Here is a 72,089-nt window from a genome sequence, read left to right as displayed (position 1 = left end):
TTCACGGAGCGGAATTTTTCTCGTCGCTAGATTTGCGGTCTGGCTACTGGCAGGTCCCAATGGCAGAAGCCGATCGCCAAAAAACGGCATTTATTACACCAGACGAACTATATGAATTTAACGTCATGCCCTTTGGGCTTTGTAACGCGCCTGCCACGTTTGAACGTCTTATGGATAATACGCTACGTGGCCTCAAATGGAATATGTGCCTCTGTTACCTCGACGATGTCGTGGTTTTTTCCCATGACTTTCCTACGCACCTCCTTCGCCTCAGGCACGTTTTGAGTTGTCTGACCAACGCTGGTCTGCAGCTTAACCTGAAAAAATGCCACTTCGCTGCACGCGAGCTCGTCATCCTAGGCCACAACGTGTCCAAGCACGGCGTATTACCAGACCCAGCAAAACTTCGAGCAGTCGCAGAATTTCCCAAGCCGACGACCATGAAAGAACTTCGCAGTTTTGTAGGCCTATGCTCCTATTTCCGGCGCTTTGTTCGCAATTTTGCATCTATCATGTCACCGTTAACCCAGCTTCTTCGCGGTGACGTGAACCTCACCTCCTGGTCCCCTGCATGTGACGTTGCCTTCACTACTCTGCGCCATCTGCTCACTTCCCCACCTATTCTTCGCCACTTCGACCCGACGGCTCCTACCGAAGTGCACACCGACGCCAGCGGCGTCGGGCTAGGCGCGGTCCTCACTCAACAAAAGCCCGGCTATTCAGAATACGTTGTAGCCCACGCTAGCCGCACTCTGACGAAAGCCGAAACTAATTACAGCGTGACAGAAAAAGAGTGTTTGGCTCTGGTGTGGGCGCTTGGAAAGTTTTGGCCGTACTTATACGGCCGCCCGTTCGATCTAGTAACTGATCACCACGCGCTTTGCTGGCTCTCCACGTTGAAAGACCCTTCTGGCCGCCTTGCGCGATGGGCACTCCGCATCCAGGAGTACAACATTCGCGTCGTATACCGCTGCGGACGCAAACACTCTGACGCTGATGCTCTGTCCCACTCACCTTTACCACCAGATCAGACATGCGGAAACACTTGCCTCCAGACCTTGTCATCACTAAATCTCGACTCGATTGCCACCGAACAACGTCGTGACCCGTGGATCGCCTCTCTTATCGAATATTTATCTGGCACGCCCAACCTTCCAGTATCTCGATCCCTCCGACGTCAAGCTTTCCATTTCGCCATCCGCGATCAACTTCTTCATCGACGCAACTACGCTTCCGATGGCTGCCGGTGGTTGCTGGTCATTCCACGCACTTTACGATCGCAAGTATGTGCCTCCCTTCACGACGATCCGCAATGTGGCCACGCCAGAGTGTTCAAAACATATGAACGCCTTTGCCATCGCTACTACTGGCGCGGCATGTACAATTTTGTACGTAAATTCGTGCAGTGCTGTCCTGACTGCCAGCGACGTAAATCAACACTGCCACGTGCGACTGGCGCATTGCAGCCACTTCCATGCCCTGCCAAGCCATTTGATCGCGTCGGCGTTGACCTCTACGGTCCCCTTCCATTGACACCAGATGGTAATCGGTGGATTATAGTGGCGGTTGACCACCTGACACACTACGCCGAAACAGCCGCTTTGCCGAGCGCTACAGCTCAGGATGTCGCCTCTTTCATTTTGCAACGCTTTATTCTTCGACATGGCGCACCTCGAGAGCTCCTTAGTGACAGAAGCCGCGCTTTCCTTTCCGAGGTCGTCGAAACTCTGCTTTTGGAATGCCACGTCATTCTGCGGAAAACAACAGCATACCACCCGCAGACTAACGGACTAACGGAACGGTTCAACCACACGCTAGGTGATATGCTCTCAATGTACGTGGCATCTGATCATAGCAACTGGGACCGTGTGCTCCCATACGTCACGTTCGCGTATAACACCGCAATACAAACCACCACGGGATTCTCCCCTTTCTTTCTTCTTTACGGACGCGAGCCTTCCCATACAATTGATACCCTACTTCCTTACCGTCCTGATGCTTCCGAGTGTCCACCTATCTCCGATGCTGCTAGACAAGCCGAAGAGTGCCGCCAGCTCGCCCGTGCGTTCACCTCGGAAGAGCAACAACGCCAGAAAGAAACCCGTAGCACCTCTCTTCCGGATCCCAGCTATGTCCCAGGGTCTCTTGTGTGGCTTGCCATCCCATACCAAACACCGGGACTCTCCTCGAAACTTGTCCCCCGGTACGAGGGGCCTTACACCGTTTTGGAGAAAACATCTCCGGTTTATTTTCTAATTGAACCAGTTTCCCGATCGGACGACATGCGCCGGCGTGCACGTGACATCGTCCATGTTACCCGACTGAAACCGTACCATGAGCCTTTGCCTGAAACTTCTTAAGTCGCCAGGATGGCTCCTTTTTCAGCGGGGGCGATTGTGAAGAAGAAGATGTGCCTGCAGCGAGCAGCATCGCCAACGCCCGGCTCTCTCAGCTCGTGCTTCGGTTCGTTGCTGTGCCGATCGCTGGACGGTTGTTCACGCTGTCTCGTCGCTGTCTTTAAAGGCTAGTAAACCTCCTCACACTACTATTACTACCTACATACCGTATTTCAAGGACTCAACAAAAGGTGACTACTACTACTACTACTACTACTACTACTACTACTACTACTACTACTACTACTACATTGGGGACGCATGGCGCATGGCTTAAGGAACTTTGCCCTCAAAAAGAAGAGTGTGACGATGAAATAAACGCTTATTTTCAGGACACAGTCCTAAGCTCATCAGCTTGAGGTCATCCTAAGTTGGAGGGTCTTTAATCGCAAGAAAACTCTGGCCGCAATTACCTCCCGGGCCGCAGAGATGACTCCTCATTGTTCATCCAAGCCTCGTACGGTGCTTTTAGCCTCCCACGTCTTGGCCAGGAGGTAGATACGTGCGGTTGTTGCAGACTTGTTATTGTAACCTTCGTGGCGCTATGTGCACTTGAGTATTAGGTGTGCCATTGTGTCTGGCATGTCACATATCGGACATTTGTATGCGTGAAGTATGGTAAGGATCGTAATGAATGCAAAGCATCTGGAGCACTTTGGCGCCTATCTAGACATCTATTTAGCCACTTACGTTTGGGTGCTCTCTTGGCCACCCCTTTAACATGGCGTGACCGGAAGTTAGTATGGGAGGCTAAGATGGTTTGAAGAAGATTATGTGATGGTCAAGACATGATTCGCAATCGCGTCGCGTATGTGCCACAGGTGATAACCACTTGTTATCTTCCCAGAAACGACGAGAACACACATAGGTAATTTTAGTGCATGATCGTTAGGAAAAGGCTGGCACCGGCTGCGTTCACTCGACGAATTCAAAAATACATATCACGGTCCCAGCAGGAATCAAACCTCAGCATTTTGCGTGGCTATACTGTACAGCAGATCTACGGTAGATCTCAGAACTACTTTTCAAATAGGCCCCAATGTTTGTGAAACGTCGCTCGTGGTTGCATAGCTAGCAGTCAAATTTTATAAACATTATATATGTACTCCTATAATTCCCATGACACAGCCACCAGGTCGGGTTAACGTCAATTGTATTTAGCAGTCATCCGCTGAAGTTGATTTATGTAGCAGTGTCCAGGGCTACCAAGCAAACGGGATGCCAAAATCTCGTTAACCTCTCTGCCTTCCTCTTCACACACGCTCTCTCCTCGCGAGCACCAGCACTTTATATCAGCTTATCGCTTCTGGTGTAGCTAATATATTTAGTGATGTTTTTGTTGGCGTCGTTGCGCAAGTGAAAACAACTGCTTATATAAGCATCTATAACAGTTGAACATATATGTCTGTACATGCAACATATCTGCATATATTTAGCGTTGTTTCATAACATGTCAATCAACAAAAAATTACAACATGGTCACGTTCCCAGCACATGTTTTGCGTGACGTCGACTTCCATGTTACGTGGGATCTGCCAATCTTTTTTTATATAGGGGAATGCCATGCGCATACGTGTTAGTTTGCTGTTTTCGGAATGCTAGAGCTTCTTCCCCAGTTTTGGGGTGAGGTGGTGATTACATCGTGCGAGTTAGGGGTCTGGCGTAATATGCTATCCACTAGTGCTGGAGCCCTGGCAAGCCATGGCTCGAGGGATGTGGTGTGGGAGGCCCGACTGACGTGACTTAAAGCCCCTCCATGCGTTTTCCGCCGGCTACGTAAGCCGGCTAGGTTAAGTAGTGCGAATTCGTTCTTCCCTCTTCTTTTACCGCGGTCCTCTGACCATAGGAAGTGGAGGTGCCGCTAAGATGTTTGTGCTGCTTTTCAGGTTTATGACCCACCTTACTGCTACCCTGAACAGGAATAGGGAGGAGGAAGGAAAGCTCACGGCGCTTGACGCCCCCAACCCGCCTCGTTCATGCGGTCCCACTGCTCCGCAATCGACCCCGTCGGGCAGCCTCGTGCGCCGCAGCAATAGAGTGTACCAGAAGAGGGTGCATCCCTCCTGAGCTTTGAATGAAACTAGAGACAACACTTGTGGGGAAAAAAAGAAAATTGTTCACTTTTTCACGTTTCACAAACAAGACAGAAGAAAAAAAAGCGGAAGGAAGTGGTTCAATAACTTCCTTTTGGCAGCTTCGGAACCGGAAATAGGTGGCGGTGGTGAAAGAGTGGTCAGCGCTACCTCAAAAAGCGGCATATAGACACGATGGAGGGGCTTTAGACGTGATCACATACCGTGGTGTTAGCCGCTTTGTTTCTACTTTACTAAATGCAAATCAGCTTTTGCTCGAGGCTGTGTCCCTCCCTCGGCGACCATCCGCTAACCCACTGCGCGTGGGCCTGCTCCTCATCTCCTCCTCACGTGAAGGTGGGAGGTGCTATAGGGTGGAGGAGGTGGCAGAGCGCTGCCTCAACTTTGTTTCTCCGCTCCCATTTGTTTCTCCACCACAACTGTGCGCTAATATATAATGCTGCGTGTGTTTGCCTCGCTGCACTCTCCTAGCAGGGCTGCTTGTTGACTTTGCGGCGCACACACGGTAACACACAAATAGGAGGGGGGTAACATAAGCGGTACACAACATATACACTATTCCCCACAAAAATACATACACCGAAACATGCAAATGAAGACAACATATGTAAAGAAAAGTGAACACCAGCGCTGCTTCGCAACCCCACATGATTCTCTTTAGTGAGAATTTGTGTAATTTTTCCTCCTATCGCTTCGCAAACTGGCTTTGTTTTGGTTACGAAAAAGGTTTATTTGTTCACGCTAGGCAACTGTGGGGATTAGACAACAAAATTTGGTGCTATTTTTTGCGCGTGTACAGGCAGGTGTTTCGGTTATGTATCACAGTTCTGCCAAAGAAATCTGTCGCCAAATGTATAACAAAATACAAAACTACATTGAAGCGTAGATTGCTCTGATGGGAAAGCCTTAATCGAGGACTCCTACTGGCCTTAGCAGACCATTTAAGCTGGCTTATCGTGCCTGCTTGGAGCTAGAAAGTAGCACCACCCACAACTAAAACACTGTGTAATTTCTTAGTACGTAAGGTGAGAAAGAGGATTTGAGCAGCCTCAGCTCAAAAGATCGAGTGTAAGACTTCCTCCACAGCAGAGACAGTAACCTTGATGACACATCGTCCAGATTATAGTATCCGCGAGAGTCTTTCCTGGAATAGTGACGGAGTTGTGCTTTTGAAGGGTAAACACAGCTGCCGCTTTGTGTCGCAACGTGCACTCAATCGGTGCCATGTCTTGACAGGCTCTCGAATGTAGTTTGAGTGCCTGTTTCGTGATTAACTTTTTTACCTAGTATTGACAGGCAATAGCTCCGAAGTGCGCGACAAATTCTACGGTTGTGGGATTTACAACGCAACAGGAGTACTGGTATAATTAGTTTAAAAATCTTGCCACCATCCCCCGAGCAACTTTTTCCCCTATAATATGGCGTTCCCATCATGTTTATTCGTTTTGTCACAAAGCTTTTAGACACAGATAACCTTGATACTTTGTTGGTACATATGGTGATAAGAAGCTGCCTCACGGAGGATCATAGACTTTGAATTGCTGGGAATTTTTTTGTATTTAGTGATTGCAATGTTCTATAAAACACTTCTGCTCTTGAAGACGTAATTTTCGCAAAGGGATGACCACAGTATATTCTATGCACATTTTCTGCTTTTAACACCGTATGCCTGCCCACACCAAATTACTTATTGCATTGCGACGTTTCATTTTCTGCGTGTAGTTCCTAGAACAGAACATTGCCATGACGCATGGAGGGCCTACTGCCGCAAGCCTTCACATACACTGTCGTGCATGAAAACTCGAGCACCTACTACGTGCGACTGTCGATGCAGTGAGTAATATTCATTCTTATGCTCACTGAATTCACGCTCTCGGAAAGATTATTTCTATATTACTTTTTGCTGAATAAAATTGCCATGAGACTGCTTTTTTTCAAACAATTCAGCTGTAAACTGCTCGGATAAATTAATGATCACAATACTGCTTAGTAAGCATCATGATTCTTTGATTTTAATGTTGTAATGATCATCCGCACCCCCTAAAACAAGAGAAGGTTCGCAAGAGAACAGTAGAAGGAAAAACAGTGAGGCCAACAAGTTCAGTAAAGTAGGTTTGCTACCCTACTGGTGGAAACGGGAAGGAGGAGCTTAAAAGAGGGAGAGTAAAGAGTGAAAAGAGGAAGGAATATGGGAAGGCTCCGGAAAGTTAAACTTACTCTAGACTGCATGGGTTGGTGTCCGAAAAATTTAAAGCAGGCACGTTGTATAGTATGTGTGACGAAACAGTTGTTGATTTTCCAACATTTTTAGTGCATCGTGTCTTTGCAAACAGTAGCAGCTCTTTGACAAAAGTAAACCTGCGTTTTGAGAATAAAGTTTGAATAAATACTAAGTGTTTACGCGAAAAATCGTAGTAACATTTTTGTTCACCTAGATTAGCTTATTAGGTTACAGTTTTTATCCACCTATTTAACACCAATAAATTATTTCTCGGTATTTAAAGTCGAGGTGAGCATGTTAGAATGAACGCATTTATACACAAAAGTTTGCAATACGTATAGATTCTATGGTTTCTCTGATTCTCCGTGATTTATAACTCAACAAAAGTGGCAAGCGTTTTGAAGGCGCCTAGTTAACAATATCGTTAAGGGTTTTCGTTCTGCGGACGATGATTAGATATTTTCTAGTGGTGATAACTGTGAAACAACAACAACCACAGTGAGTGAAAAATATTGAAACAGAGCGAGGCTGAAATTTACATGAATCCCAGTATAGTGGAATAAAATGTCTTCACATTTGGTCGATGTTTTAGAGCCACGTACGTTGACAGTAATCAGCTAGGTTATGCTAAAAAGCGGGACTCAGCCTATATTTTGGTCAGGTGTATGTAATCGACTTAACTTGTCACAAGCGCTTAGTGATATTTATGGACATTAGCCTCGAAAAAACATCTACCACAGTCCGTCTACATAGGTTAATCTTGATCAAACGATGTAATAGCTTCCAAATATCAATAGTCATTGTTGAAGCTGTCCGACACTAATGTATGATAAACAACAAATTCTATCTTTCAAGGCATGCTTCACTGTCAAAATAAGCGATTACTATGACGATAGAAAGAACCAGGTTTCTTTTTCTGATAAAAAAATAGGCTTAACTAACTTTTTTTTCCGTAAGAGCGCGTCATGCAGTTGACAATACACTTGAAGACCGTACAGTTAAACGATAATTTTGGTGTGACCACCGCGGTGATGTAGTAATTCTGGTCTCGCACCGGATGTCTGGCATGAAAGTTTCTCAATCACATCCTTGCTGCGAAGGACGTATTTATATGGAAGCGAAATGCTTCACCCCCATGACCTTAGATTTACGTGCAAGTCAAATAAATGCAGCGGGTGATAATTTTCGACGACCTCCAGTTAGGCGTGTCTCATACACATGTGAAGGCTTTGGGACATGAAGCTATATCAATTATTAATAACACTTCTTGTTTATGTCAACGACGATAAAAATTTATGCGTGGTTTTTTTGTGTATTACTTATTTTTCGATACAAATGGAACCTAATCACTTGGCGAAAATAGTTTTACATTTTTGATTTCCCTATATTTTGTCGAGCGATTAGAGAACCGATCCCAACCCCAACTCAAATTTTTCGCTTCTTGATGAGCAAATGTTTGGACTTAAATCTTTATTTTAGGTTTGGGAAGTTTGCCGTATGTCATTCGTTAAATACATGTGCAAAATGTTTGAAATTTACCTCATACAAGTCAGCAGGAAATTGCAGAAATTTTATATGATATTATAATTTTCCAGCCCCTTCTAGGCTTCAATGAAGCAGAAGTGCTGCATTAAGTAATATTGTACGCTCTGCACCTTACAATTGAGGTACGTTTCCTTAGTACTTATACTACTACTGCTGTTGGTGAAGGTGAATGAAAGTAAAAATATTACGTAGCTCATTTGACTAAGAAAACCAATATATATTATAAAAATGAAACTATAGAACTAATCAAATGCTTCCACGACTATTACCCGTTCCTAATGTTTATATTGGCACAACTATTTAATTTGAAAAGATGGTACATCTGACTCACACATGATATCGCCTCACGCATGTTATCTGCCTTAATTTAGCGCCGTAGGCTAAGACATTGTTTTGTCTTTATCCAAGAGCGTCTACTCATAATCTCCGCATCATGCAGTTGTATTTATTATTCATCATATGTTTTTCAAGGTCATTTTAAGGTCAAGCCTGGAAATTTAGAAGTTTCGTCATCATTTGGTCAAATCAATTTTGAGAGCCATGCGTACATTACTTTGCTGCGCTGATATTCGGGTGTCCCTTTGACGTGGACAAAAAGTGCCATTTTGTTTCCTTCGTCATGGCTAAATATGAGAACTAATAACACAGCCTGTTGTGAATTTTTCAATTTAACCTAAGAAAACCAGCAACTCAGAAGGACTTTCAGCTTTAGTAACACTCGATTCAGGTAGCAAAAAATGACGGACCAGTAATATATCTAACCTAAAGCTGGCAGCCTCCGCCTCCGCCACGATTTGCTGAACAAGGAACATAACTTCGGCTCCTAAATGAAAGTCACCTAGTATTTTCCGTATAACCTTAACTCCTTCTTACATTTGATAGCAGTTACAGGCTAACAGCTAACAGGGATAACAGAAATTAGAAGGTGCCTCATTTTGATTTAAGGTATCTGTATATTACTTTATTTATTTTTCTGGTAATAGACACCAGCGTATATATTGGTACTGCTGGTAAAGACTTCACAATACGTAGTATTTTTGTCACCTGGAATATTGCTGTAGGCAGATGATCGTCAACATTCGATGACGGCTATGAATAAATATTTTACGCTTCTAAACTTTCTTAAGGCATGAAGTTTAAAGCAATATTAGTAGAATTTTCTGCAGCCATAACTTGTTGAAAACCTAATTTGGATATTGTGCAAATCAGGATTAACGGACCAACAGCCAACCGAAGTGAAGGCGACGTTATTTGAATAGGTATGTTTTATAAACGCGAAAAAAAGGGGACAAAGGGACAGCTTACCACCGGCAGCAACCAATCGTGCAAGCATTCGAGCCATGGCAGTGGTCTTTTTCTCATCTAAGTATATCGAGTATATCTGTGCCCACAAGCCTCAGATTGATCTTCGGCACCTGAAGTATCCATTACGTCGAGTGTAGAACACACGGTTTCATAGAATATGAGACCGGTTATTCCAAAATTTTGAGTTTTGTCCTTGGCGGAACGCTATCGTTTCGTTCACATTAACTTCATTACATTTATGTCCAAGTTACTAGTAATATATTCATAATAATATCATTGGCTTGATCGTCTCTTGGTCTATAATAATGGTTTTGTTCAAGAAAGAGAAACTGGCCCATAAACATTGCCTTTTCTCCCTTCATAGGAAAGGTATCATTCTAGAATACTGCTATGCCATGGGGTATTGTTCGAGGGATTATGGGTTAGTACCTAGACCGTACAAACGATCACGTGCCGCACGATGCGAGCAGGCAAACAAAACATCCTCTACACTCATAATAGTGACTACGAGTTGCGTTGATTAGCGCTGCCATCTTTAAATGTACAGATATACTTAATAAAGCGCCCGGCAGGATCGCAGCTGGGGTCACCTAATAGGTAAAGCATCCGATCGGCTATTATAAGGCTCTTCTAAGACGTCTGAAACATGCGCCAATATCTCAGCCCCGGCAATTATACGGTCATTATATCTGGAACTGTCTTTCTCTGGAGGCGTGTGACTTGCTTACACCCAGCAGAATCTATTGATAGCGTTGGTATGGACTACAGATGAACTTCCGGCTGTGAATCAAGGCGTTTGGACGAATTAAGAGCGTAGCTTTGGCATGTAACAACTGCTGACTTGTACTGGCAGAAAATACTCCATGCAGTATAGATACTAGTCCATGCGTTATGATCCAAGAGGGCACTTGAAGAGTGAGCATAGTCCCCATGGCCTTCACTGGCTCGTAAACATGCAACGCAATTTCAGTTGATGGGGGTTGTATTCACATTTAACCACTAGCATCACAATTATACTTCAAGAAGAGGCACTGCGGACCCCAAAACTAAGTGATAGTGCATGCACATAGAAAACAATTATTCAGTTACTCATTGTAGTCATCTTAGTGATAACCTTCTGAACTTTACGGCCAAATAGACGCAACATTCATGCACTTCAAATACTTGTATGGTTTCTATATTCCTACGAACAACTCAATCGCTTATGAAACCAGAGAATCACCTCAAAACTATGCATGTTTCAGCCACTTTGCTCAATACATATTCAAGCCAAGGTGCAAGTGCACTTAACTAATACTGAAACTTCTTTAAGTTGCCCCGCCGAAGCAATCTAGCGGCTAAGGTACTCGGCTGCTGACCCGAAGGTCGCGGGATCAAATACCGGCTATGGCGGCTGCATTTTCGATGGAGGCCGAAATGTTGTAGGCCCATGTGCTCAGTTTTGGCTGCACGTTAAAGAACCCCAGTTGGTCGAAATTTGCGGAGCCCTCCACTACAGCATCTTTCATGATCATGTGGTTGCTTTGGGAGATTAAGCCCCACATATCAATCTATCAAATCTACGTAAGCAGAAATTTTGGCGAGATGCACGCACCCAATTAAGCAATTCAACATTCGGCAGCTGTTACAATTTTGTAGCGCTAGAAGAGAAAGCGGAACTGTGGATCGGTAACGAATAAAGTTCGCACTTCTAATATTGTTTGGGCAACAGCTGTGAGAAAATGTGACATCATGCCACCTCTCCGTCTGTGCGACACACCTGCGATCCATGCGTGAAAATGCTGTTCAGCCCAGTGACACATCGAGAGAGGATCAATGAACTAATTCACAAGCAATTCAAGGCCCAGGGTGGTCCCGATAGTCGTTGTGTCTCGGATTTAAAATGCCACCTTGTCGTCGCCGCTTCTGGTTTGCTTTTTTTATAAGTCCACTATTGCGAGGGTGCATCTGTACTTTGCGTCCGTATAAGTTGTCACTCAGCCCAAAAAAGTATACTGAGTAACCTTCCCCATTTAGAAGGCTAGTAAATCTTGTCCATGATTTTCACGGTTGGTGCCTTGTCAGCCTGCAAGATAAATAATAGAGGGGCTGAGTTTTAACGTGGTCAGAAAAAGATGCCAAGTGGTACTGGGGCACCTGTGAACCTCTGAACGAAATATTATTGCGTAGCTTACCAAAGAGAGTTTGAAATTTATTTAGAACACCGCAAATCTTGTACCGTGCGAAAAAGACAGGATTGAAAGAGAAGACAGGGCGATTCGTTTAGTCCTCTCGTGTCTTTCTTCGTCTGTGCGTTTTTTGAATGTCAAAATATTCACGACGTATCAGCACCAGCAAGCCCATTCCTACACCCTGTCAAGCTATTCACGAAGTCAGCTGCAGAACGCATGCTTTGTTCTCTATGAAAGATACAAAATCTTGAAATAAACTGTTCCAAACAAGCAACAAAATATGGTCATTGGGTGATTCAAACAACACCTTGAGCTCATTTGTTACCGTCGCTTGTCGCGTTATGGTCTCGTTAACTGCCCACAGCATTTCGATGTTGATCACGCCCGCTTTCATTGAAAATAAAATAAACAAAATAATCAAGTACACCTAGCACGCTATTTATGGACGTAGTGACTGCTACCATTCCATCTTATCCCCCTTTTATAACTTTGAGTTAACTCGTTAGAACGAAGTCAGAGAAAGAGTGCCGAGACTGAGCGACTTATCCTAGAAAATGCGCATGTACCTAATAGATTCTAAAAAAAAAGCTTTTGTTTGCAATCGCCCACTCTCACTGGTGAAGAGATAGAAGGCACGAAACACTTGCAGCTTGATGATGAGAACCTTTTTTGTGCCCATAGACCCTCGTTCCAGGTCCTTGGGAATCTCTTCGTTTCAGTACCATCACCGCTTCATGTCCTTCGTCAGCCGATATCACGATCGTAACGGTTGATCGATCATCGCAATACAAACTTCGCATGTGCTCGCCTCCTGCAGCTCCAAATTCTATACCACAAAAAAAAAAACAGCACAATTTCTTTCTCATATCTAGCGTTCTCTTGCGGTGAGAGCCACAACTTCAAACAAGTCTAAATAAATCTTTAAGTCTTACAAGCAAATTTTGCATGCAATACTTTAGAATCATGTTCACCACAATTTTACAGCAAGGTAATTTACGGTACGACAACTACTCATACAAATAGGAGGCCTCACATCAAACGAACGAAAAACAGTTTCCAACAATAAGGCGGCTAATTTCAGGTACTTTCTCATTCTCACATGTTAAGCACCAATTGTGGTGGTGTTAACGTCACGAAACATTAAACTGACGCTACAAAATTGTATTGCCTGTGACGCTGTGGGCCTCATCAGTGCATTATCTAACCGTGTTGCAAACACGGCGGCTCTTCATGAGGTAAATCTGTAGCACCAAATGATGGCACCACGTTAGCGAAAGACGCTTAGATATTGTGGCAACATTTTATGTGGCATTTAAGTGGCAAATGCGTGGTGTTATGCTTTGCCTGCAGCCCAACCGCTGTGCTCTAGTGACAAAGGTACTCGGCTGCTGACCCACAGGTCGCGGGATCGAATCCCGGCTGCGGCAGCTGCATTTTTGATGGAGGAGAAAATGCTGTAGGCCCATGTGCTCAGATTTGGGTGCACGCTAAGGAACCTCAGGTGGTCGAAATTTCCGGAGCCCTCCACTACAAAGTCTCTCATATTCATATGGTGGTTTTAGGGTGTTAAACCCCACATATCAATCAATCAACAGGGATGAATAGTTTTGGTTAACGGCAACTTGACCGTGCGCACATCTGAGTATCACATTTATTTACATTCTTCAGCGTAAACTTTTATTTATTGCATCTGTAGAGCATAGTGAAGTGCTTCTTCGACACGACAGCATTTTCATGGTATTCATGTCAAGAAATGCCAGACATATTGGTCAAGCTTTTTTACCCTTCCATAATAATATTGTATGCGGAGTATCTTATGGTCGTGCTCAATATGGTGTGCGGCGTGACCACTCTTATTGCACATGTGCACCGCATCCCCCTCTTTTCTGCTACAACCCTCTCTCTCCTCTAGACATCTAGACATCCCTCCACGCAGTGTTTAAACCCCGCTGTGCATGCGCGCCGCCTCCTATTCAATGATCCTCTCTCTCTCTCCTCGCCACGCCAACACAGGCCGCCTCCGCTAGCGAGGGTTTAGAAAAAGTGGTGAACGATTTTCAATACTTGGTACCCCAGTACTCGACTGGAAGAACTAAGGATGTATAAAAAATTGTTTGAGTGGAAATTCTTGCCCACAAGTGAAGCCGTGCCAAACGTAAGACCGCGGCCACAGCAGCCATCTCACTAAGGGCATGAGGAGTTGTGTGTTTAGAAAAAATGTTTAACGATTTTGAGTAGTTGGTACTCATTCACGTTCGGCGATTAAAAAGAACGTTTTTCTCGCACTCCCAAGGAGTTCAACGTGGCAACCTTGAAGGGTCAGATAGTGCATCCTTGTGTTACTAGTTTTCTTTAGTAAGCCTCAGATTCGAGGCCGATTTCATTGAAGGTTGAATGAGTGATACTAGTCTCTGCAAATTATTTTTTCGCAAACAACTATCTTGTAAATTATATTTACCGTAGCATTTAAACCAAAAACTCGAAGCCACTTGATCACTAAGTGGGTACAACCAAAAATATCATATTTATGCGATCTTTGGAGGGCAAAAGCTCATTTAACTGCTGCTGGCAAAGCATTGCGGGAGCTTCCACTCCAGAAATTTTTTTAAAACCTCCTTCAAAAAAAAAAAGTGACTGCTTGCGCAAGACTCTAGACCCTAACTTTGGTACAATTGTTCAGTATTACAGGGACGATAGTAAACTGTATCCAGCACCACATAAGAACCTCACAGCAAGAGTCAGTGGCATTACGCAGAATTCAAACAAACACATACACGAACCTACATAGGCTACATGTAGTCTACCCCACAGCATACATGGATATATGTCTGTAATTTGGCGCCACACCAAGTCTGTTTCACATCACGTGGGAGTGTACACATCACAATGAAGAACACCACAACATGAACAACACAAAGGAACAATGGGAGGCACTGCTGTCCAGCAAGGCCATTGCTGATCAGCGCTGGCTGGTCCAACGGGTAGCGATTATGGCTAGGGCCAGCGTAGCCCTGGAATAGGGGCCCGACCGTCTGTAATGCTCCGGGTTATGCTCAAATAAAGTTCTCTCTCTTTCTCTCTCTGCTTGCGCAGCACAACCATTTACCGCCACCCTGCTTTATGTGCACTGGAATTCATCCTACAGGGTAGTGTCATTGGGAGGTTTTTTCTGTGGTTTGTTCAACAATGAAAATTTGCCGCGTGTGCGTTAACTAAAAGTAAATTGTGGGTGGCTATGTTCTGTCGCAGTCTTCTATCTTCTCTGTAACCAATCGAAGTCCTGCGTTACTCATGGCTCATCAGTAGAAATTGTCCTGTTCCAGTAAGGAAAACTTGTCCATTAATGCGCGTTTCCCGCTTCTCCAGGTTTCTCTCCAGCGCTACGCCGCCATGAGCACCAGTGTGAATGCCGCCGCCACAGTAAACGTTAGTGCTCGCTGCTGCAAGTTTCAAGTTTAAAGCTTTAAGTTTATTTCAGGTATTAGTAGCAAAAAGGGAACATTGTAGAAATCGTTCACTTCAGTGGGAGAGGGTGTAAATTTTTTCTCTACCCCAACCTAAAGAGGAGATCACAAGAACTCCCAAATGTAGGTGGCTAGATAGACAGATACGTAGATTGATACTCGCAAAATTCCTGGAGTCCGCTATGAAATGCCTCTTACTTGAAAAACATGACCGTTGTGCCAAAGAAAACATTTATTGTTTTCTTTGTTTCAATAAGCATGCCGACCGTTTTTCAGATAATATCACAAGAAACTTTGGTGTATAAGCTCACTGCTACGTTTGCTTGATGCAATCACTGTCAACACAATCGAAATGACGAAGGATAACGCATCGCTCTACAAGAAGCCGCGACATTTTCAATGAATAAAAGGCCTCTCTCGTATGAACTTGAAGCCACTTCCTAAAATGTCAATTTTACGTACTATTTCATCGATACGTGTGGAAAATGAATCACTTCAACGAGTATTCCACATATCCAGATTATACTAGGTAAGCACGCTTTCGAAATCTTTATTTTATTCTATTATTGTAGTGGGTTTATATTGTCACATGCTACGAAAGGTCTTTCACGTGGAAGAACTGAGCCGGTGGGGAGACACACAGAAAACTGGCAATATGGCTGACTCAATAATGACAACTAGGCTGAACGCACACTGCCTCGCAACATCTTCTTCCATTCTAGATGGCAGCCACCGCTCGCGCTCACCGTTCCTAGTGTGCAAGTGAAAACAATTCGAATAACAAGTGCGATTTACATAACAAATGATGAACACACTGAATTTTGGTAATTACCAGCCTGGTTTTTAATTCTTTATTAACATGGAGATTTTGGCAAATGACTCCTTGAAATTACCAGTCAATCTTATAAAGGCGCGCTGCACAAAATGCACAAAAACTCACGGAAGACGAGGTGCCGCTTTCATAGCTGCTGAAATGGTGTTCATTGCTCTATCTACCTAGAAATACCTAGAAATAGGAGATTCATGGATAAAACTGCTCTGGCGCTGGTACAACAGCGTATATATTACTTTGTTACATCGCACTTTTAGCTAATAGCCTTATATTTCAGTTAATTTGATGAGTGGGGCCAAAGGGTAAACTTTTTTTGAAATTTGGCATCATTCTGCAGAGGCATCATGCGACAAAAAGGCATTGCGAAAAAAACGCAACCAAATGCGACAAAAATGCATGACGTTGCCTTATACAATGTCTTACTAAGTGAACGAATTACTTATACTTATTATATATTTGTTATAATTTTGTGCGGTGAACCAGGCCAGTCTGCTGTGAGCACACACATTTTGTGCCCTCTTTACATGTGCATACTCATATCAGAGATATCGTATATACCTTTCCTTGCTTAATCTCTTTGACGTTTGCACTATATATACTGCAGTGGTGTTATTATTAAACGTTGTTTCGCCACCAGCTAGCATGGCGTTTATGCTACTGCAAGTTGCAGTGAGTTACAACTATGGCGACAAGAGTCGTGGACCATGTGGTGGAAGTAGGTCCACTCAGTGGTTAAACCAGTCGACTGCCAGAAAACACAGAGGAGAACCATGGCCAGCCTTCAGCTAACACTGTTCTAAGAATACAGAGATGAGTGCGAACTATATCTCTCACGGGTAAAAACATTGACAGTCATGCAAGCCACGTCTAGTCGTGACGATAGCGAGGAAGACAGCGTGGCACATGTTGGGACTGAAATCTCCCCCTCCTCCTCCTCCTCCGAAAACAGAGTAGAACCGACGATACGGTGAACGCTTTCTTGGAAACATGTTGAACGAGACATGAAAATGGACACAGAGTCTCTTGTATGCGTCATATCACGCTAAATCTACGTATACCATTATGCAATGCGGCCACACTCCAAAGCTTCTGGAATGAACTTTGGACTGTCTGTGCCGTACGAAATGTGTGCCTCATGTGCACGCCAACGGTGATTCACTGTGCACAATGTTGCCTGTGTGGGCGTGGCCTGACAACAGTGTTCGGAAAGAGGGGCGCGTAAATTGAACAGCTGACAGCACCGGATTTGCCTGCCGCTCGGAGTTAAAGCGCTTGCAGTGAAACATCCTGAAGGCTTAATACGAACACTTGCACAGATATTGAGCTCACCAAAGGTCCTTCTGTGAGCCTGTAGCTGAAGTCAACGTCAACGTCGAAATTCTGTAAGGCTATATTCATTTCTTACGTGGTCTGTGATGAGTTCTCAAGCGAAATTGGGGAGGGGGGGGCTGGTGTGTTTTCAGCACATTGATCGTAAATGGCACGTACAATCAACTTCCGCTGGACGTCGCACCGCACAAAGTTGTGCGTCATTACAATCATCGAGGTCTCTATTGTTATAACACGCTGCCGGTTGGGATTGCTTCAGTGCAGGCTATAATTGAAAGGAAGGTAGAAGCGATAATTAGCGAATTACTCGGCGTGCAAGTGTACCTTGACAAATCGTTGCTGGCTGAGTGTAGATGTCAGACTGAAAGGCGGCTCGAGGAAGTAACAGAACAATTTTTGAGAACATGCGTCGAAACCTCGGTCCGAGATAAGAAAGTTCAGACAACTTCGGTCCCGTAGCTTGCGTATCGCATAGATTGGAAAGATTTCATACCATTGAGAGAAACGTAGATGCTATCATGCAAGCACCACAGACCGAGATGTGAAAGATGCGTTAATTATCGGGCACGCTCGCGTATTAACTTGCTGAATACGTGCTCACTGTTATCTTTACTGTACCAGCTAGTGTAAAAGCGGGCATTCTAGTAGTTGCTGTCACGTACCCCACCAGGATGCATTCTGAAAAAAAGCCCCCCCCCCCACTCCCCGAAGAGAACTGTGAGGAAATTCGAACGAGTTTCTTGCGCCGATAAAGAGTATTGTTGCCTTCAGGCATTCGCCCTCATCGAATTCTGCCATCACCTTGAAAGACGCCCAGCCAGCGAACGGTAAGAGTGAGGAGTGAGCGGACTGGAGAGTAAGGCACCAGCGTTCTCGACTCGGCGTTGGCGTTTCACAGTGGCGTTTCGTGCACACATTTTCGAATGTTTTTGAGAGGCGTCTAGCCAGCGAACGAACGGGAGTGAGGCGCGAGCGGACGGGGGAGTGGTGCGCAGGGAGGAGAGAGGGAGAATGGCGAGAGAAGGAGTGGCGAACTACTGCACCTGTTATTTTACCTGATGGCATAAAGTCAGCATCTCATCATCCCAAACGCTACATAAACGCTTCCAGCCCAAACGCTACAAACGCATTTCAAACGCACTGCATTAGGGCGGTGGCAGGTCACGTTCTAGTCTCTAAAGTGGGGGCTCTGGTTGCTTGGGGCGAAGTTAAGCGCTTGCGCCCACAGCTGTTGCTCACAGCTGCTGACGCAGAAGCGTAACATGGTGGGGGCTCCAGTTGCTGGGGGGGGGGACGTGCCCGCAGTTGTTGCTATGGGAGAAGGCGGTGGACGGATCCCTACGGACGCCTGACATAGCTCAACTAAGAGATGCGTTCGCATTTAAACGCCAAAAAGAGTCTGAAGAATGCGATATCATTGATGCATTTTGACCCGTAAAGGAGCTGAAGCTACAATGCGATGTGTCTCTGCATGGCGTTGCTAAATTTGACTAGAAAATACTATAGGACAGTCAGATTCCACTAGAGAACGCTAAAAAAAAGTGGAACAGAGCTACTGGCTGCTTGAGCGAGAGGTGTTATTACTTTTTTTAGGCGTGTATCGTTTTTGAGATTATCTTTCAAGTTTGCAGTTTAGCTAGGTCACCAACCATACACCAGTGCTCTGACTGTTCAGGCCCAATCAGTACAAATAATTACAAATTACGTACTGGCTATTATAGGGGCAAGTGACTAAAAATTTGTTATATATTCTAACAAGTCACACTTGTAAAAGAAAAGTTAGTGCCGCCCAACGACATTAATAGGCTACTGCATCAAAGGTGGCCTTCTAATAAACGACTTGTTTACAAAGTGGATGCTAGTGTAACGTCGTTATTTACCAGATTCATTCGTAGCTTAGTTTAATCACATCGTGAAATGAGAAGGAACTAGTTACGCATACGGGATCGTTTTGTGGAAGAAAGTGGTCATCTTTGGACTTACCGCATAAAAAATTAAACCAGTAGGGTTGGGGTGAGCACCATAATTTATTTACACCCAATGAATAAAGTCTACCTGAAGTGCAGCGTTATTAAGCCTACATATACACAATCATATTAAAAATCCATATCAGCAACAAACTATGAGTATATAAATTTAGTTCCTTAATGTAATACTGACGCCATCTTGAACATGTGCACTAACACCGCGATAAAATCTTCTATTCACAGAAGCAGCGCTGAGCAAGTGTGAGGCTCACCAAATTCTCATAATATATTTTATTTTTTATATGAAAGCCATTTTTTTCTGTGGTTGCTTTACGGACATCGATTCTATCTTGACGTCATGCTACAACACAAAATTTTGTGATTTTAAGCAGCCGTATGGCTGGTTGTGATGGCGTTGCGTACTGAAACATTGAAGATGGTTGTTTCTCCTTCACCAAAACAATGACAATTTTCACTTGTACGATACCAACAGAGCCATGTCGTGGAGCGGATGAGGGAGCTTCATGATGTCTAGAGCAAGTGCGTGGAACCGAAACTATAGCTTACAAAAATACACTGTTATTACGTTTCCTGGATGCACCCACGCTTAGCAGTACATTTCTTAGCCTCCAAATACTTCGGCCCTTCAGTCGACGCAAGAAAAAAAATTGGCAAGTTAAATGTTTGGTGCACCTACTCTTTCAAAACACAAGTATCAGATAAAGAGTAACTAAGCCTTCATAATGACGTTTTACCTGTTTCGTTCATAGATGGTAAAAGATGTATAATGTCAAGTTCCTTATTTTGTCTGTTACAGCTTTTTCTTTCGTATGCAGTTGGTGTTCGCAGGTACGATGTGTAGTCCCAGATTTCTTTTTTTGGGTTTTCTTCTGTTACACAATGTGGCTTATGCGCGCTCAGGTAGGTATATTTATATAAATTCCTGGAAGTACAAAGCACTGGCGGCAATTATAGAGACTCTGAAGTAGAAATAGTTTCCGCATAGTGATTTCACCAATTTTGTTCACTAATTATTGTAAATGAAGAGCTGCCGGCGACTGTTCTCATGACTGTGCGATATGCCAGCTACTAAGCATCTATATTTAAAAACATAGCACTGGTGTTACTTTGAGAAAAACCTAGTATGTATTGTATGATAGATTGGTGACTGCCATTTTCATTTAAAGTGTCTGTCTAAGTAATCATATTTTTTATGTAATTGGTCAAGCGCTCATCTAATTGCCAAAATGTCAATGGGGCATATTCAATATATTGTCACGTGCATTTAGCCAGAGTATGAAAATATGCCGGAACACGTAATCACGACGCGACCAAATGCATATTGTTCACCGTTGCCTGAAATTCGATAATTTTTTTGTGTTCGGAAATAGTGTTTAACTAGATCTGTTTAATGAACTAACATTTTAGGAAACGAAGATGGATAAAAAATTTCATTGAGAAAGTCGTAGATCGGTTTTCAAAACGTCCGATTAGACAGTTTTGAACTTTATATCTGTTAATTTTTAGTGTTCTTCTGCTAATTACAAATGCCCGCGAAATGAAAAAAATACCACGTGACAAACCCGCTCGTGCGCCAGTGCGTGCAATAATTTTAGTGCTCCCTAACGTTCCATTTACGAACAACCATAGCCTTTGCCCCTATGTGCTGTCTCGTCAGGGCCACAACGATGGTGGTGGCTTTACGATGAACACATTTTGCTATCGGCCACAAAAAAGAAAACCGCTGTGAGTTCATACGCTGTCATGAACCGGTGCGAGGAAAGCGTGTAGTTCGTACGCGGACGTTAGTGATCACTAGAATCATCGTGCGCACTGACGCGTGAGCGGGTTTGTCACGTGGTATGTTTTTGTATTTTCCGGGCATTTCCAATTAGCAGAAAAACACTAATACCTAACCGATATAAAGTTAAAAACTGCCTAATCGGACGTTTTGCAAACTGATTTATAACTTTCTCTCTGAAATTTTTTATCAATCTTCGTTTCCTGGAAAGTTAGTTAATTAAACATATCCAATTAAACAATATTTGAGAATACAAAATATAGTCTTACCAACTCCATCCAACGGTGAGCAACATGCATTTGGTCGCGTCGTATTTACGTGTTCTCGCATATATTTAAACTCTGGCTAAAGGTACTTGGCACACCCTGTATAATCAAAACGGCAGTAGCATGCTCAATTGACATCTAACTGCACTATTATGAACAGCGTACTAACTGCGTGCAAATGTTTCCCAGTTGACAGACAGATAGCGAAATCCGAGAAAGAAAATTATGTGACTACACGAACACCTGCAAAAAAGCGCAGGGAACTGCGGGCCCACATGCCTATATGTACATTATAGTTGTGCAGTAACACAAAGGAACGTAACATTCTCACTTTTACAGTAATGCTTACAGCGGATAACTGACGTTCGAATCGGTTACACAAGAATTCATAAAAAAATGAGCGATGCGCTCCCGATTGGTTTTACGATGAAATTTTTTTACTGATGTCCACAAAGTTTTTGCGACACCAGATCAAATGAAAGCCATACGCCTTTTTAAAATTTATTTGATGTTGGCCAGATAGATTTGACTGCGGCATAAAACTGTGTTCTTATGAAAGGATGTGTGCCATAGCCGCGAAAATTCACCGAGCTAAAATCGGCTTTACGCAATAAACAGAACATTATTACCCGGAAGAAAGCGCCATCCTTTACGGAGCAGCCAGAGAGTTCCTTCTGTCAAGGGCTCAAGGTCAATGGAAGGAATGGCGGGCTTCTTTAAGGTAGCTGGCTTCCCGCCATCGTCCACATAGCTGATCTTCGCCAGTGAAAGGATGCGCTCGTACGCTTCCGGGCTGTCAGCAGATGACAATAGCCGAGCCGAGAAGTCGACCTAATGAGACCAGCCACAGTGGTGCCGTCCCACGCTGTTCGAGCCCGTTCAGCAAAAGGTTTGTCTCACAAAAATTTCGTTGAAACTCGATCACTACCAGGAACCTCTACAAGACAGCATGTTGCAGACTGAAGGCTGATGAGGCCGAAAGCAACCTAGCATACCGGCTTACGCACAATCGCGTCTGCCCAGACGAATTGCCGGGCCAATCGTAACCCTTACTTCATATTGTATGGAATATCACGCCGATGGTCATTTTAGTGACGGCGACACGAAACTGAGCATGGAATTGTATTCGTATAAGTAATGTGAGGTGGTGAAGCAGAAAGGCTATCGCCAGTGAAGCCGCTACTTGGTGCGAAGCGCAAGCGCTGTGAGTGAGCTAGGAAAGCCGAGCCTGTTCGACTGATTCTAGCTGTACCGGCTGTGTGCCTGCTACCAGGTGTTGTTAATAAACCCCCTTTTCATTGGACGTATAAAGTTCTTGTGCTACCTCTGTTCTCTTAAAGTGTCAATATGCAAGCTCTTCGTTGGTAGGAATGCATGCATCTATTTTATTTACTGCTTCAAGAAAACTTCATCTATCGCTGAAGGCCACCCCATTAAATATGCGGTAAAAAGGGACCGAATGGGACGCAGGTGAAACGCTTACATACCTCCGTGTATGATTTAGCGCTTATCGGTCTGCATGCACTGCTCACCTGCCCGCTCTTAGAAGTTAGTGTTCTGGGCAAATAAGCTATTGGCTTCAAATTGAAGGATACAGTCCTCCTCCGTAAAAAAAATAAAGTATGATTTACGCTTACGGATCTCCCTTACATATAACTTCAGACTACATAATTGCTTTTCCCTCGTGTTTGCTTTAGAGGTAAGCTAAGTATGACGTGAGAAAAAAATTCCCAGCATACCGATGAAGTTAATGATGATGAGTGAGCCGAAGCACCTGTCTGTCTGTCTGTCTGTCTGTCTGTCTGTCTGTCTGTCTGTCTGTCTGACTGCCTGACTGACTGACTGACTGACTGACTGACTGACCGACTGACTGACTGACTGACGGACGGACGGACGGACGGATGGACGGATGGACCGACCGACCAACCGTCCGTTCGTCCGTCCGTCCGTCTGTCTGTCTGTCTGTCTGTCTGTCTGTCTGTCTGTCTGTCTGTCTGTCTGCCTGTCTGACTGACTGACTGACTGACTGACTGACTGAATGACGGACTGACTGACGGACAGACAGACGGACCGACCGACCAACCGTCCGTCCGTCCGTCCGTCCGCCTGTCCGTCTGTCCGTCTGTCTGTCTGTCTGTCTGTCTGTCTGTCGGACCTACCGACCGACCCACTCACTCACTCACTCACTCACTCACTCACTTACTGCTCGTCCATCCACTTCTATCCCACTAGAACTCGTCATCATTCACTCCGTGGATGTCTAGTGATAATATATTCAAGGACATTTACACACAGTGCTGTCTAGTGAGCAACTCTTAAAACTAACTAGAGATGGCTACTGCAATAAACAACTGCATAGGAACGACCCAAGCCCTAAGGAGCTTCGCCTTTAAAAACAAGACATAAGGATCGCAGAATTGTGTTTGATACGGCTGAATGACGACCACCATTTCCTTAGTTTTCCTATTGCCTTTTTTTGTTCTGCTGTATTTTGTAAGCCTTCATAACATACATTAGTGTATTTTTTCGCAAGCACCACCACAGAAAAATACTAAGGATTACTTCTGCAGCGACAACCTTAAATGCAACTTTGGACAGAAGCAGACTTGCTTGTTCAAAAATACCAGCACACCCACTTTGAAGTGTGGTAAGCATAAACCTCTTACAGAATAGTTAGTTAATATAAAGTTTGTGGAGATGGTTAAAAAAATATTTTCCCTTTCCCGTGTTTTGCCAAACTTCTTTATTAACAGTTTTTGTATACAAATACTGACAGCATTGTTTAGCGAACTAGTCCAAAAGACAAAGTACATACGTGTATTTGCTATGAAAATCTGTTGAATAAAAAGTCAGCTTTTTATAGCACTGTCTGTGGAATGTGTATACTGTACGCATTTATGTCAATTTAGTTAGTTTCCTCTTCCTTAAAATTTCTAGATATATATTCACAGACTATTCATATCATTTCCATGACTCAGTTTGTAAATTATATAGGGAATTATTACTTAACAATTTTTTTTTATTTTGGTGTACAAGTAGCCTATAGGAAGTATCTGTAGAACAGTCTGTACTTAATTTATTGGCTGTATCGAAGTAAAAATAGTAGAACGTAAAGAAGCAAATTATGCTGAACAGAATGACAAGCACAAGCGCTAGATTACAAATAAGTAACGAGAGAAAAAAAGAAAAAAAGATATACAAACGCAATTAAGACAGCACATGCGCCAAAAATATTTTCCAAGCAATTTCAGCGCGCTGCCTAACGATAGTAATTCACAGCTAAAACCATATTGCATTGGACACAAGATTTGCGGTTCAGTATACAAATTAAATATTGTCACGGGGTCGTGACGCTGACGATGGTAGCAGACTGCATGTCAAAGATAAAATGTGTTTTGTTAGGCCGAAAGTACTTTTATGTATGGTTTAGTTCTGCTTCTCTAATTATTGTAGACTTGTTTATCTTCACGTTTTTGAAAATTGAGTGAAGTGTTTTTGTTCATTTTGTTCAAGCTACACATTGTATTTAGAAATTTGTCACAACGCCAATTGTCTGCTGCATATTATGCATCATCTTACTCGCAATGTGTTAGGAGGTCCCCCCGACAGTTTTCACTCCGGGACCGCCTCATGTACTCCGCTCATCTGTTCATTTATATGTATGCTTACCCTTCAATAAACTTCATAAACTTCATAAACTTGTGGCCGGTGAACGGAAAGTCAGAAATACATCCAAACACACTGGCACTGATAGCGGAAAACTGAGCGTCAGCCGCTGTTCAACTAACAAGTGGTGATGCGCATCGGCCTTTATACATGTGCCGTCAAATGTTACAGTGCTATGACTAGTGGTCACGTATGTTCTAGAACTTTTCGCAATGTTCGCGTTCTGTACGTATTCGCATGAGAAGGTTCTATGATTATCTAGGTGGTTCTTAGTCCATCGGAGAGGATTGTGCAAGGTAGCCCTCACGCATGTAATGGGGCGATGACAAAACTTGACAAAAGAGTGTGACATTGGCCCCATGAGCCTCCTCTGAAAAAGGCTTCCTCTCCATGCTTTACCTAAAGATGAAAGTACAATAATAAAGCAAACCCCACTAAATGTACAGTCCTACAATTCGTTAACGTGTATGAATCGGCTTCAGTTGTATGACATGGACGACTTTAGGTAACGGACGGCTATAGTGCGAGTTCATGATGCCGTCAGGGACAACCTCGTAGTTGAGTGGGCCTAGACGTCGAACTACCTTGTACAGTCAGAAGTACCGTCACAGATGCTTTCACTCAGTCTACGATGGCGTTTCGGCGTATGCGCTCAAACAGGCTCAACCAGCTGCTATTATAGAAAGTGTCGTCAAATATTGTAACGGCGACTGTCGATCATCTCTTCTTTCTTGATGCGTAGGCGGGCGAATTGTCGGGCTTCTTTGGCGCACTGAAGGTAGACAGTCACGTCGAGGTTTTCTTCGTCAGCGACGTTTTGCAGCATGGCGTCAAGCGTCGTGGCTGGATTGCTTCCGTTGAGCAACTTGTATGACATGTGGGTCGTCTCCTGCACCGCCTTGTTGTATGCGAAGGCCACGTACAGGAGGGTGCCCTCTCACGTCTTGGGTTCGAAGCCGACGTACATGGCAAGCATGACGGCGATGGTCTTGTTTAGACGCTCTGCGAGGCAATTTGTCTGTGGGTGGTAAGCGACCATTCGGCGATGACTTGTCTAGCTGTACCACAGGATAGCTTAAGGCCATTTGTCTGTGGGTGGTAGGCGATCGTCCGGTGGTGACTTGTCTAGCTGTACCTCAAGATAGCCTGAAATAGGTCCACACTGAAGGCTCTACCTCTGTCCGTAATGATTACCTCTGTTGCACCAGGACGCAGGACAGTTTTCTCGACGAATAAATTTGCTACCTCGGCGACACTGCCTTTGGGCAGCACCTTTGCTTCGGCGTAGTGGTGAGGTAGTCACTAGCTATGACAATCCGGTTTTTTCCGGGATTCGACGTTGGAATTGGTCCCGGTAGGTCCATGCCAATTTGATGGAACAGCCCGCGAGGTGGCTAGTTGGCGGTGTCTGCCATCGTTGACAATCTCGGCCAGTTTTTACGCCATGTGTGACGTTATCAGTAAGGGGGGCAGCATTGCTTTTTCTGTATCCTCGCTAGCGTACGAGAAAATGTAATGTGTCCAGCCGTCAGGTGGTCATGGAGGTCGTAATACCGATGGTGGTTGGCCCGATGTGGCGCGAAGTTTTTCTTGGTGAGAATTCCGTTACGCAAGAAAAACGACGCCAGTCCTACCTTGAATACCTTTGGGACAATGGCAGCGTCACTCTCGAGGCATTCCAGGCCTTGATTTCAGGGACACCTCACCGTCACTCTGCAATAACGTCGTCGCCTAAGGCTCCCAAGAAGCAGTCGCCATCCTCGTCCTGCAGTGGTGGGTCAACTAGAGCCTGGGTCAGCCAGTCAGCGTCAGATTGCCTTCGTCCTGACCTGTAAACGATGGTGATGTCAAATTTTTGAAGTCGCATACTCCACCCTGCGAGGCGACCTGAAGGGCCGCTAAAGTTAGCTAGCCTACACAGGTAGTGATGTTCGCTCACAACTTTGAGAGACCTGCCGTAGAGGTTGGGGCGAAACTTGGACGTAGCCCAGATGATGACAAGACGCTCCTTTTCTGTTGTAGAATATTTTAATTTCGCCTTAGATAGCAACCAGCTCGCACAACTGATGAGGGATGACCCTTTAAAATTTGTCACTCATATACACCATGACGGCTTCTAGCTCCACGCAACTTGCGTAGGTGTGGAATTTCTTGTCGACGTATTCGTCGAAGTGCGCATGTATCGGCGCCGTCTGCAGGCGTCGTTTTAGTTCTTGAAATGCTTCCTCCTGCGGCGTCTCCGACTTGTACTCGACGGCAGTCTTTATAAGGTTAGTAAGCGGTCCGACGATACTGGCGAAGTTTTTGATGGAACGCCTCTTTAGGCACACAAGACGAAAAATCGACACGTGGTCTTTTTGTCGGCTGTTGGTGGGAATGCTACTGTAGCGTACTCGCACCACGGAGGCGCGAAAAGAAGGCACCTACACTCCTTGAAGTTTGGGACAAGACTAGTTTGTTTTCCAAAAAAACAGGCTTCGATAGCGACAACCAACAGGGGCGTGGCTGCGTATCTTCCGCGGCCATCCGGAGATAACGTGAGGCATGTTGGCCGCGTCTGCGCCGTGCGCCTCGGCATACGAATCGGTATGCGCACACAAATAAAATGATCGCGATCACCGGCGTCATCGCCCGCTACAAGGGGTCCCCCCCTAGACCGCGGAGCCTGGGAAAAAAACTAAGTAGCAAATATGCGAGTTAGTTCATGAGGTGAGCCGATTTCACGCGATCGAGAGAAACGACGTCCTCTCTGTCGCGAACAGGAATGGTCACAGTTTTGTGTGACCGCGAAAGCACACGGAAGGGCCCGTCGTACGCCGGGGTCAACGGCGCTTTCACTGTGTCACGTCGCATGAACACATTGGTTGCCTCATTCATGTCTAGGAAAGAAAACACTTTGGTTGCGGCTGACGCGTGGTGCGCTGGGTTGCAGGTGCTCTAACCAGGAATGTAGCCTTTCCATATGTTCTGAAGGCGTCGGTGTAGCGCTTGGTTTCTCACCGAAGAATTCTCCCGGCAGTCGGTTTGTAGAGCCGTACAGCATTTCTGCTGCACAGAATCCGAGGTCTTCATTTATCGCCGTACGCAGGCCCAGAAGAACGAGAGGGAGCATCTCCACCCAGTGCTCTCTATCCAACTTTGCCGTTAAAGATGCCTTCAGTTGACGGTGTAGCCGCTCCACCATTCCATTGCTCGCTGGATGGTAAGCCGTGGTGTACTGGAGCCGTGTTTCCAGAAGCCTTGCCAGCACAGAGAATAGGTTGCTCTGGAATTGTCGTCCACGATCGGTCGTTATGCGCGGTGGGCAGCCATAGTGTGAAACCCATGTGGCCACAAACGCCTGTGCGACGGTCCCGGCTGCAATGTCGAGAATCGGCGTCGCCTCGGGCCACCGTGAGTAGCGGTCGACACAAGTGAGCAGGTATCTGTAACCCTGGGAAGGAGGAAGAGATCCCACCAAGTCAGAGTGCACGTGGTCGAAACGACACTCTGGTGGCCGAAATGCTTGGAGTGCTGTGGGCGTGTGACGAGTCACCATGACTGCTTGACATGTTCGGCACGTCTTTGCCCAGCGTCGAACGTCGGCGTTAATTTCGGCCCACACAAAGTGGTCAGTGACGAGCCTCTGCGTCGCGCGGATTCCTTCGTGGCTGAGGTCATGAAGGCTGTCAAACACTGCAAGCCGAAACTGGATGGGGACGAAGGGTCTTGGAGAATTCTGCGATGTGTCGCTTGTGACCATAGTCGTTGTGTATGGTAGCGGAATGTCTTCGAGCTTCAGTGACAGTGAATTCTGCCTCATATCGGTTAGCTCTGGGTCTTCCCACTGGGCGGCGGCTATGGTCTCAAAGTCGATGGACGCTGAAACGATGTCGATACGGGAGAGTGCGCCGGCTCCTTGGTTTTCGCTCCCCGCTATGTGGCGGATGTCCGTGGAAAATTCGGAAATGAAAGAAAGTAGGCGCAGTTCTCTTTCCGAATATGAGGAACTGTTGGTCTTGAACGCATACGTCAGCGGCTTGTGGTCCGTTAAATTGTGAAAAATGCGGCCTTATAGGAAGAAACGGAAATGCATTACGGAGGAATAAATGGCCAGCATCTCTCTTCCAAAGGTGCTGTAGCGCACTCATGCCTGTTTCAGACGTTTAGAAAAGAAACCTATCGATTTCCAGTCCTTGCCGTCATATTGGTGCAACACTGCTCCCACTGCCGTCGTGGAAGCGTCAACCATGAGCTGCGCTGGCACGTCGGAAAGCGGGTGCATCAGAAGTGTGGCGGAGGCAAGCTGAGTTTTCGCGTCCTGGAAGGCTTTTTCGTGCTCCGCTGACCAGGTAAACTTGGGCGTTTTCTTGCCGTCTCGGCGCAGCAAGTCAGTAAGCGGCTGTATAATGTGTGCACAGGATACGATGAAACGCCTATGGAAGTTGATTAGCCCGAGAAACACGCGAAACTTGCGGAAAGAGGTAGGCGTGGGGAATTCCCTGACTGCTTGCACCCGTGATTCGAGCGGCAAGATGCCTTGCGGGCTGATTCGATGACATAGTTAATCTAATGTTTCAACACCGAAGATGCACTTTTGGGGCTTCAAAACCAGATCGTGCTCGTCAAGACGCTTGAAGAGGAGGCGCAGGTGATATTCATACTCCTCTGGAGTTTTGATGGGGACCAAAATGTCGTCTAAGTAGACAAAAACAAACAGCAGTCCGCGAGTGACCTCATTCATGAAACGCTAGAAAGTTTGTGCCGCGTTCTTCAGTCCGTACGGCATACGAACAAATTCGAAGAGGCCGAAAGGCGTTGTCAAGGCCGCCTTTGGGATGTCGATTGGTTCTACTGGAATCTGGTGATAAGCGGCCATCAGATCTAGCTTAGAGAAGATGGTCGTTCCCGTGAGGCGAGCGCTGATATCATGGATGTCGAAGAGAGGATATTGGTCTGCCATTGTCACAGCATTGAGTGCCCGCTAATCACCACAAGGCCGCCAGTCACCAGACTCTTGTTTTGGCACCATGTGCAGCGCGGAAGACCAGTTGCTGGAACTAGGTCGAATAATGCCAAGTTGGAGCATGTGGTCGAACTCATGGCGGGCGACTTCGTGTCTTTGTCCAGCGAGTCTCCTAGGTCTAGCGGTGGCGGGTGGTCCGGAGGTGACAATGTGATGCGTCACCTTGTGTTTGATTGGCAGTTCGGTGGTCCGAGGTCTGGTGATTTCAGGGAATTCAGCCAGAATCTTTTGAAAGTTTGACTCTGGGTTGAAAGTGCAAATGCCGCATGAGGACAGGGCAGACTTGAGTTCGATAACAGCGAGCGAAGGGACGTTATCCTTGAGACGACGATCGCGAACGCTGACGTCAACATTGAAGTGGCTCAGAAAGTCCACACCCAGGATGGCAATTCTAACGTCGGCCACAACGAAGAGCCATCGATATGTACGCCTGAGTCCGATGTCTATCGTCATTGACTGGACTCCATTTAAGATGCAATAGCAGTATTATTGACTGCAATTAGGTTCGAAATAGACTTGCTACCCCAGCGATGTTGAGCTGCTGCTGGTAGGATAGATAGCCCAGCTCCGGTATCGACAAGGGGGCGTGTGCCGGTGATGCGGTCGACAACGAAGAAGAGGCGGCTTGAACGATGTCCCGTGTCGCTTTCCGCCGTTAGCGACTGGCCGGTGCGTTTCCCGTCCACGAGCATGGATGGGTGCAGCGAGTGGCTTGCTCTCTAAAACGACGGTGGTACCAGCAGATGTTCTGCTCTGCCTCGCTTGAGTGTCCGCGGTGCTGCGGGCTTCGAGCACGGGACGGCGAACGATGCCGTGCAGGCCAGTGTTTGTCGAACAGGGCGAGGTTTTCAACTGCTGCAACCATTCGGTCAACTCTGTCCTCTAAGCGACCTAACCAGTCTGCATGTTCGGGCCTTCCCGTTGCAGCAATAGACATTTTTGGTGGCTCAGTACAGTCGGTGATGCGGTCGGCGAGTTGAGCCAGACATTCGAGAGTCACGTCATCAGAGCCAGCGAGTACCATCCGTGTTGACTGTGGCAGTCTCTGCAAAAACAACTCGCGAAGCACTGGATGTTGACGCTCCTCTGACGCTTGTTGGGCCAGAAGCTGACGCATTCGGTGGAGTAGTTGTGAGGGACGCTGGTCACCGAGCTCTTCATGAGACAGGAGTTGTTGCAGCCTGCTCTGTTCGGACACCTCAAGACGTTTCAGGATGGTACTTTTTAGTTCGTCGTAGGGCTTCTCCGATGGAGTGGACGCGAGCACATCGTCTACGGCGTCAGCGATGTCAGGTGCCAGTGCTGAAACGACGTGCAGGTATTCCGACTACTGCGATGTGATGCGTCGAAGCTCGAAGCGGGCCACTATTTGGCTGAACCACACCCTGGGGTTTTGGGGCCAGAAATGAGGAAGCTTTAACTCCGAGACGTTGGTTGTGTTTGAGCTTAAAGTGCCTTCCTCGTCTGACATGGCTGCTGTTTTTCCAAACGTCCGGGTCACCACTTTGTAGCGTACTCGCACCACGGAGGCGCGAAAAAAAGGCACCTACACTCCTTGAAGTTTGGGACAAGACTAGTTTATTTTCCAAGAAAAAGAGGCTTCGAAAGCGACAACCAACAGGGGTGTGGCTGCGTATCTTCCGCGACCCTCCGGAGATAACGTGAGGCATGTTGGCCACGTCTGCGCCGTGCGCCTCGGCATACGAATTGGTATGCGCACACAAATCAATTTATCGCGATCACCGGCGTCATCGCCCGCTACACTACAATGGCTGTTGTCTTTTGCGGCTCCGGGCGTGATACAGGCTTGCTTATCACGTGGCCGAAAGTCAAGAGTTGCTCTATTGCAAAACGGCCATTTTCTGGCTTCAGAGTGAAACCGGAGGCCTTGACTGCTTGAAACAAAGCTTTAAGGCACCGGAGATGCTCATCGAAGCTTCAAAAAATACGGCAAGATCATCTAAAACACAAGGCAACTCTTCCACATTAGTCCAGCCAGCACAGTGTCCATAACATGCTGGAACAAAGCAGGCACGGACCAACGACCAAAGGGCATGACGTTAAACTTGAAAGCGTATTACGGAAAGACCAGGTATGTTATTGGGGCTATTTATCGTCCACCCAATTCCCCCATGGATGTTCTGGATGAATTACACAATTACCTTGTCGCGCATGTGAAGCCTGAGGATCGGATAATTCTAGCTGGATATTTTCATTTGCGCATGTTAACTAGCCATCTTTCGCTTTGCAACAACCTAACTATAAAATTGGTGAAAAAATGATCGATATAGCGTTTCCTTTTGACTTGATGCAAGTCGTTGATGAATTCACTCGAATACGGGCAAACTCTTGTTCAATTCTAGATCTCTTTTTCATTAGTGGCTCAATCTCTGCTCAAGCTAGCTGCTCTGTTCTCCCTGGAATACCTGATCATCAGGCTTTGATATTTACGCTTTGTGATGTTGTTTTAAAGAAAAATTGCAAGAGGGACTGGTTCCCAAACATTTCACGTGCAGTTGATACTTCAATATTGGACTTACTATCATTTGAATTTGATTCTTTTTCGAGTTGTACTGCTGATATTCATTATTTGTGGAAGCGCTTCAAGGACCTTATAAATGTGTGTATTGAAAGATTTGTTCCACGCATTGTAAAAAATCGAATGAAAACAACCCCTAGATTTCTCGGGAAACGTTGCATTTGCGAAGACAGCTCAAACGTATAAAAAATCAGAGACGGTACTCTAAAGACGTAGGTATCCTCCAACAAAGAATTTCTGAACTGGCTTCTCAACTAAAAGCAAATGTATTGTCTGACAAGGAACGCTATTATGGCCAACAACTCCCGAGTCTCATGTCTTCGTCTCCCGAGAGGTTCTGGAGTTTAATTTCGCCTAATCCTGTGACTACTGATGTTTTTGAAATTGACGGTGTGGAAACTAGTGATTCCTCTGTTATTTCTAATGCCTTCAATGATCTTTTTAAGCCCGTTTTTACGAAGGATAATGGAGTCCTGGAAACATTTGATGTGGCAGGATATTGTCATAAGTGAAGAGGGAGTTTTTATATTTCCTTTTGAAGCTCGATGTTAAAAATCTTCAGGTCCTGAAGGAGTACCGAATGAGTTCTTAAAACGCTATGCACAATGGGTTTCAAAGTACCTAACAATTTTTGTTTTCTAAATCTCTGAAAGATGGTCAAGTTCCGGATGACTGGGTAACTGCTAAAGTCAAGCCCCTACATAAGGGTGGAAATCCCCATTCTGTTATTAACTATCGGCCGATATCATTAATTTCTTCTTCCTGTAAACTACTTAAGCACATAATACATAAGCATAATTCAGAATTCCTAGATAAGCACAATATTTTGTCCGGTTCACAACACGGATTCAGGAAAGAGTTTTCTACTTGTACTCAGCTGGTAACTACAGTTCATGATTTCGCACTATCTATAAATTCCGGAAAACAGCTAGATGCAATTTTTATGGATTTTGCTAAAGCTTTCGATACGGTCTCTCACAATAAATTACTCTTCAAATTGGATTTATTTCTTAAGAATACTCAGCTTCTAAATTGGATTTCCGGTTACCTTTCGAATCGAAAACAGTACGTCTTTTTCAATGACAATTGTTCTCGTACAGTACCGGTTGACTCGGGTGTTCCCCAAGGCTCTGTGCTCAGACCCCTCCTCTTTTTATTGTTTATAAATGATATATCACACGATATACCTGTAAAAGTTAAGTTATATGCGGATGATTGCATCCTGTACTCGGAAATAGAAAACCATATTGATCAAATTCATTTAAACGATGCATTTCAAAAGGTCATTCGTTGGTTCGATAAATGGCAGATGTCAGTTAATTTTAAAAAGATCGTTTTTCATGAAAGTTTCTCACAAACGTAACACTCCTCATTTTGCATATTCAGCCAATAATGTTTTTTGCAGGAGGTACAACACTACAAGTACCTTGGTCTTTGGACTTCGAATGACCTTAACTGGACGAGACATATTAACACTGTAATAAGCTCGTGCAATTAAAAATTATTTTATCTTAGACGAGCTTTTAAGCACTCAACTCCCGCCGTTCGCCTTGTTGCATTTAATGCAATTGTTCAACCTACTTTAGATTATGCATCCATAATTTGGTACCCTTACACCAGAAAAAATATCAGCGAAATGGAAAAAAATCAAAAGAGAGCTGTTAGGTTTATTTATAACAGTTTTGGTCATACTTCAATAACATGTTTATTAGCAAAAGCTAACCTCCCAACACCTACACAAAGAAATAAAGTATTGAGATTGAAGTTTTTCTTTCAGTTAGTTAAAGGTTATTTTAAGTTATACTTATCACATATACTTCATTTGTCCACAGGATATACCACAAGGCAGAGGCATGCCTTTACAATAACCCATTTTCCAACCGTAATAACACATTCAAGTATTCGTTCTTCCCTAGGACAATTACAAAATGGAATAACCTTAGTAACGAAGTTGTTTCCCAGTCATCCTTGAACCTTTTTGCTGCGCAGCTCTAGCAGTGAGTGTCTAAATTCTATGACATGTGCTCCTGTTGTTTATTACAATCACTGTAACTATTCTCCACTTGGGATCATCTTGAATGTAGCGCTCATTTCTCTATGCCGGTTTATTACAAACCACTGTTGTTTTTTATATCTATTTGTTTGCAGATTTGTAAATTTATCAAATGTATATCCACCCTGCCAAAACCCTAAGTTAGGGTTGCAGTATTCATAAATAATAAATAAAGAAAGAAATAACCTCTGATGTTAAGGCAGTCAGTCGTCTGGCGGTCTCTCTCGTCTACCTCAGTTAGCTAGTAGCCTGTATTAAGGTCCATTGATGAAAAATATTTCGTATTGTGAAATCGATCAAGGGCGCCGTCTAATCGAGGGAGAGGGAGACCTTCTTCGCGATCATGTCACGCCATGGCATTAAACGTAGAAGTGTAGTGGTTTATTCAGTTTTTTAATAACGCCACAAAAGACTCCCACGGACTCGTGGATGGCTGAATGAACTCCTCACGTAGCATTTCGCAAACTTGTTTCCCCACAGCCTCGCGCTCTCACGTGAAAGCTTTGTACGGGCTCTGACGAAGTGCTCTCGCACTTTGCCCTGTTATATTGCGATGTCTGGCGACTGGGGTCTGCAAACTTCTCGATTACAATGAAAAACATTCTTTGAACTGAAGAATCATGGCTCGTCTTGCTTACACTTCGGAAGAGCCGGGTTCCCACTGAAACTTGGTTGAAGTGCTTGGTTTATTAGAATCTGATCATTAGCTTCGCTGAGCATGAAAGTGTTCGTGGCTTCCAAAATTTCCTCGATGTGAGCGACCGTCGTGTTTCACCTTACGTGCTCATATTCATTGCTGAAATTCATGGGCCTCACTGCTGCTTTTTGTCTAAGCAGCTCAACGATTCCTCTCGTGACGCAAATATCGCGGTTCACCAACAGCTGTCGATTGCGTTCAACGACGCCTTCGAATCTTGTGGCTTCGGAGTGCAGAAGGAAATGGTGGCGCATCAGCGAGGCAGAGTGGTGACTTGTTCCGGCACATTCAAGACGTGCCTTCCCAGTGGCATGCGTGGTTGTAGCACTTTTTCTGTGGGTAGTGTTACAGGCTTTGTTCTCAGGTCGATGACGGCACCATAAATAATTAGTAAGCCCTTACCAAGGGTAATATCTCTCGAACAATGCTGGGGTATGATGATGCTTGTGGGGAAAATGTGGCTGTTTAGGGGGGGGGGGAAGTGAGAATCCATTGGTCAAACTTAGATTAGTGGTTGCGCAATTTGATGATGAACATCAAGTACAGAAGTCAGAAGTCAGGTGCGGAAGTCAGCAGAAGAGCCCCGCCACGGTGGTCTAATGGCGATGGTACTCGGCTGCTTACCCACAGGTCGCGGGATTGAATCCCGGCTGCGGCAGCTGCATTTCCAATGGGGGTGAAAATGTTGTAGGCCCGTGTGCTCAGATTTGGGTGCACGTTAAAGAACCCCAGGTGGTCCAAATTTCCGGAGCCCTCCACTACGGCGTCTCTCATATTCATATAGCGGTTTTGGGACGTTAAACTCCACATATCGATCAATCAAATCAATCAGGGGGGGGAGTGGTTATAAGAGGGAAAAGAAGAGAAAAGTGAGCCCCGTAACTGCCTGCATCAGGGTGCGACACCTCAACAGTAGCTCACAGGGGATGATGGTTAGGAGGAATTAAAAGGATAGGATTAGAGGTATAGAGAGAGAGGAGAGAGATGCGCAGGAAAATATGAGGGATAGGAGAGATAGGAAAGTTGGAAACACGTGCGCAGGAGCCCGAGAACGGGGCGCCACTTGCGAGAGCTCTTGTTGGCGTCAGGAGATGGCGTAGGGTAAGTCCAGTAGGTCAGAGCTACGCTGTCGTCGGAGATCGGCGTCAGGAGATGACGTAGGGCCAGCCCAGTTGGCCAAAGCTACGCTGACGTTGGAGACCGCGAGGGCACAACCGGTCAGCACGGAATCCAGCGAGCGAGTCCCAGTGGCTGTTTATGGCGATTCTGGCTGTGTGAATTGTCGCTGGTGTAACTAGGTGACGTCCAGATGTACGGATTTGGTGGCTTCCCAAGCGGTGGTAATTTTTGTCGACTTCGCGGCAAATTTCTTCATTTTTTTACTTACAGTATACGGCAGTCACAAAGGACCATGCAGGTGGAAAAGTATACAGTTGTTAGTGTACAAGCACAGGTGAAGCCATAGGACTCACAAACTCACAGAAGAGGGAGCAAAGCAAACATATTGGCATATCTAGAGATATTACGAAATCAAAATGACCTGCGCAACCTAACTAGACAAGAAAATAATATAGTTCACAGAAGAGTGACGCATATATAGGATTAAAAAAAAACACAACCTTACCATTCCGCTTTAAATATAGAATGCAAAACAGATAACATCTGGCAATTGTAGAGATTTAAAAACAACAACGAAAGCTCTCTCTGAAATAAGTCAGGTGTGTGTATGCAGTATTTGCAATTGATAAAGTAACACTGCCAAATCAATGAAAGAAGACTAAATACAAAATAAAAAGTGAACACAAAAATTACGCTACTTGAACAATCAGTAGTCTACTCTATTTCTAGATGGGTAAGTTGCGCACTTTCAAATGTACTTGTATATTCTAAACAAACAATAATTGTAGGAAGCGAATTCCAGCCAAGAATTGCGCGTGCAAAAACAAATATTAGAACAATTAGTGCATGTTCCATTTTTTTAAAAAAGCAGGCTATGTGCAGGTTGATTTCTGGACGTGCGCGGCAAAAATGCCTGAAGATACGCCCGCGCATTCACAATATGTCTGTTGTGATAAAGCAAACATAAAAATTAATTCTTGATATTTATATTTTATTTCGCTGCTCTAAAGTTGGAATCTTATTTTCAAGCATTATAGAAGAGGTTTATATCTTTTATATCTTAAAACTTTTACATTTTTTGAATATGAAGCTTACTGCCCGCCCCTGTACCATCTCGAACCTATGCATATCCTTCTTGTGATGAGGAGTGATGAGGGAATAGTCGGCTCCGGTGTCTACGAGAGTTGTAGTGCTGTGGCCGTCGATGAGAACGTTGAGGTCGCTAGGTCGTCGACTCGCGTAGCAGCTACGTCGTGGCATCGGATCACGGTTACGACGGTTGTACCGCTGCTTGGGCGTTACGTCGTCAGGAATTTTTCTCGCCGCAATGTTTCGATGTCGGGACAATGATATTATTGCGGTGGTTTTGTGAGGTTTTGTTACGGCATCGTCGTAGGTGGCGGAAAATCTCCGGCGATTCGTCGTACAGCAAACGCACCTCCGTCGGTTGCTGCCCTTAGTTTTCCGAGTACGGGCTCGGTGACTGGCGCCGGGTTGGGCCAGTGCAGAGCCGGCGGTGAGGCGGCATGTAGCGGCCGGTTGATGAACGGGAAGATCCTCAGGGCGTCCACTACGCTGCTGCGAGGTAGTCAGCGATGTCGCGTGCTCTTTCACCCCATTGTGGACGCGTCGTATCGATGGCGAAACACCACTGTTCCATCTGGTGGTACTCGGCGGTAGTTGTGGTCAGCCTCCCCGCAGTGGTAGCAGAGCGAGCAGACATCAGGGGCGCGCCAAAAATGGGTGTATTGTGGTGCGTAGCGATCGTCTACACGAGTTTGCTAGGGCTTCGATAATGGAAGGTCAGTGACTCCTTGGGCTGCCGGAGCACGATCCGTGCAATGAGCACACGCTCGGTCACCGTCGCTGTGGCCGAGGTCAGGGTATTGGTTAGCCGGGTTTTATCAGGTAGAGGCCCGAACGCTGGTGGTAGACCTTGTTGCCTGCGGCTTGTTTTTTGCTCGGGGTTGTATATGTATTCACGATGGTGCTGGGTTCAAGAATTGACGGGGGCGTCGGTTATGTGAAAAGCATAGAACCTCCTCCAGATATCCCGGGTTTCTGACGTCGAAAAAGGGAGCAGACTGCAGGTACGAGATGAAACTGTTTTATTTGGCCGAACTCGTGGTTCGTGAACAGAAAGTCCGATTACAGGTACACACTGGCACTGATTGCGGCGAACTGAGCGTTGGCCGTCGATCAGCCGAAAAGAGGTGATGTGCGTCGGCAATTACACATGTACGGTCGAATGTTCCAGTGCGATCGCTAGCGGTGACCTACGTTCCAGAGCAAACTGTAATGTTCACGTTGTGTGCGTAATCGCATAGGAAGATTGTACGACTGTCTCGGTAGTTCATAGTTCATTGGCGCAGTTTGCACAAGGCAGCACTCACACGTGTAATCAGGCGATAACAAAAGTTGACAAAGGAGGGTGGCAATGTGTAGAGGAAGGGCCACGATTTACTGCATTTTTCTAATGCAAATAGAATAACAAGCAGAGCATGCTCACAAATATGGGTGGCATTGTTTAGTAGACGTTTTGACCTTGCACAATATACTTTGGTAGTCGTGAGATTTCTCGTCAATTATACAATATGCCAAAAAAGATCTCGCAGAGTAGCAAACACGAAAAACATAACTGCTAAATACTTTAAACCGGTACTTCGATTTTAAGCTTAGAGTGTTACTGCATGAAATTTCCGTGCGCGTATCGCATCACTCCTGGAAGCTTCAGGTACTGTAAATAATCATTCAAGACAATACTTCCGATAATCGTCAAATTTTTCTTTCACTTGTCAGTACGCTTCTCACGCACACTCCGCAAGAAGAGCATGCAGTCACCACTGAGCACCATGAAAAAGTTGACAGCCAAGCAGACTAGTAGAACCTTGAATGCCGTGCTTGCCGTTTCACATGCGCTTACCGTTTGAATTTTTCTCTTTCTTGGCATGAGGCACTAAGACGTTAGCTCAGATCGCTTAACTTAGGGCCTACATTTTGGGCTGTTAGTAGGCTTTGGAATGTCCTTGGAGAATTAAGACTGTCACACGTTCACCTGAATTTTTACGTGGCTGAAGTTCACAAAAAGTGAAGAATCCCATTCACCTTCATTCATTTCAATGCCCATACAACGCAATCGCAATAAGTGTTCATAGGGCAAAATTTCCATTCAATTCAGTATAAATACATGTATAGGGAAGCTGGATCGGGAATGGCACATCTTATAAAGACTGAACAATAATAAATTTGGCCTGAAGTTCACAAACTTGGCCACTTTTGCAACGCAAAGCTTGGAATAAGTTGGTTTTGTTTTTCAACTTTGGTCCCTCTATTTACAGTAGAACACAAAAGTGACTGTGTGACCCCTTGGAAGGGCACTGCGGAAGCAATGGTGTTCCAAAATGTTTGGATGATCTTACTGAGTGTATATGCGTTTGCGGTGAGTGTTATCAGTATTATGATAAATAATATATGTAATGAAATGTCTGGAATGCAATACCGGCTGAAAAAGTTTAGTACATGACGGCTGCGTTGCGGTTTGATGGTTTTTGTTACCTGAAAGCTCAAAATGGTAGCGTAACTGGTGCCTGCGAGTATTTTATGAATGTGTGAGTCAACTTATGCTCATGCCACTTTTTTTACGTGCAGTATCAATAATTTTCTGCCGCCTAATGAAATTTCGTATGCTGTTGTGTCGGTGTAGTAAATTTGTGAGATAAACCATAAAACATGGGTCTCAAACACATGAACCGCCAACCACGTGCTTGCCCGCCAACATCTCACTTGAGACTCATGGCCTGTATACGGCAACGTTAAATCTATCTGTTTTCAACTCTCATAATAAGGAAGTGCTTGAGCTACCCTGGCACGACCAGTATAAAGCATTGTTTTTATATGAACCCTAGGTGGTCAACATGCTTTTAAAGAAAACCGCGAAAACAATTATCCCAATCTCGTCGCGTGCGTCGTCAAACACTTCCCGCCAGACAGTAGCATGAACCCGCGGGAGGGTATTTGCCACTGGTGTGCGGGTATGTGCCGCAGGTGATTAACACTTAGTATCTGCTCAGGAATGACGACAACACACATAGGTAGTATAATGGGTGATACCCCAAAGCAAGCTCATATTGGCAGCGTTGACACGACGAATGCAAAGAAGGCCGTATCCCGCTAAAGGGAACCATGTGTAGATGCAAGGCAGCAGGCGCTAACGGCTGAACTCGTGGCGACGTTGACGCTGCTGCTCATCAAGTGAAAGCCAAATAAATACGCGCTTGAATGAATTCCGAATGCGTGATCCAGTGCCTACATATAAGGAGTGTCCAGGGAACGGTTGCGCCACACGAGCAGGTGGCTTTAGACTAGCAGACGCTACCTGCGTCGGCTTTGCGAGGTCTAAGATAACCGGTTCGCTACCTTACACGTGAGTGAGTGAGTGAAACAACTTTATTCGGTCCACAATAGACGCGAGTAAACTCAGCGTCACCTGGCTAGGCCCACTCGGGGACCATCAGGTTAAACCTGACGGCCCTCGCGCGGGCCCTCTGGACGGCCAGGATTTGAGAGGTCTGGTCCTGGGCCTTAATGAGTCGCTTCATTTCCTCTTGGGTGAAAGGGGGACCGGCAGAGGCGCATCCCCACAGTACATGCTCGAAGTCCGCATAACCACCACACAGGGGGCAGTCCGGGCTTGGAAACCGTTCAGGGTACATTGTGTGCAGTGCCGCAGGGCTCGGGTAAGTGTTTGTTTGTAGCAGTCGGAGAGTAACAGCTTGGGCCCTGCATAGCGAGGAGTGTGGTAGAGGCAGCAGTCTTCTTGACAGATAGTGGTGCTTGCATATCTTGTTGTACGAGCAGAGAGGCTCAGGTCGCCCAGGAGATGACGCGTTACCCGGCACACGGTCAGTCAAACCTCGTGCAGCCGAGTGCGCCTCCTCGTTGGGATTGAGCGAGGCATCCTCAATGGTTCCAAGGTGCGCAGGAAACCAGACCAATGAGTGATTTTTGAGGTCTTTGACTTTTTGAATAATCTGTAGGACCTGGGGAGCCACCATGCCCATCTGGAAGGCCTTGATAGCGGCCTTGGAGTCTGAATAAATTGTGTCATGTACAACGACCGTCAATGCAAGAGCAATGGCAACCTGCTCTGCAACGCTGGAACTAGAAGTGCGGATGGTAGCGCAGCTGATGACTCTGCAATCATAGTCGACGACCACTGAGGAGAAGGCTTCTTCTTGAATGTACGAAGCAGCATCGACGAAGCAGGCTCGATCCTTGTCCAAGCGGGCACTGGCGAGCAGAGATTTACCCCTGGCTCGTCTTCGTGCTTCGTTGTAGGTTGGATGCATATTGCGCGGCATCCGCGCAATCTGGATCTTGGATCTTACGTCGTTTAGCAGCTTCACAGCGTCAGGACCGACAACCGTGGGGTTTCGTCCCAGCATGCCGAGTATGGCTGTACCCGCTGGGGTGCCAGACAGTCTGACAAACTGTGCAAACTCTTGGGCTTCGACAATTTCTTCGAACGTGTTGTGGATTCCCAACTTCAGGAGGTCTTCCGTGTGCGTTCGAACGGGAATGCCAAGGGCCTGCTTGAAGACTCTTCTGATTAGGGCATTGATTTTGTTGTGCTCCGACACGAGCCAGTTGTGCATAGCCGCCGAATAAGCGAGGTGGCATAGCACGAATGCGTGGATAATCCGGATCAGATTGTCCTCCCTGATTCCGCGGTGCCTGTTAGCGATTCTTCGAATCAGTCCGAGGGCGCTTTCGGTCTTGGAACAAATGCGTTTGACGGCGGCTCCATTGGCTCCGTTAGACTCGATAAACATTCCAAGGACCCTGATAGTGTCCACCCGCGGAACTGGGGAGCCGTTACCGGTGAATAACGGAATGTGGCTTTCCATTGCTGGCTTCCAGGACCGGTGAGAACCGCCTCTGGGCCTCTTCTTATACAGTAAGAGCTCGGACTTAGCGGGCGAGCACCTTAGCCCGGTGGGGATGAGATAGCGCTGCGTCACATCGATGGCCTCTTGCAAAGCACTCTCGACCTGACCCTCACATCCGCTGAGGCACCAGATGGTGATGTCGTCTGCGTAGATCGTGTGGTTAATGTTCGGGATTTTGTTCAAGGCCCTCGACAGGTTGATCATGCAGATATTGAACAGCGTCGGGGAGATCACCGCCCCCTGAGGTGTCCCTTTTGGCCCAAGGGTAATTTTGTGGGTCAAAGAATCGTCAATCTTCAGTCTTGTGGACCGCGACGAAAGGAAGGAGCGCTCAAAATTGTACGCCCGCTTGCCGACGTGAAACTCAGACAAGCTCTTGAGAATAAAGGCGTGTGATATGCTGTCAAAAGCCTTTTCCAAATCCAATCCAAGAATCGCCTTGGTGTCGGTGGAGCCGGAGTCAATGACCTGGTGCTTGATCAGCTTCATGGCGTCCTGAGTCGAGAGCCCCGACCGAAAGCCAATCATGTTGTGGGTATAGCATTCGTTAGACTCGAGGTGGTCAGTGAGGCGGTTGAGCATGGCGTGCTCGGCCACCTTCCCGACGCACGACGTCAACGAGATTGGCCTAAGATTCTCGATGCTCGGTGCCTTACCCGGCTTGGGTATCAGTACTGTGCAGGCCGCTTTCCAGCTCTTGGGCATGAGACCGCTGCGCCAGATTTTGTTGATCTTGTCTGTAAGAAACTCGATCGAGTCGTCGTCGAGGTGCTTGAGCATTTTGTTGGTTACCCCATCTGGCGCAGGGGCGGATCTGCTATTGAGGGATGCGAGAACCCGCTTGACCTCAGCCACGGTGAAGTCCTCGTCCATCGATGGCGCGTCGCGCCCCTCGTAGTCGGGAAACTGGGGAGGTACCGGGTCGTCCGTGGCCGCCAGGTACTTGTCTATGAGCTTCTCCGTGATCGCCTCAGCTGGAGTTGAGTCGGTGGCCAAATGGACAGCTTTTGCCAAAGCTCTCTTCTGATTGGACTTGGTGTTGCCGTCGTGCAGTACGTGTTTGAGGAGTCTCCAGCTTTTACCGGTCTTGAGTTGGCCCTCCATAGAATCAGAGAGCTCATCCCATTGCTGCTTGCATAAGACCTTGCAATGATCTCCTACCGTTTTGTTGATTTCGGACATTTTCTTGCGCAGTCTTCTGTTATGGCGCTGAGTCTTCCATCTCGCGAGCAGTGCCTGCTTGGCTTCCAACAGATGCGCGAGCCTACTGTCCATCCTGTCCACCTCCAGATCGGTTGTCACCTCTTTGGTGGCGCTGGCCACATCTTCTTTTAACCCGTCGCACCAAGAGTCTAGGTCCGCATCCGGGGAAAGGGCGCGCTCGGAGCGGTTGGCTCGGAACAAGTCCCAGTCGATGAACTTAAAGGTCCTCGTCTTGTTGCGGGCAACCTCTATGAGCACTTCGATGATGCAATGATCGCTACCGAGGTCGATAGCTGTGTTGGTCCATTTGACGTTTTCCAGACTCTTGACAAAGGTGAGATCCGGCGTTGTATCTCGGCACACCGAGTTCCCTCTCCTGGTTGGGAAGTCCTTATTGGTTACCAGTGTCAGATCTTCCTCCGTTGCCGTGAGCCATATGTCTCTACCCTTCTTCGTATTGGTGAGGTAACCCCACGCCTGATGCTGGGCATTGAAGTCCCCCATGACGACAAGAGGTTGACAGCCGGCAAAATGCACGGCCTTCTTCAGAAGACCACCAGCCCTGGCTCTGTGTACGCTGGGCCTGCAGTAGACATTTAATATGAAAATACTGTTCCTTCGTAAGCACCGCTTAGGGGGGTCGACTAGGAGTTCCGTCATGACGTACTCGACCCCATTGTCCGCTGGACCGAGGTCTCGCTGAATGCACGTGAACCTTTTACTGACCAGAGTGGCCACCCCCCTTCCCCCTTCAGTGGAAGCCACAGTGACGAAACCAGGGAGCCTGATGTGTGATGATGTGATCGTTTCTTGCAATGTGATAACTTGGGGTTTATCCTTTATGCCTTTTAGGTATTGTCGCAGGGTCGCCCGTTTGCTGACGAACCCTGCGCAATTCCACTGCCACATTGTTATGACGTTAGTTTCGTTATCCATGTTTGGGCTTGGGGATGGGTTTCGAGAGGGCCGCCTGCAGGATGGCACCCTCTGTCGGCGGGGCAATGACACTGTTCAAGTTCGGGACTGGTGTTGTCGATGTGCTTGGCAAAAATCCGTGGTGGGTCCCCTCCAGTCTAAGTATTCTCTTGCTGAGGGCGACCAGACCCAGCTGGGGGTGCGCGATCATTTCTTGTACTTGAGAGAGGCCTGACTGTATGTTGGAGATGGCCTTCTTGAGCTCCGAAAGGAGCTCCAGAGTCTCGTCTTCCCTTGAGCTATCCAGGGCGCGACGCTTCACTGCACCCGCCTTGGGGGGAGCCTCCGCCGTGTCCATGGCCGACGAACTCGTGGTGGCCGGAGGAGCCGGCGGTTTTATTGCCAATTTTCGAATTTCGGCTATCTCGGTGGCTAGCCGACTGATTTCCTGCTTGAACTGGGCGTTTTCTTTCCTAAGACTATCATTTGCACGCCTAAGCTCTTTGAGCTCGTTCGTGAGACGCGGGTCGTGCGAGTCCTGGGAGTTGGACGCCTGCGCTTGGTTGCCACGGGCCCTATCGGCCCACGTTAGATAGGACTTGCCTTTACCACCGGAGGGGGTGTTGGATCTTGGCCTGTTGGACGAGCCGCTCCGAGTGCGGGACGTGGAGCGGCCTCTGGAGCCGGAGCGCGCTGGAGAAGGCGATGATGGTCGTGATCTTGGGGCAGAGCGGCTTTTGGAGCCCCGTCGGCTCATGGAGCGACCTCGCGAGCGCGAGCGTCGTTTTCCCCTAGGGCTAGGGCTACATGAGGCTTGAGAATAGGAGGATCGAAGGATCGACTGCGGGCGGAGCTCCTCTTGCTGTCTGGCGCGCTCGAAGCGTCGTCGGCGAACAATGTACGGAGTCTTGAATCTATGCGCACATATACGAAGTGGCCAGTGAATGGTTGCGCAGCACGAGCAGGTGGCTTTAGACTAGCAGACGCTACCTGCGTCGGCTTTGCGAGATCTACGATCACCGGTTTGCTACCTTACACGTGGAAACGAAATGGGGAAGATTGAAAGAAGGAGAGGATAGAGAGAATAGCACATCACACAACATGTACACAAGCACCTAGTCAGTAACAGTCCCTCAATCATGCTGGGAACGCGTCGTCACTATTACAGCTGCTTGTCGAGGTCTTTTTTTTTTCAAAAACTTCAGCAGTTCTTTAGAGGCATTCAGTTGCAACGTCTTTAGTCAATGACATGCTTCAACAGATTCAACAGACATTTGTCTACTGTAGAAGTGCGCTATTAGGACACCAATGATTGCCTCTGCTCATTATAGACCGGAGAGTCACACAGGATGTGGCGTAGCGTCTCGTCGCAACTACAGGCATCGCACAGAGCATTGTCGACCATTTTATTGAGGAAGAAATACGACTTAGTAAATGTCACTCCTAACCATATACGGCAAAGAAGAGTGGCCTCACTTGGGTGGAGTCCACTTGGCCTACAGTGATGCATCTAAGAGCCCAGGCGGTGTTGATGATTGGTCAGGTGGGTCTGGCTGCTGGTTGGGCATCATATAGAGAGCGTGATTTCCTTTTCGAACCCTCGAAGACTGTTCGCCACGTCATATCTTGAAAAAAGTGTGGTATCAACACGTGAGCCATCAAGAGCCGCTCGAACAGCAGTATCGTGTTCGTTTCTTAAGACACCGCAGTGACTTCCAAGCCACTGGAACGTCACGTGGTGCCCCTTCTCATTTATTCTAGGAAGAAGATGCCAAAGTTTTAAAACGAGCTGCTCGTATGGCCGTGACGCAGTGCCGATAGCACAAATTATAGGGCTGCCTTGGAGTAAGTCAAGATCAACAACTTTTGTGGCAGTGTAAGATTGACGGATATGCAGTACTCACACAGAGAGGAATGACCTCCCCAGTTCATCTAACACGGCCGTCATTGAATCGCTAGCCACCTCAATCTGCCGGATCGTTAAAAAACATGCAATCAAAGCTCATTCCTACGGGTGGGTGCTACTAGGAAGTGTTGTCATCGCCTCTGTCATCGCCGTCATTGCCACTGATAATGTTGTCATCACCACCAGCGTCTGCCTTATATCGCCATGAAGAAATGTGTTCAGACTTTAATGTTTCAACTTGACGCTTTCTTTGAACCGACATTTCTTCATTTGTGCCTTAATACTCATCCTGGCCTTTATATCCAGTATGTAAGGAGAAAGGAGGAGAATAGGCACGTATTTTACGCATTTGTAAACGCAAATACAAGACAAAGTTTTACACAAAGCAAGGAAATGTTTATAAGCAGAAAAACAAAGTCAATATACCACTGGTATCGAGATATGGTACACGTACAAGGAAACGAATGCGGGGAGATGAAAAAAAGTGTGTTATGTGTAATTGACCCTACATAGCACGGAAATATTTTCATTATGTGCTTAAAACTCCAGGAAACTTATTCTATACTGAGGAAAACCTCCCTGCCTTTCCTCCGTCTACCATCCTCCTCCTCCTCTGCTATGAAAAAAAATTTGCTTCAGAAATTTCGGCAAGCACTACAAGAACTTTTTCATGATGGTAACTGGGTGGGTGGGGCAGTATTTGATGATCACCGTGTCTACTGATAGAAAGCGCCAATTTTGCAAAAAAAGCACGCATTTGATGAAGCAACTATTAGGGAGATGCTGCTCCGAGGCCATCCCCCTATCTATAAGGAGACAGAACGTGTTCTTGCCATGCACGTCATCTTCACTGACGCCTGCAGAATACATGATTTCTCCGAAACCATGATATGATCATGAGGTAGGCTGCAGTAGAGGGCTACAGAAGTTTTGACCACCTGGTGTACTTCGATGTGCACCTATATTTAATCACACTGGTCTGAAGAGTTTTGTCTCCATCAAAAACGCATCCGCCCCGGGCTTAATTCAATGCCGGTCCTTCACGTGAGCATTCCAGCACTAGCTTAGAGCATATTTACTATTTTTACAGCAGCTCGGCCACATGCATCGCCATGATCTTCTGTAATACTACCTAAATAATATTAACAACATCCACAAATGTTGCACGTGGTCTACAAAACGGACACCTGTGTCCGGACAACAATATGCTGGTATATAAGTGACTCTTGAAAGGGGAAAAGGAAGAAATAAGCGCAGTTCCGTTGCTGCCTCTCTCTCAATGGAGGGTACCTCCACAGCTCTGCGCCGAAAATAGGGGTAAAGGTGGATTAAAAAGGATAGGGAGGAATTAAAGGTATAGAGGCAGAGAGAGGAGCAGGAAGAGAGAGAGGCAAATGGACAGCCACATACGAAAGTAAGGAGAAAGTGGGAAAGATGGATACGGTCGCAGAATTCCGAGGACGGGGCACCACTCAGCGAGAGCGCTTGTCGGCGTCAGAAGATGGCGTAGGGCGACCCAGTCAGCCACAGCTGCGCTGTCATCGGAGTACGCGGGGGCACAACCAGTCGGCGCGAAAACCAGCGAGCGAGTTCCATGCTGGTAGTTGTAATCCATTCTGTGTATCGTGTTGCTTGTGTTCATCGTCAAATCTACATGCTGTTCAAAAGCAATAAGGTGCTTTTATGTTATTTTCAAGTTGGTGTGAAAACTTTTATCAAAGAACGCACTCTTGAAATAACAGAGCATATTTTTACCCCAATTTTGATATGCCACGTAGTCATTCTGACAAATGTCTTATTTTTATTCAAGGAGAGGCACAATCAAGGTTGCTTGAGAGACCGAAGAAGAAGTTTGGAGCACTTGCAGATAAGTTTTCAAAGTCTAAGTCATAGTGCTTCCAACCTGTGAATAAACAGAATAAAGTTATCAAGAACGCCTACTTTGTATTACACTCTTAACTCATTTTTGTAATACCGTACCAACACACTTAAACAGAAACATGATTGCCTTGGGACGGAACATTGAGTTCCCATGGTAACATCAAGTTCATAATCATGACAAGGCAAGCTAACAGGTAGGTGTCCAAACTAATGAAGTGAAAAAATTTCACTGCCAATTCTATCACACTACCAAAGCACGTATAAATATACATTATTATGCTTTAACTAGCTAACTACCTTCACAAAACCTAAAACTAATCATTTAGTAGCAAAAGAGTGCCTGGTCTTTCTCTAAAGTTTCGCCCATGTATTTGTGACGTAGAGAGGCGCGGAAAGCGCTATTTCATGCTTTGATTAAACTCCCCGACCATAATTTAATACCTTCTACATTGTCTGAGAATAACAAAAGAACAGTGAATATTTTTTTCTTACTTTGAGGCTATGTACGGTCTTGCGGTAATTGATTTTTATTTCCAAAGCTCCTCTATATTCATCTCCTTCTCGAGCAATGCCCCGACAGTAACTGCTGATTGCCATGCGCCACAAATATTTAGGCTGTGAGTTCCCCAATGATCAATAACCACCAAGGGGTGGTTCTGCGACATTTCAAACAATATATCTGCTGCGCGTCTCAATCAGGCACATACTGACCGTAAGACGATAGTTATTGACCCCGGAAAGAGGTGTTAAACTGGAGTATTCTATTATTTCTTTTGTAAGACTTGTGGCAAAACAGTAAAGCGCCGCTTCTGCACCGCTTCTACGCCTGCGCGTCGCGGCAATGCCTCCAAACACGGGTGCCGGCGATAAGAACACTCTCGCCTGAAAGAAGCAAGAAAACTGTGTCTGTGCCCCGATTGAGGGGCAGTTGTAGTAGAACCTTCAGTGCGGAAACATTTAAGTTATGCTATCCCACATCTGGTGACCCGGAAAACGAACGTACCGCACTGCCATGGCCGAGGAGGAAATCCTTGCTGCCCTTCTACAACAAGTACAACAACTGCAACAATAACTGCAACAACAACTGCAGGCCCAGCAGCAAGTGATCCAGAACCAAGAACAGCAGCTCCGCGAACAGCAGCAGCGCAATGAAAATCTTGTCCGACGACCGTGTACCGCCCCACTTGGGCCACTCCCCCCAAAACTTCGCTCCAGTTGTCCCTGCCACCTCGGGTGCCTCCATTCCTGCGGCCGCCACCGACACGGACGTCTGTCGCGTCACCGTCAAACTTCCACCGTTTTGGGCAGAGGCACCTGACGTGTGGTTCGCTCAAGTCGAGGCGCAGTTTTCAACGGCGCGCATCACCCAAGACCGGACGCGCTGCGACTACGTCGTCGTCCATCTAGACTCTCGCTATGCGGTCGAGGTTCGCGATATACGTACTTGCAAGTAATCTGGCTGATGACCATTACCTACACCTGAAGAGGGAACTGACCCGCCGGCTTTCACCTTCACAAGACGAGAAGGTACGTCACCTACTCCAGCACGAAGAACTTGGTGACCACAAGCCATCGCAGCTCCTGCGTTACATGCGTGTCCTCTTGGGCAGCACCCCGGTCGACGACTCCCTCCTCCATATCATCTGGCTTCAGTGTCTACCATCAGATGCGCAGGCCATCCTCCAGGTGCAGCCGAATCTGCCACTGAACCAGCTTTTTCACATCGTTTATCAAGTCGTCGAGATTCCGTTGCCAGCATCGCCTCTCACCGTCAACGCCGTCGACACCCGACAGTGCAGCAGCGAGCTCGCGCGCCGTGTCGACGAAACCACCCGTCAGCTACACTCAGTTCAAAGGCATGTTGATCAAAGACCGAAGCTGCGTCCACAAAAACGCTCCCATAGCTAAGACAACAACGCCGTTTCATCGCACGGAAATAACGGCCCCTGCTACTACAATCGCCGCTTCGGGGACAAAGCCCGGAAATGTCAACCACCTTGCTCTACTGGACGTCAAGGAAACTTCAACGGCAGACCGTAGAGACGGCCGCGAGCTGCCAACTTAGAGGTCGTCGCATATTTGTCACCGAACAAGTCACAAAACGGCAGTTTCTCGTCGACTGTAGCTACGACATCTGTTGCTTTCCCCGAACCTTCCTGCGTGACAAGCGTTCTTGCGCGTTATTTGAGCTCAGCGCGGCGAACCATTCGACCATCAAGACCTACGGCTCGCTCCGCCTTAACATCAACTTCAAAAACCTGTGTCGGGATTTTCCATGGAATTGCGTCATCGCCGACGTTGCAGAGCCGATCATCGGGTCCCACTTTTTGGCGTACTACAATCTTCGACCTGACTGCCATTATGACCGACTTATCGACGCTACAACAGGCCTCTCCACACCAGGCCAACGTGCGACCACTCAACCACCTAATGTCAAAGCACTCACCATTGGGAACCAGTCGTTACACCATGACATCCTCGCAGAATTTTCCGACCTGAATCGACCTAGCGGGCGTCCACGAGTGGTGCGCCACTCAACCGTGCACTACATTTGTACTACTCCCGGCCCCCCGGTCTCATGCCGCGCCCGTCGGCTAGACCCGGACCACCTAGGACTCGCACAGGCCGAATTCGAAGCCATGCTCCGCGAAGGTACAGCCCACCGCTTGGAGGGACCTTACGCCTCACCACTTCATCTGATACCAAAGATGACCAATGGCTGGCGCCTCTGCGGAGATTATCACGCCCTCAACGCCCGCACCATCCCCGACAGGTACCCCGTCCGTCATATACAGGACTTTGCTCACCGCTCAGACGGCAGCACTATCTTTTCAGTGGTGGACCTCGTAAAGGCCTACACACAAATTCCTGCAAACCCGGATGACGTCCCAAAGACCGCAATTATCACGCCTTTTGGTCTATTCTAATTCCTTTTCATGAGTTTTGGTCTTCGCAACGCGGGGCGAACCTTTCAACGCTTCCTCGACGACGTCGTCCGCGGCCTGAACTTCTGTTTCGTCTACCTAGACGACATCTTGATCTTCTCCTGCAACGAAACGGAACATTGCCAACACCTTCGTCAACTGTTCCAACGTCTCGATGAACCCGGCTTACTCTTAAACGTTCAGAAGAGCACGCTCGGCGCCCCCGTCGTCATGTTTCTTGGCCATGAAATCTCTTCTGAAGGAACTATACCCTTGCCTGACCGCATCTTGGCCCTTAAAAATTATGCGCTGCCTGCCAGAGCGAAAGACCTCCGCCGTTTCCTGGGCATGTTCAACTTTTACAGGCGCTTCGTGCTTAAAGTGACCACATATCTGGCCCCTCTTAATGATGCGTTGGCCGGCCAACGCGGCAACGATCCTGTCACTTGGACCCCAGCTTTAACGCAAGCGTTCGAAGACTGCAAAACTGCCCTCTGCAACGCTACGCTGCTCTCCCATTCCAAGCCAGAGGCGCCCCTGGGTCTTTTCACAGATGGCTTTAGCACCACCGTAGGAGCCTCTCTCATGCAGCGTGTGGGCAACAACTGGCGCCCCTTGGCGTTCTTTTCGAAAAAACTCTCTTCCCCGAAGCCGCCCCCGCCTTCCGGCAGCGTCGGTGATGCAACCTCGCCTCCTGCGGAGACGACCTAGCCAGCCTACTACAGAGATCTCCTTGCCATCTATGAAGCAGTTTAACACTTTCGCCACATCCCCGAGGCACAGCACTGCACGATAAACATTGACCATAAACCTATCACTTACGCCTTCTCCCAACGCTTCAAAAAACTTCCACCTGTCCAGCAGGACCAGCTGTTCTTCATCGCTCAATTCGCCACAGATATCCACCACAGCAGCAGAAAGGAAAACGTGGTCGCCGACGCAATTTCTCGCCTCTCGGCTGTCGAGCTAAAAACCGTTACAACTGAAGCCCTCGCCGAAGCTCAGAAAACTGACACCGAACTCCAGCAGCTCCTAGAGAAGGGCTGTTTCCTTCAACTGCAAAAAGTTACCATCCCTGGATCAACGGATGCTCTCTACTGTGACATATCAACAGGACGAGTGAGAGCATACGTCCCTTCTTTGCATCGCCAAAGCCTCTTCGACCAGTTACACAACCTCAGTCATCCCGGCATCCGAGCTTCTACACGCCTCGTGACTGACCGGTACGCGTGGCGTGGCCTTCAATGCAACGGGACTGCCGCACCTGGGCACGCACATGCATTCAATGCCAGCGCGCCAAAATCACCCGGCACGTCACATCACCACCCGGAGAATTACCACTCCCGATAAAACGGCTCCAGCCCGTCCACATTAACATCAATGGCCCCCTCCCACCAGCCGGCCCTTACCGCTATTGCCTCACTGCCATCGATCGTTACACTCGTTGGCCCGAGGTGTGGCCACTCGAAAGGATCACCGCAGAAAACGTCGCATCAGCCTTCTTCTCCGGCTGGGTTTCACGCTTCGGCACTCCTCGTCGAGTCACAACCGATCAAGGAAGGCAATTCGAATCTTAACTCTTTAGTCTCCTCGAGCTCTCCACCGGGTTCGAGCGTTCACGGACAACTAGCTACCACCCTTGTTCCAATGGGATGATTAAATGGTTTCACCAGCAGTTCAAGGCAGCCACCATGTGCCACCCTCACTCAACCTGGCTCGAAGCTGTCCCCGCCGTCGCTCTTGGTCTGCGCGCAACTTTCAAGCCAGACATTCAAGCCACGCCCGCGGAATTTGTCTACAGGGAGCCGCTTCGCCTATCTGGAGATTTCCTCTCCGCTCCGGCCTCTGATGTAACCAGCTCAGACCCTGTAGACTTCGTCGCTCGACTCTGTCGCACAATGGGCGCGCTGCGTCCCTCAACAGCGGCTTGTCACACCAAGCCGACCCCGTTCGTGTTCCAGGACCTGGCAACATGCACGCATGCCTTCCTCCGCGATGACACCGTACGCGCACCTTTACAGCTGCCTTACACCGGACCTTACAAAGTCATCTGTCGTGACGACAAAACATTCACCCTGCAAATCAGTGGAAAGGATGTACGCGTTTCCATCGATCGCCTAAAGCCATCATACACCCTTTCCCAGGAGCCTACGAACCCCCACACGCCTCCCGTAATTCGCCGACGAAAGCCCGCTACGTCTAGGCTCGCACCCTTCACCACGCGCCTTGGACTCCAGGTGCGGGTCCCCAAACCTCTTCAACCCTGACGGCTCCTATGTGCGTGGGGGAGGGGGGTTGCGAAACGGTTCAGCGCCGCTACTGCGGCGCTTCTACGCCTGCGCGTCGCGGCACTGCCTCCAAACACAGGCGCCGGCGATAGGAACAATCTCACCCGAAAGAAGCAAGAAAACTGTGTGTGTGCCCGGATTGAGAGGAAGTTGTAGTAGAACCTTCAGTGCGGAAGCATTTAAAGTTACGTTATTCCACAGCCTCTTGAACCATATTATTCAATAACACTGTATCCCAAAATATAAGTTGCACTTAGGTGCGTGACCTGTACAGTTATAGCGCATGCCTTTTATTCGTATACCACGGGTACCGTAGAGCTGTTAACAACAGAACTGTTTAAGATTTTTATTACGATGGACTGTGCGAGCATACATTTATGAACCGGCACGCATTCACTTTATCCTCCTCGTGAAATTCTGCTTCGTTTCTACAACACGTGCACCCGTTTGTCCGTCGTGGGATGTAACACCTACTTTGTGCCAGTCTGTCATTTCATTAAAATTACAAAACAGGTATACACGGCACTAAAAGCGTGTATTATCACTTAAAGGGGTCCAGCGACGCTTTATCGTACGTATTCTGAGCCTCTGGTGTTTGTGCAGTGCCGAATGTTAAGATGAACTAAAGAATAACTATCGACATCGGTACACGGTAACGGAAGTTATTAGACTTAAAACTTTCAAACCCCAGCAGACCACGACAGAAAATGTTCCTTTTCGCATTTTTCTCTCCGACTGACGTCAAAGGCGACCTTCAGTCACCGCGTGCCTCTCACAGAGGCGTATTCTGCATGACTCGCCTCGTGGTGGCCGTTTTGCAGCGCTGTTAACTTCGTTTCGCGATTCTTTTCACACTTTCATATTTAAAAGTAGGAACCTTTCTCTATCTGAGAAAGTATAAAAACGGTTTTTATAATTTTTAGAGCGCAATAGTGTCGCTTATCTGTGACGGTAATAATATTAGGCGTGATTTGTCGCGTATCTAACGAGAACGCAAGGCCTCTGTCGTCACTCTTATGTGATGAAGCATCAATTCCGATCACAAAAATAGCTTCTGTGTCGCTCTAGTGCAAAAACGGTAAGGTTTGTCTGCAAAAATATATTCCTAATAGCTTTGTATGTGACTTTGCCACTCGCGCAAGAATATCGTTGCATTCTCCAGCTCTAGAAGAAGGAACAAAAACGCGACGCTAAGTTTCTGCCGCAGGGCCCTTTTAACCTCTCGCCACGGGACTAGAATTCCGTCACATATAGGCAATTGAAAAAAAGATAAAACACCACCACACAATCACCTATGTCTCTAAAATCACGTAACACCTAATCGCGTGGTTGAAATCACGTAAGATCACGTTGAATCTAATCAGGCAGCTAAACATCACTTAACTAGTCGGGCAACTACAAACGCGCAACACGCATTAAATTACGCACAAAATAGTAACGAGCTGATACAGCCCACGCAAGTAAATTGGTAACTAAATCACTTAGCAACCCGCAACAATTCCTCACGGGCATAAAATACCTTAATATCTAGTTAGGTGGCTAAAACCACGTACCAACAAGTCACGTGAGCAAACATAAAGCAACATTGCATAACCAACGTATTAGTTTGAAACTTTGGGCGAGTAGGTTTGAGAACATTCTTCGAAACATTTCAGCACGCCCACATTGGAAGGAAAAGTGAACGGCGAGAAGACAAACAGGCGGGCCTGTTTGTCTTCTCCCCCGTCGTTTTCCTGCTACGTGTGCGCACCGAAATATTTCCAAGAATAGCATAACTAGTTAGGTGCTGAAGTCACCTTTCACTTCCTAACAACATACGTCCCTTATAGTGTGTAAAGACACGTGACATATACCCACATAACCAAACTTACTTAACCTCAAGTATTGTGAGTATAACCACGTCACAACGCGTAGCTGCCAGTCACGCAACATTTTACCTCAGTACACTACTTAGCAGCTAACGACGTGACAAAAAGTACGTACATGAAGCTGCGCCCAGACATCTGACATGCTCCCACCATAAATAACGTAAGAGCTAGTCAGAAAATGGAAATAACGAAACATCTAGTACGTGACTCAAGTTGGGTGACTTCACGGAACCATTCTCTCGCGTAACATGTTCGTGTAAAAACCACATAACGAATACGTATTTAGTGTGGCGAACCAAATGACACAGGAGAAGAATAGCCAGGTCTAGTCATACTAAATAGTAATGTAAGATACCATTTGAACATACGCTACTTTTACCACATATTCAGTGAATGGATGCATGAAATTTATTAGCTCTTTCGGTACGCGATTTAGCACGTTGCGGACCGCTCCCACGTCACAACAGAAAGACCAACTTGTACAAAATTTAAGGTCCACAACAAACCTGCCATTCGACTCAATCTTGAAGCGAGAATGAGACCGTGGCTAGGAATGAAAGGAAGAGAAATTATAATAACATCCCCTATACTTCTCTTAGCATCGTTTTTGATTTGTTTTCAATAATATTGTGTCAAACAAAGAGATCGAGCTATTAAATTTATACTTCTTCAATTATGGCGACGGTCTCGTTCTCGGAGATTTGATGTATTTAGCTAGTAGGTGAGGGATTATCGGTTAGCTTTATTCTCTTAATAGGATCATGTGCTCGTGACGTCATAATGCAAAAAGAGCGTCCCACAATCGCCGAAAATGGCAACAAGTGGCACTGACTGACACTCTCATGTTTAAATACACATATACCTCATGTGGTGGATGGAGGGATGACCGCCACCCTCGCTCATTGGTAGAGCATCGTCCGCGTAATTCGAAAGCCGCATGTTCAGGCATCGTGCAAATGGTTGGCAAGGTACGATGCAGTGCCCTTAGAATGGTATGGTCTCGAAATTGCCTTGACTTGAAGAAAGAACGACCGAAAATAATACGCAAGAAGTCAATCAATGAGCTAGCACTGAGAAGGAAAGTAGAGGAATTCAGAGTCTCACTTCAGAACAGGTACTCGGTTCTTAATGAGAAAAGCAACCTTAGCCTAGACACAATGAATGATAATTTGACGAGTATCATTATGGAATGCGCAGTGGAAATCGGAGGCACGGCGGCTAGACAGGACACGGGCAAGCGTTCCCAGGAAACAAAGAATCTCATTAAGAAGCGTCAAAGCATGAAAGTCTCAAGTACAACAGACAAAATAGAACTGGCAGAGCTTTCGAAGTTGATTATTAAGCGTAAAGTATCCGATGTAAGAAGGTATAACATGATGAGAATTGAATACGCTGTGAAAAACGGAGGAAGTGTCAAAGCAGTGAAGAGGAAACTTGGGATAGGCAAAAATCGAATGTATGCACTAAGGGACAAAGAAGGCAAAGTAACTACCAATATGAATAGGATAGTTAGAATAGCGGAGGAGTTTTACAGAGATCTATGCAGTAGCCGGGACAACCACGACCTTAATACTATGAGAACTAGCAGTAACCCAGATGACACCCCACCAGTAATGATAGAAAAAGTCAAAAAGCCTTGGACAGCATGAAAACAGGCAAAGCTGCTGGTGATGATCCGGTAACATCAGATCTGCTCAAAGATGTAGGACAGATTGTGTTAGAAAAACTAGCCACACTGTTTACGAGGTATCTCCTGGCTGAAAGAGTACCAGAGTGTTGGAAGAATGCCAACACCATCTTAATACATAGGAAAGAAGATGACAAGGACTTGAAGAATTACAGGCCAATCAGCTTGCTCTCCATAGTGTACAAGCAATTTACAAAGGTAATTGCTAACAGAGTTAAGAAAACATTAGATTTTAATCAACTAAAGGAACAAGTAGGATTTCACACAGGCTACTCAACAATTGGCCACATTCATACTATCAATCAGGTTATAGAGAAATGCTCAGAATATAGCAAACCACTATACGTAGCCTTTATAGATTACGAGAAGGCGTTTGATTCAGTAGAAACATCAGCAGTCATGCAGACACTGCGGAATCAGGGCGTCGATGTAGCATATATAAACATCCTGCAAGAATTGTACAGGGGATCAGCTGCTACTATAGTGCTTCATAAAGAAAGCAACAGAATACCAATCAAGAAGGGTGTAAAGCAGGGGGACACAATCTCTCCTATGCTATTTACCACGTGCTTGCAGGAGGTTTTCAGCGGACTAGAATGGGAACAGTTAGGGATAAGAGTTAATGGAGAGTACCTTAGTAACCTGCGCTTCGCCTATGACATTGCATTGCTGAGTAACTCAGGGGACGAACTGCCACTCATGATTACGCAGTTAGACAAAGAGAGTAGAAAGGTGGGTCTTAAAGTTTATCTACAGAAAACGAAAGTAATGTACAACAATCTCGGAAAAGAGCAGCGCTGCGAGATAGGTAATAGTGCACTTCAAGTTGTAAAAAGTTATGTCTACTTAAGGCAGGTAATATACGAGGAGCCGAACCACGAGATTGAAGTAACTAGAAGAATAAGAATGGGGTGGAGCACATTTGGCAAGCACTCTCAAATCATGACAGGTAGATTGCCACAATTCCTAAACAGGAAGGTATACAACAGCTGTATCTTGCCGGTACTTAGCTATGGAGCAGAAACCTGCATACTTAGAAAGAGGGTTCAGCTTAAGTTGAGGACGACGCAGCGAGCAATGGAAAGAAAACTGGTAGGTGTAACCTTAAGAGACAAGAAGATAGCAGAGTGGATTAGGGAACAAACGGGGGTGAAGGATATGATAGTTGAAATCAAGAAGAGGCAATTGACGTGGGCGGGCATGTAGCGCCTAGACAGGATAACCACTGGTCATTAGGGAAACTAAGTGGGTTCTCAGAGAAGGCAAGCGGGTTTGGGGGAGACAGAAGGTTAGGTGGGCAGATGAGATTAAGAAGTTTACGGGTGTAAATTGGCAGCAGCAAGCACAGGACCGAGTTAACTGGCAGAACATGGGAGAGGCGTTCGTCCTGCAGTAGGCGTAGTCAGGCTGATGATGATGATGATGTTCGGATCCTGCGGTGGCAAGTTATCTTTTCGTATACTTTCTTTATTCTCATTTTCAATACTTTTAGTTAGGATAACCCCCCTATACTTCCCCCTTCATACCTGTCCGTTAGATTTTATTATGATTAGTCCACCTTGTTGGTACAAGTTGGTGCAATGGCTATACGGTACTCGGCTGAGGACCTAAAACCCGGCATTGGTGGTCGCATTATGATAGAGGCGAAATGGTAGAGCGCCTTGCGATCGCAGTGCAAGTTGAAGGACACTATATCGTCCAAGTTTGTGGGGGCCCTTCGCTATGACGTCTTTCATAAGCATGTCCTGGTTTTTGGGTGTAAAACCACGATATATGTTGTTTGTATAATGCTGGTATTCGCGAGCAATGAGTTGACTACAACTGCCTGAATTTGTTTCGAATTTTTGTTAGGTTAGGAAAAATTTAGTTGCTGCTTTTCATATATTCAATGACCTCGATTGGTGATGAGATATTATTGGATAGCACATTCAGCGGGAGTGCTATTCAATCCTGTCAAGCTATTGTCACGGTGTTCAGTCCCTCGATGGTCTTGCGCTCTAGGATACGGGCTGAGAATTATACTTACTCAGTGGCGCCGGGTTAATCAACCCGACACCATCGAGTGCACAGAAGTGCGGCCTTTCAACGTGTGTCAGGCACATGTGTATTTGTATGTCCCAACTTACACTGCCCTTCTTATTGGAGGGTCATCACTGATAAGTCGTTTTCGATATAGCGATTTTTTGTTATAGCGAGGTGAATGCTTGTGTCACATTCGTGGAGAGTACAGAGGTGAAGAGAAAAACACCGTTGCTTAGGCCCAGATACGACTAAGCCTTCTTCAGCAGAAGTGCGAGCTCAAGCCTTGGGTGTCATTGCGCCTAACCTAATAATCATACTCTTTTTTCTTGTCTTTCGCCAGCGCCCCATATAATGCCGCCTGCAAAATTCGAGGTATAGTGCGTTTCGACCTCATTCGGATTTTTCGCTGAGGCACCGCACTTCTAAGTACTTTGATACAGGAGACGCATATTTACAGCAAAACAAAATGTGCGTTAGAGCATCAACAGGCCCTAGCATGCACTTTGCATCTCTTACACGTTGACCTCACATTTCAAAATGAGGGCCCTAGCATGCACTTTGCATCTCTTACACCGTGACCTCACATTTCAAAATGAGGGAAAGTTATATAAAAGCGCAAAACAATTTTTCTGGCTTCATGCAAGCTGCGCCAACAGTGAGGCAACCCTCAGCCGCAAGCGTCGCTGTGCGGATGAGGAATGAGTCACACCCGCCTTTGAAATATGCTCTCTCCGTTCGTCTGGGACGGCTGGAGAGAAACTCGCCGGAGCGCCATCTCTGAGGCCGTGCTTTCACGCTTTGTTGGTGGAAGTACCGGTGGGTGCGCCGCCACCGGTGGTTTTGAAACGAACTCGCAAGTATAAAGAGAGACATGTAAACCACACAGAGCTCGGTACTCACTATTGTACCCATTCTCTTCCTTCTACTCACCACTCTTGCCAGAAAACAGAATCATAATGTCAAAGCATTTCTTCAGAGTTTCACCTTTCACTCAGTGATACGCTTAGGGTCTCATCCATCGCCTCTACTGGACATCGTGTGAGTATTCCTCCTACAGAAGCATATTTATTTTCGTGAACAATGAATGCCTATTCAGTCAGAGAACTGCGCGCGCTGCCGTACGTAACGTGACATGTAAGTCGTTTCTCAACAGAGGGTAATACCAATTAAAAAAAACATGCAGGCAAAGGTCCTGCCAAAAAAACTTCATTTGTGAACTATGTGGCTGCCGTGAGAAGTAACTATATCTACGAGTTGGTGCAAAAAGTATGTTAACACAAGTAACCACACAGGTGCGTAAGCATGTCTTACCCCCGAATGCAGAGATGTTACTTGGCTCGCGACTTCGACTTGACTTGAGCAAGTTGGCGTGAAGCAAGCAGCGGACTTCAAAACGCCCAAGTAAGCCTTCGCGTTTCATAGATGCTCAGGCTGTCTTGCTTGGTCAAGTCAAGAACGAGCTTCAACGCAGAAACACGCTGCTCGCCTGCTAACGAGGGTAATAATGAAGTTGTTCGTGTAAGTCATGCATTACAAAAAAAACATACGTTTTAAAATAACTATAAAAACGAAGGGCCACAAGCATATTCTTGCCATTTTACGGCTAACGAGCGGCACGTGGTGCCTGCCGCCACAGCGATGCGCAGTGTTGCTTCTGTAGAGCGTTCGCGGCCCGCTGGTTTTAGTGGCCACCCAAATGCGGGGCGTTTCTTCATGGTTGCTTGTTTGGAGGCGAAACAAGCATCGCGTTGTGTTCTTCCGTCGTTTTTTTTTTCAATCGAACGCCATGGCATGTATTTGTGCTGACCTGGCTCACGAGGTGACGCGATTTTCACGGTATTTGCCTTTCTGTTCGCTTGTGTGGTTGCCTGTAATGGGCTAGGTCGCAATTATTATGAAAAAAAAGAAGTTCTGGGAACAAATGTGATTTGTATCCTTTTGTTGAGCTTGGTAAACAAGAGAAAAAGCGGGGGTCAGGACATTGCCCTCAGCAGAATTCTGTCTCGTGGGGTGCATCAATGTATCGCTGCATGATGGTGAGACGGATAAAAAAACCCGTGATAGGGGCACCTCTTTCTTATGTGTGTGTAATTTTACGTAGCGTAGTGCTACAAGCGATGCCTTTCTGAGCGAGAAACAGCGCCCTAGACGGGACGAAAGGATAGACGAGGTACACGGACACAGCACCGAGTCATTTTTTTTTTTACCGAAAGAGACGGAAAATGTCGTCGTGTTATAGAAAAACAGAAATAGCCTTTGCGGTTACGGAACACTTCGGCGTTGTCGACACCGGGGCTATCACGGAGGAAGGAAAAGGTAAGGAGAGGCCCTGACGTCACTCGTTGTGAAGCCGCAATGAAGCCGGAAGTCGGCCATATTGAGTAGGCAAATTCTCCTCTCTTGTTTACATATGAATGCGAAGCAGAAGGCGCGACTCCCTCTCCGGCTCGGAAAGCACGTGGGCTGCGCAGCGCGTGTGTCGTGACGATCCGAAACTAATGGAACTGGGCTCATCACTCAGATCCAGCGGGAGACCTTCAGCGAAATCGCTTCGGCCGAGTAATAACAGGGAGTAACAGCTCGCTGACAACGAAGCAACTACGAAAGAACGCGCGCTAGATGCACTGACAACGGCGAGTGCTTTCACGTCATTAATTGAGCAACTGTACAGACAACACGATCGGTCGTGCGCCTTCTACGGTTGCATTCCGCCACGCGACTGACGCAGCGTCCTGCCACTGTGTCCGTGTTCCGCGTGAAACTCACCTGCGTCAGCATTCTGCGACCGTGGTGACTTTGAGCACGGTGCTAGTGACAGTTGAACGTGGTTGCTGTTACGTTGAGATTACATGCAATGCTGGTGGAGAGTGTACCAAGCGGAACAGAAAAGGTGTTTTAATACGCACATGCAAGTTGTTACTGTACACACACAACACGAAACTACGTATGTGCACATGGTCCTCACGGCGTCTTGCTGGGCTCAACAGCGTCGTCCGTTGTTACAAGCAGGAGCACTGCTCAACCGTCACTGACCTGCAAGGCGTTCGTCGTCATTCAGCTTCGTCATGGTGCCCAACGCCATTTCGCTGAACACTAACTGCTTCATCCGCGTCATCCGCCGCACGACACATGGATATGCACTTGTTCTACGCACTGTTGAAACCCCGTGATGGACAAAGAGATTTGTAAACGTTGCTAAGAGTAATGTAACAGCCAGACGAACACTGCGTAACCAATAACGCGGCGCAGAGCACAGATATTGTCCGCCACGGCTCAGCACGAAACCTGGGGAGGCACACATTCCGCCGCCAGCAGCGGCCGCTCACTGCTAGACCAGCTTCACTGCGCAACACGTAACTATAACAACGCCGCCATTGTGCCTACTGAATATGGCCGCCATGATGTCATTTCCGCCACCTTTTTTACGCCCTGCGCCGGCTGGGCATGCCCTCTCTTTACCTTTTTCCTTCCTCCGTGGGGGCTATTAATAAGCACGTGTGTGTAGTCGACACAACCTGTAAGGCAAGAGAACTCAGCCACTTCATAACAGTCCGCTGGCTGCGGAAAGCGCACCAGCATCGCGTACAAATGCTTTGCGATGAGTAGCGTAACTATAGAGGCTAGAATACTTTCCCTAGTGTCGGGAAGGGGCGCGCCGAAGCGAAATGGTCTGCAATGATCCACAGTAGATGGCGCCACGGCTCGCTGGCGCGCGGCTCTCGTCGGCGTCTGCGCGCTTTTGTGCGGCTATTCGCGTGCGAGCATATTTTTTTGGCCACTCACTACAAGTCCTCCGCAGACACACGAAAAATAATCAAACATGCGATTACATACACTCACGATGGCGATCTTGTGAGCTTGACAAGCGCACATTACGCGACCACGGCTTGGGTGCGAAAACCTCATCGGAAGGGGTAGTTTGATTGCGGGGATTAATGTGCCGAAACTGCGCCTTCGTGAAGCGCTCCCGATTAATTTCGACCACCTGGGGATCTTTAACGTGCGCCGAAATCTCGAACACACGGGGGTGTTCGAGATTCTAGCCTCTATAGCGTAACTTTTCCGACTGCACGGCACACTGTCGACTACGCAATGCGGACGAAATTTCCGGTGACTGGTTGGAATGTGCCAGCGCTGTAAAACCTGAGAGCCATCAGTAGCTGTAACACTGGGTGGACGGGCTGTCTTCGGTTGTCCCCACTTTCACGGAGCGGCAACATAACGAGCAGCTGCCCCACGGCGTTCTTCATGAATCTGTACCTAGCGTGGAATTGTTGCTCGTCATACAACTCCATCGGATTTCCTTGGTCACGTAAAGCGGTTCCAAGAATCTTCGGCAGACAGTGCGCCTCAAAAAAATGCTTCGCTTATGGCAAGGCAAGCAAACTCAAAAGCGGCCACCTTTCACGCGACGTCCATTCGAGAGGTGGCCATGTTGGAATAACGCGTGAAGTCGCTTTCAAGCTAGCCCCGCAGCTGACTTGAAACTTGTCCTGACTTCGACCGAGCCAAGTCGCCTTCAAGTCATCCGCAAGTTCGAGACTTCGAGAACGATTTATGGCGACCGGCAAGACTGTCTTGAGTCCAGAACGAGTCAAGTGCGAGTCAAGTAACATATCTGCATTCGGGGGTTAGTGTCATCATCATCATCATCATCATCATCATAATCATTCTGGCTGCGCTCACTGCAGGACAAAGGCCTTTGCCATGTTCCGCCAGTCAACTCGGTTCTATGCTTGCTGCTGCTACTTCATACCGGCAAACTTCCTAATCTCATCTGCCCACCTAACTTTCTGTCTTCACTTCATCCGCTAGCCTTCTCTTGCAATACTGTATGGAATCCTAGTTTGCTAGTGTGGCCTTAGTGTACTATCTCCTATGAAAACAATGGCGGACCTCACACTAAGCCGTGCTAAGCTTCGAACAGCAAAACAGAATAACTCTGAATACTAATGTTGCTGCTTCTAGGTTTTTATCCGCCTAAGCTATAAATTTCAATGTGTTTCTAGGTTGCTTTCAAGTAGTTGATAGGCTTAACTGGGCTGATGCTAGTATGTTTTATTTAAACAATAGAGAGTTACACAAACGACTTCACATGAGTTTTCAATTTCCAGAGACGGAAACTCGAGCTGCAAGCAAGCGTTCACACCTTTCGAGGATCTGCGTGCACGTCGCTGTTGGTGTAGGCATTCCATTGCTTCAGGGTATCACTCAGCTGCCGTTGCCTTTCCGGTAACTTACTACTTTCTCGTATTACGTACATGGCGTCATCGACCGGCCGCTATCACTCAGCAGCCAGTCGTTGTCAGACTAACTAAGACCTTCTTTATTTTCAGTGATTCAGTGGTAAATTGAGTGGTTTATCAATACCTGGACCACATATTTGTTTACGGTGACAGTTTTTGGTTCGTCAGACAAGGAACGATTTCTTACACGCCTTCGCTGTTAGAAACATATACTGTAATGAGTGTTCTCGTCATACACATTCACCTATATTTAACCATGTATCTGCATAACTTTAATTACTCGTCTGATATGGAAAGAGTATGCCACTGGTAAGTGTCCTTTAGTATGGACTGATGACAACCAGAAATTTTTTGATAGCACCTAACAACGCTATGTATTTCTGTATTGTTTGCTAAATTATGACTTATTTTACCCAGGGTAATAGAGAAGGGGATACATATAGTTAATGACAGCTACTGATGGCTAAATAACGGCCGCTGCCTCCTAATATCAAATTACGGTGACTACTCAGTAGAAGAAATGTCTTGCTAAAATCTTAAAATTCTGGGTAGTAGCGTGATATGTGAGTAAATCATTTAATAGAAATGTTTGCGACTGCACTATCTATCGAATTCTCATTGTAGTTGCTGCAAATTAGACAAACATTATCAAAACCATAAAACAACACTTGAGCCCCAAAACCAACTGATACTGCTACAGCACAGACTGTATAAATAACGTATACTGCCAAAGAAATTTTTGAATTTCCACTCGTTCTTCAAGTGGTGCGATTACTTATAGAGTACTACAGAGAGCAGCAGCAACAAGTTAAAGATATGCTTAGCCACTTCATGACAACTCGACCAATGCATGTTGCACACTGTTGATACGAAAGCTTTAGAAGCGTGAACTATATGCGCCTCCATTCAGCAGTTTCACCAACGCTCGACTCACACGGCTCATTCGCTCACCGTTGCCCTCTCTCGCTGGACGGTTCCGCTCGCTGCACCGCCGCTGGTTTCTATAACATCTTCGGATCTCCAATAAACCTCTTCACAAATGGTGGAGGGTTCTGCACATTGTCGTTACACACTAGAGTTGTGAAGTCCGACGCTTCCGTGCACCATGACCGACAACACATACCCACAGTGTTATTCGCCTCAATTCATCACCTACAACGGATTCTTCAGCTAAGGGGCCCAACAATCTTCAGCGCTGTGGATGGGCTTAAGATGAACGACTGGCCGGACCTCTACGAACTGGTGAGAACGCATAATATGTGCGATGACAGCGAAATGCTAGGCCTGGCACCATCTAATTGTGGCACATTTACAAACAGGGCATGCTCACACGGTCAACTTGAAGGCCATCCTTCTTTGAATTATTCGGTCGACTGGCTGTTCGCAAGCAGCACGAAGGGCAGTGCTTGCGCATTTGCCCAAAGCAAACTGGACAAAGCTTAACGAGCTGTTGGAGGACATTTTTGACCTTTGTAGGTGTACCAACAACACCATGGACAAAGATGACAAGATTAAGCAAATCCTGAAAGGAATTGATTACGGAGTATTTCACGTGTTCATGCCTTGAAATTCACTAACAGTTTCGGAAGTCGTCAGCCTGTGTCAAAGCTATGATGAGTTGAAGGGTCAACCTGCCTCGACCCGGCAGCCTGCGTGGAGCAGCGAGATTTTGAGCCATCTTGAGCCTTCTTACCAGTTCACATCGCTTTAGGAGGTCTGAGACTTCGTCTCGGAGCAAGTTGCCGCCAACTTTCCTTAATGCCCTTCCCTCAGGAGTCCACCTCCCATCGGCCACCACGCTCCACACTGTTATTTTTAAGGAAGTCTCCCCCACTGTTCTCATTGCACAACACGAGCCGACCTCCAGCCACTCAAGATATAATTTTGATCGTGGAGTGCAGCCTGTGGCCGCTCCATCTATCCCCAAACCGTGCAGCCTGTGACCACGCCCTTGACGTATGCCCAGGCCGTGCGTAGGCTTACGCAACCATCTCACACGACGCATTGACGGCCCTTGCACCCACCTGTCTATACGTCATATTGGGCAATGCCGAGAATCACCGACGTTTGAAGGACACTTGATAATCGACCAATTCATTACGCCTCCTGCGCTCCCGAAGACGTCTCCCGCTATTGCTGATGTTGCCCAAAAGACACAGCGACCATGCCCAGCCATGGCACTCCGGCAGCCAGCTTTTCCCTCAATACGCTCTTACCAAGCTTATGGCGCGAAAAAAACACGAAAGAAGGACAAGCGCCATAAGCTCGTTAGGAATGAACCAACTCGCCCAACTAGTCACTCTGGTCGATACGTTGCTGGCTCTTTGCCACGTTACGCACCCGGTAATCAGCCTGACTTCCAACCGCAGCGCTCACCAGCTCCTCCTTGGCAATCGCACTCTACCAATACGTCACCTTACCGGACCCTCCAACCAGGAAGTAGTCATGGGGTGGCACACCGGGCGGTACACCCGAACCTGAAATTTTTTTCGCCATGGTATAAAGACCTACAAGTGGCCATTTGAAAGAGGTGTCCCTCCCGAAATCAAACTGAACGCCGGCCACAAAATAACATCAATATCATCATCATTCTCATCTTGACCACGCCCACTGCAGAAGAAAGACCCTCTCATGTTTCGCCATTCAACTTGTTCCTGCGCTTGCTGCTTATTATATATTGCTGTGCAGCGCAATAATAAATCAGGTCTTCAATCTACTGTTTACTTTTGTCACACTGCTTGCCAGCGAATGTCTCGGCCACGTGGATGACTTCTACTGTTCGTCGCTAGCAGATGTCGCTTATGACTATAAACATTTATCATCATCAGCCTAATTACACCTACCGCAGGGCAATGACCTCTCTCATGTTCCGCCAGTCAATTTGGCCCTGTGCTTTCTGCTGCCACTTTATACCCACATATGTTCCAATTTCATCTGCTCACCTAACTTCTTGTCTTCCCTCAGCCCTTTGTCTTCTGGGGAAGTTCAGTCAGTTACCCTCAACGACAAGCGGTTATTTTGCCTACACGCTTTGTGTCCGGCCCATGTCCATTTCTTCTTGATTTTATCTATGGCCACGACCACCTTGGCCATCACTGTTGAAAATGCGGCATGCAAAATTTTGTGCAAAAACTCATGCAGTACTGTCCTGACTGCCAAAAACGCAAATCAACACATATACGTTAGACTGGCGTATTGCAACCACTTACATACCCTGCCAAGTGATTCGATTGCTTCCGTGTTGGCCTATGCGGCCTCTTCCTCATGACACCAGATGGCAAACAGCTGATAATAATTGATCGACCACCTGAAACGCTATGCCAAAACTGCCGCTTCTCTGTGTGCTACCGCTCTAGATGTCACCTCTTTCAGTTTGATCGCTTCATTTTTCGATATTGGCAGACACAGCGCTTTACTGTACGTTCGACATCATCGAAGCTCTGCTTTCAGAAGGCTACATCATTAGTCAAAATTTCTTATATCAGTGTGCAACAGTTGCAAGTAAGTTCCACCTACTGCAATATTCTCCTGAGTAATTATAACCTTCAAGTTCTCTTCTGCACTTCGGGTATACAAACAAGTATTTGGTAAAGTGAAATACCGTTTTTTTTGTAACGCCTGCCATTGGTGTAGTCAATCACCCCTCATGGTGGTGCAATGATTATTGTGCTCGACTGCCTCCCCGCAGGCCGCTAGATGGAAATCAGACCATGGCGGCCGCTTTTCGATGGACTCAGAAATGCTTGAGGTCTACGTATTTATATTTTGTTGAGCGTTGAAGAACCCCGGGTGATCGAAATTATCTCGTACAATTCTATCTTGGATTTGGGGCTTTAAGCCCCAACACTTATATTTATTAGCTGCTGGCAATCAGAAACAAGAAATGGAAATGCTTCGAAGTCGCTAGTCTCATGCGTACTCTGTACTGACGCAGCAACATCGTGCTTATTGCTTCAAGCAAATCGCGGTATATTATGCGGAGGAGATTGCGGTATTATATGCTGAGGAGGTGGTTGGTGTCGCGTACTGCTAAGTATAAGGATACAAGACAAGCGAATGAATAGCTTAACAGGATAACAAAGACAGGCGGTGACTCCGAATGGCGTGTGTAATAATTTTTTTAAAGCCGCCACGCGTAGTCAACTTCACTTCTTCAGTGCATTGCCTAAAGTTGTGAAGTGCAAAACACTTATAGAAGCTTCTGCAGACTCATTCTTTTTTATCAGGTTTCTATTAAAAGCAGCACTCAGTTAACTGATCGTTTTACCTTCTCTTTTCAGACAATTGGTTTTCTAGACAATAGAATGTCATTTTTACATCAATAATATGTACGTTTCAGCACCTGATATGTGATAATTTTCTAATTTTCTTGTCGTTCGTATGTCGAAATAGCACATACTTCTCTATTATGTTGTGCCTGCATTTAGCTTTCTCGTTTTGTTATTTTTGGAGACTAGTTTTATCTTCGCTTCACAGCCTGGTGTTCATATAGTTGACTCATCAACGAATAAAAGGAGTACATGAAAAATGGTGTGGTAAGCACATTGAAATTATTCTTACAGCTCTCGCCAGTTTCTAAAGCCTCGAGTCTTTATAGATTATATACTACTTTCGGAAAAATAGGGGAGAACAAAATATTTACAATTAGGAACCCAATACTGATACTCTTAGTGGAGATGGCCGAGTCGCCGAAACACAGCGGCCGCCTCATTTTGTGTGATCAGTTAAACATCATGAATTTTTATACTTTCATTTGCTCAATAATTTTTTTTTGCGAAAACCTTGGAACAATTGTTCCGACAACCACAAAAGTATAGAGATTTTTGCCTCCCTCGTGCGTGCCGGCAACGAACAACGTAATTCGTATTGACGCACTTAAGTGCGCAGTTTTTTTTTTCATTCTGGTTATGTATACACAGGACGTACCTGCAGCGTGTGTGAATGCCTATCACAAATAGTCAAGATTGCTGGCAAAGAACGCCACACTCTAACGAGCTTTTCCAGGCAATCTTGCTTTTTTTTCGCTTCTTTATGTCTCGCCTTTCAGTGTAAATGTTAAATTACTTGTGTTACTATAGTGTCATGGGCGAGAGCCTTCATACTCAAAGTTGAAAGTTCGCATGCCCACCTTGGAAACGTCACTTAAAGTTCATCAGGCCGAAACGTATCCTGTGTTACCCATATATGAGTATTGATAAGAACGAACAGACGAGAAGGCAATGAGAAGTATAGGGGGCGTTAATATAAGAAACACCAAAGTAAATGTGAAGGAAGAATAGTAGACGATAAGGTAAATTACCACAGGCAGGATCTGAACCTGCGACCTTCCAATTTCGTGTTCGATGCTCTTCCACTGAGCTACAGTGGAGGTTATTCCTCATCCACTTTATAGGGTTTATATGTGCATTAAATGAGGGAGCGTTCGTCAGTGCCACCTGTTGCCATTGCGGCGAGGGTGGAATACTCTTCTTGATTGTTGGTGTCACTTAACCCGTGGTCTCATCACGAGTTGGTAGCTGTCCAATATTTCCTCCTATACAATCTAAAGGCAACAAGCCTGCCAGAACGATACCATCGCTATGAAGAAAGAAAAGATCTGTAAATTTAAGGGCTCGGTTTCTTTGTTAGACAAAAAGTTTTTGAGAATCAACAGATAGCGAAGCCAAGAAAAGCGTAAAAAGTGTTGTTAGTAGCAATATTACTACAAAAATGAAAAAAATAAATAAATATAGACGTAAAGTGCACGAGGGCATAACCACCATCGCGGCTCAGTGGGAGAGCATCGGATGCAATATTCGAAGGTTGCAGGTTTGGATCCTGCCGGTGGCAACTTATCTTTCCTTCCACTCTTTCCTCTTTACACGTACTGTACAATCAGTTCTGATAACACTTGCTATACTGCTATTGACATCAATGTCTGCCGGTTTTTATTAACGATGTGTCTAACAAAGAAAACGAGCCCTTATTTACACTTTTTTCTTCAATAAATCAGTAGTGATTTCGAAACAGCGAAAAAAAAAGTTATTCTTTGCAGAGCACAAAGGTCGAACAGAGTACTGTAGATGGGCACACAGATTTCTTATTCCTTATTTTGAGTAACTCCGCAATATTTCAAGTACGTCTGCAAGGCTAGCGTCCTAACCACTGGTTTATACAGGCATGCTAGCAGGACATATATAGTTTTGTATAGTACAGAAAATGGGTGGAAAAGGGAAGTGAGGGTGAGGGGAGAGACGTAAAACTGAGGAATAGGGAAGAGGCTAGAACGTTGCATAGAAAGAAAGAGAATGAAATACATTGTGACAAAAAAATAGAAGTAAACGAACACCAGAAACACAAAACAGAGATATGAGATGAAAAGGAAGATAGGAAGGCGAAGAAGGAAAAAAAATGGCGCATATCCACGGAGTGAATGATGGAGAGTGGGGCGAAGCATCCGTCCGTCCATTCGTTCTTGCTTCCGTCCGTCCATGCGTGCGTCTGTGTGGCCGCCCGTGCATCCATCCGCCCGTCCGTGCGTGTGTCTGTTCGTGCGTCCGCACGTCCATCTGTGCGTCCATCCCTGCGTTCATCCATGCATCCGCTCCTGCATCCGTCCATGCGTTCATCCGTCTGTGCAGCCATCCATGAGTCCGTCCATGCATCTGTGTGTGTGTCCGTTCGTCTACCTATTCAACACTCCAAGTACCACCATCTCCCATCTTTTCGTCATATATTCCTCATATATAAGCACCACCACCAAGCGGACATTCCAAGGACTGAACGAGAGGAGGCACACGCACACTTTCTTAAGACTTGCGCTTCGTGTCTACTTCCCACCTTTAACCACCTCGAGTTCACGGTATATACTAGGTATATACCGTATTCATATGCACTGTGGTCCCACGCTCGCTAAACCTTTCTAAAACCTAGGAGGTTACGCCCAGCGAGTATAAAGTAGCAACCCTTTCTTGTCAGATAGTGCTCAATGTACATGCCAATGGCTGCTAAGGGGGAATGAGAGACAGGAGAATTCGGCTTTTAGTGAACGCGCACGCTGCGAATTTTCTGTTGTTCAACAACGCACAGAAGAAATCTCCCACCAGCACCACATTGGAGTTCAAAATGTAAGACTGGTTACACACTATGACTACTACCACGACTACGAGGGATGAACGGGTGCCGCTATAAGGAGCTTCGCCCCAAAAATGGGCAGATATCCCACACATACCTTCAGAATCAATCTCATAAGATACATGCGGAAAGAGGGGTACTGTATTGCAACGATGTTATTAAGCGAAACGTTAGGCGATGACATTAAATATATCCCCCAATGTACGCACACACATATGTTGAACATCCGCATATGTTTCATATAACCAGTTGTGTACAGCTGCGTTATGATGCGACCTGCAACACCGGTATTAGCAACACCGGAAGTGGTAAGCAGATACGATGCGCTTGTGCTCGAGAGAATTGAAGCCTTGGATAATGCTACATAAATCAGCTTCAGTGGATGGAACTTAGCTAAAAGTGGCATTAACCCGACTTGATTGCTTTATCGTAGGTGTACGTTTCTTATGTTTATAAAATTGGGTACCAAGCGCTGCAACAACAGTTGTTTTTTTATGAGTTGTTTTTATTACTTGTCTTCTAAACAAAGTTCAATTAAACTGATTGACGCACGTCTCTCTAGTTTGGCTACTCTAATCATCTCTCAGTATTTTAAATTAGGGTTCACCATCCGTCCATC

At 46.4% G+C, this 72,089-nt stretch overlaps 1 protein-coding gene and 1 long non-coding RNA gene across 2 annotated transcripts; both read left to right on the top strand.

The window, feature by feature from the left end:
- The first annotated feature begins 20,138 nt into the window (after window positions 1-20,138).
- LOC142765008 (uncharacterized) lies at window positions 20,139-39,909 on the top strand. The gene is made up of 3 exons (XR_012884012.1): window positions 20,139-20,244; window positions 23,924-24,037; window positions 39,808-39,909. It is a non-coding gene; the product is annotated as an uncharacterized LOC142765008 (long non-coding RNA).
- Window positions 39,910-52,937: 13,028 nt separating this feature from the next.
- LOC142766060 (uncharacterized) lies at window positions 52,938-53,513 on the top strand. The gene has a single exon (XM_075867876.1). It carries the CDS (start codon window positions 52,938-52,940, stop codon window positions 53,511-53,513), a length of 576 nt encoding a protein of 191 aa, XP_075723991.1.
- Window positions 53,514-72,089: the final 18,576 nt, after the last annotated feature.

The sequence above is a fragment of the Rhipicephalus microplus genome, chromosome 6 (genome assembly GCF_043290135.1).
Source record: "Rhipicephalus microplus isolate Deutch F79 chromosome 6, USDA_Rmic, whole genome shotgun sequence".
NCBI lineage: Eukaryota > Metazoa > Arthropoda > Arachnida > Ixodida > Ixodidae > Rhipicephalus > Rhipicephalus microplus.
This window is presented reverse-complemented; position numbering and strand designations above follow the sequence as displayed.

Excerpts from the sequence above, each read along its gene's own strand:
- LOC142766060 (XM_075867876.1), top strand. The coding sequence starts at position 52,938 with ATGTGCCACCCTCACTCAACCTGGCTCGAAGCTGTCCCCGCCGTCGCT.